The sequence below is a fragment of the Hibiscus syriacus genome, unplaced genomic scaffold (assembly GCF_006381635.1).
Source record: "Hibiscus syriacus cultivar Baekdansim isolate YM2019G1 unplaced genomic scaffold, ASM638163v2 tig00111841_pilon, whole genome shotgun sequence".
NCBI lineage: Eukaryota > Viridiplantae > Streptophyta > Magnoliopsida > Malvales > Malvaceae > Hibiscus > Hibiscus syriacus.
This window is the reverse complement of record NW_024063196.1, coordinates 1,720,807-1,792,895: the sequence shown is the minus strand read 5'-3', so window position 1 is coordinate 1,792,895 and position 72,089 is coordinate 1,720,807. Positions and strand designations below refer to the sequence as shown.

The 72,089-nt window shown below is 34.2% G+C and overlaps 2 protein-coding genes across 2 annotated transcripts; both read left to right on the top strand.

Moving 5' to 3' along the window:
- Window positions 1–8,776: 8,776 nt before the first annotated feature.
- LOC120172030 (transcription factor TCP20-like) lies at window positions 8,777–9,741 on the top strand. Its single transcript, XM_039179606.1, has one exon. The coding sequence runs from the start codon at window positions 8,820–8,822 to the stop codon at window positions 9,669–9,671; it is 852 nt and encodes a 283-aa protein (XP_039035537.1). The 5' UTR covers window positions 8,777–8,819; the 3' UTR covers window positions 9,672–9,741.
- Window positions 9,742–34,572: 24,831 nt separating this feature from the next.
- LOC120172067 (ACT domain-containing protein ACR6-like) lies at window positions 34,573–47,284 on the top strand. The gene is made up of 9 exons (XM_039179635.1): window positions 34,573–34,685; window positions 41,923–42,121; window positions 44,746–44,816; window positions 45,113–45,158; window positions 45,249–45,363; window positions 45,451–45,518; window positions 45,599–46,207; window positions 46,414–46,518; window positions 46,842–47,284. The coding sequence occupies exons 1-9, from the start codon at window positions 34,573–34,575 to the stop codon at window positions 47,184–47,186; spliced, it is 1,671 nt and encodes a 556-aa protein (XP_039035566.1). The 3' UTR covers window positions 47,187–47,284.
- Window positions 47,285–72,089: the final 24,805 nt, after the last annotated feature.

Sequence of the window (72,089 nt, the reverse complement as noted above, 5' to 3'; positions counted from 1 at the left end):
ATAATTTTAAATAGAAGTAATGTCGGGGACCGCTCCTATTGAAATGGCACCTTATCGTATGGCTCCAAAATAATTAAAAGAATTGAAGAAGCAATTTTAAGAGTTGCTAGAAAAGGGATTTATTCGACCAAGTGTGTCACCGTGGGGAGTTCTAGTGTTATTTGTTAAGAAGAAAGATGGTTCGATACGTCTCTACATTGACTATCGATAGCTCGATATTTTCGAAGATTGACTTACGCTCTAGATATCATCAATTGAAGATTCATGAGAAAGACATTCCAAAAATAGCCTTTAGAACGAGATGTGGAGATTTCGAGTTCATCCTAATGCCATTTGGAGTGACAAATGCACCTGTTGCTTTCATGGATCTCATAAACAGAATATTTCAACCTTACTTGGATCAGTTTTTTGTTGTATTTATTGATGATATACTGGTATACTCAAAATCTCATGAAGAGTATAGTTATCAATTGAGGATAGTCATACAAATTCTCAGAGATAAGAAACTTTATGTCAAACTGTTGAAATGTGAGTTTTAGCTAAATGAAGTAATTTTCTTGAGGCATGTGATCCTGAGATGGGATTAGGGTGGAATCTCAAAAGATTAAAGCTATAATGGGCTGGAAATTCCAAAGAATATGTTTGAAGTTCAGAGTTTCCTTAGACTTGCAGGTTATTATCGGAGATTTGTTAGGAATTTTTCGATGATAGTGTTACCTTTAACAAAGCTGATGAGAAAGAACATACTATTTGTCTGGACTTCGGAGTGCCAAGAATTTTTTGAAGCTTTAATGAAAATTTTGACAGAAGCTCTTGTATTAGTTCAACTTGAATCTTGCAAGAATTTTTTGGTATACAGTGACGCGTCCCATAATGGATTGGGATGTGTATTAATTCAAGAAGGGAAAGTGGTAGCGTATGCATCAAGACAGTTGAAACCATATGAAAAGAATTATCCAACTCATGATTTGGAAATGGATGTTGTAGTGTTCGCTCTCAAGATTTGGTGTCACTACCTATATGGAGAACGTTGTTATTTGTATACGATCATAAGAGTTTGAAGTATCTGATGACTCAAAAGAGCTTAATTTGAGGCAAAGGAGATGGGATAAGTTCTTAAAAATTATGATGTGATAATTGACTACCATCCCAGAAAGGCTAATGTGGTTGCAGATGCTTTGAGCAGGAAAACGTTTGCAGCTTTACGAGCTATGGACGCAAGATTATCTATAACTGAATACGGTGGTCTATATGCGGAGTTAAAGCTTAAACCAACATGGTTGGATCGAATTTGAGAATTATAAAGTAAAGATGAAATATGTTTGAAAAGAATAGAGCAAGTAAAGAATAAAGAGATTAAGGATTTTGAGTTAAGTTGGATGTGAATTTGTATTGTAAAGAAAGAATTGTGATACCAGACAATGAGGAATTGAAGAAAGATCTATTGACAGGCTCATTGTAGTCCGTTGACGATGCATCCGGGTGGAACCAATATGTATATGGATTTGAAGGATCGGTATTGGTAGCCAGGATAAAACGAAGCATCACTGAATTTGTGTCTAAATGTTTTGTATGTCAACAAGTCAAAGCTGAGCATCAAGTTCCGTCAGGATTGTTACAACCGCTTTCCATTCCACAATGGAAGTGGGAAAATGTGATGATGGATTTTGTTTCGGGGTTACCCTTAACTCCAAACAAAAGATATTCAATTTGGGTAATTGTTGATCGATTGACTAAGTCAGCGCATTTCCTTCCTGTTAGAACTTATTTCTCTATGGAAAAGTATGTGGAGCTGTATATTAGAAAAATTATTAGATTGCATGGAGTACATGTTTCTATAGTTTATGATCGAGACCGTCAAATCACTTCAAGATTCTGGAAATCCCTACATGGAGCGTTGGGAACTCGGCTAAACTTTAGTACCACCTTTCACCCTCAGACTGATGGACAATCGGAGAGGACTATTCAAATCTTGGAAGATATGTTGAGAGCATGCGTAATTGAGTTCAAAGGATCATGGGAGAAGTATCTATCATTGGAAGAATTCTCTTATAACAATAGTTACCAATCAGTATTAAGATGGCACCCTATGAGGCTTTATATGGAAGGAAATGTCGTACTCCATTAAACTGGTATGAGTTTAAAGACCAAGTGTTCTTGGTCTGGATTTGATTCAAGATGTGGAAGAAAAAGTTCAAGAAATTCAGAATAATCTCAAAGTGGCATTTGATCGGCAAAAGTCCTATTCTGACCTTAAAAGAAAGGAAATTGAATTTGAAGATGAGATAAAGTTTTCTTGAAAGTATCTCCCTAGAAGAAAGTATTACGGTTTAGTCAGAAATGAAAGTTAAGTCCTAGATTCATTGGGCCATATGAGGTTGTTAAACGGATAGGAATGATAGCATATCAAATATCTTTACCACTAGAAATGGAGAAAATTCATAATGTCTTCCACATGTCCATGTTACGAAAATATAGATTTGATCCCTTCCACATCGTTGCACCAGAGCAAGTAGAAGTCCAACCTGATTTAACCTATGAAGAAGAACCAGTGAGAATATTGACTTATTAAGTCAAACAATTGAGGAATAAGATTATTCCATTAGTCAAAGTATTGTGGAGGAATCACAAGATAGAAGAAGAAACGTGGGAGCGTGAAGAGGATATACGGCATCAGTACCCTCATTTGTTCGTGCAATGAAAATTCGAGGATGAAATTTCTTAAGGGGATATTTGTAACATCCTCAATATTTGGTTAGTGATTAAAGTGTAAGATTTTAAAATTAAATGACCAGATTTGAAAAGTGAAGGAATTAATTGAAATGTATTGTGTAGGATGATTTAACAAATGAAGGAGAATGAAAGGGGCAAAAAGTTCATTGAACAAAGGAAAGAATAAAATATTATTTGGGGTTATTTTATAACCCACGTGGATCATGTTTTAGGAAACAAATATTTCCAGACATTTCTTTCATCTTCTTCTTCTTCTCCCAACCGTGAAGCCTCATAGCCAAGGTAAGTTGGATTTCTTTTGGTTAATTCTTAAGAGTTAAGCATGGTTTTGATTAATTAAGATGTAGGAAAGATGATGGAGAGAAAAAGGGATTTAGAAATTCAAAGAATAGCAAGTTATGAAGGATTGAAGATACTAAGCATTTAAGTGAAAATTTGAATAAGATGGTTTAAATGAAATTGGAGGTTGAATTTAACTTGCCATCTACGAGAATAAGAAGTTATAAGAGTTAGAATTAAGTTTGGATAACATGGAAAATGAAGTAAGATTCTTAGTTCTAAGAACTTTGATGAAATATGGGAGATTATAAGGTGTTGGAATGCTAGAAATTAGTATAGTGGTTATAGTTGAGTTTGATAGCATAATAAGGGTTTTATACATGAAAATTTGGGTCAATTATTGATGAATTTTCGGTGAAAATTTGAATAAGATGGTTTAAATGAAATTGGAGGTTGAATTTGACTTGTCATCTACGAGAATAAGAAGTTATAAAAGTTAGAATTAAGTTTGGATAACATGGAAAATGCGGTAAGATTTTTAGTTCTAAGAACTTTAATGAAATATGGGAGATTATAAGGTGTTGGAATGCTATAAATTAGTTATAGTGGTTATAGTTGAGTTTGATAGCATAATAAGGGTTTTATACATGAAAATTTGGGTCAAGTATTGATGAATTTCTGGTGAAAATAGCCTATTCTAGGCAGGTGCATCGGTACACTATGAATGGGTACCGATGCACTAAGACCAACTTTGAAGGTGCATCGATACATACTGGCAGGGATCGATGCATGAAAATTACGAACTTAATTTGTGTACCGATGAAGGAACAAAATGAATATTGGTTCATTAAATTAGCTTAAGTTATTAATATCAAGTTATAAGGTTTAGGCTTCTGATAATCGTCTCAAAAATTATGTAGATATTGAGCCTAAACGAGTTCCGGAACAATTGACAAATAAGATCGATCGACGAAAAGACAAAGAGATCTATGTGAGTGCATATGCATAACATGAATATAATAGTATATTCAGTTCTAGACTTGTGATAAGTCTAGATTTAATACTTTGATACATGATTCATTTCATATTATGATACGTGACATGAAATCATATTTATATGCATTATGTGAAAATGATCTAAGTGAATATGTATGAAAAGTTTATATGAGCCATGTGATAAGGTAAGAATTTATATGTCTATGAGATATAAACTATGTGAATTGTGAAAGCCCATGTTATATAGATGAGAACTATAAGTATAGTTGGCATACCAAGAGTAGAGGGTCTACGTGGTCCTTCGGGATAATTATACATGGTCCTTAGGGACATATATGTATTCTTTAGAACATGTATGAGGTCTTTTGAGACACCTACTTGATCCTTGGTATATGTATATGATTCTTAAGGAATTTCTATGTGGTCTTTGTGGACAAATTTTATATGGCACTACGGTGTATTTCTACGCGGCACTTCGGTGCAAATTCTACGTGGCACTTCAGTGCAATTTATACGAGTTGTGGTGACAACATAGTGCACAACCTCATTGTACTCGTATACCTTGGGTTCTCAGTATTGTATCATAAGCCAGTGAACTTATTATATGAATTCATGATGGTTAATTTGATAAGATTACAGGTAAGATATATAGTTGTGTAATTTGCATGGATTAGATATGTGATTTTGTTACACTTCATCTCATGATGGCATTATCATTATATTTCATTTTCATTATTATTATGCCTCTCTAAGTCTATGACTTAGGGTGTAAGCGTTTTTCAAATAGGTACCGAAAAACAAAAAGATCCAATATAAGCTCAGCAGAACAATGTATTTCCACTTGAAGATCATATCAAAGTAAGTTAAACAATATGTTTTATTATGTGATAAATAGGTTAGCATGTAAACAAAGTCGTTAAATTAAGTATGTATGCTCTGATCGAGTTTTGTAATGTTTTAAACGTATTTATGTAAATAACAACTTTATAGTGATGAAAGTTTAATTTTTTATGAGTTTTTATATGTTGTGCTGAAATTATTGTAGCAGTGCATCAGTACACTGTAGCAGTGCATCGATACACATTTTAAATTTGATGTTTTTATGCATCGGTATACTATAGAAGTGCATCGGTACACTGTAACACTGTTTATTACTGTTCACGATACTATGTCATAGTATCAACACTATTCATACAGCTTAGTACTATTCATAAAAACATTTTTACCTTAAATTTGTTATAATGAAACATAATTCAACAGCATATTATCATATTTTCTTAATATAAGTCCAAATGTTCTGTTATTTTGTAAGAATATTGTTTTAAAAAGTCAATGTGACATCTCGGACTCATATCCAGGTCGGGTACGGGTTGGGGGTGTTACAATTTAATTCACATTTACTTTAAGTTAATTTCATTTGATCATCATCGATTATTTAAACAAGAAAATGATAAAAGAAAGGGATTAAAATTCAGTAAATAATAAACTTATTCGCTTCAATTAACAAAATAAAAATAAATAATTATGTATTAAATGATAAATAATTAAAAAATTACAATTATTTGTCCAAAAAAATTTAATACAAATATAATGAAATGTACAAATCTATCGATGTCTGCGTCTTGAATGTGTTCCGTAGGGCGGTGGTTGTCTGTCTCGAGGAAGTTTTCTTCATATAACTTGTTCTGACTTGTCACTCTCATCATCATCATCACCATCACCATCATCATCATCATTGTCGTCGTCGTCATCAGGAGCCTGGTGAGGAACTGATGATGATGTAACACCTTCATAGAATAAAGACCTTAGAGGTGTATGACTGAATATCCCACCACTCATAGAAAACTGAGAAAAGACAACATCGATGAGTGAGAAAACTGTACAGGAGGTGTTTGTGCGGCGACCATTAGTGGTGATGTTGGACCCACCAAGTAACTAGCATATGAACCCCAAGTTGGATATATAAACATAGAACCATAATATCCTCCAGGAGGGGTCATATAACTCTACGGCGGTGGTGGCATCTGGTATGGGAATGGCAGTGACAGCATCTGATATCACTACAAAGCCATATGAACTGGTTGCGGGGTGTACATTGTTGCAGACGGTGGCTGATGTGAAGGTTTCAGTGCTGCAATTAAGGACGAACCGGAAGCACCTGCTCTCCGTCTACAAGTCGTGGACGTCTCTATCGACATCAATGAATGCTCCCTCCTCGTGCTTCCTCGTAAATTAGAAATGATTTCTCGTTCATGTTGAACCACTCATAATAATCATCTGCAACCGTCAAATGATCCACATAAATGGGTTCTCTACGGGGAATACGTTGACATCGATCCTCCCATATCATGACCCACTCATAATGCTTTAGCAGCTAGTCCACATCTTTTTTTACCACGTCGATCGGTATTATTCAATTCATCGAGATTTTGAGGTAATTCCAGAATTGATTGTACAAAACCAAATTGTTGGAGCACGCGATCAGTGGGGTTCCACTTGACAATCACATAACATATCAGAGGGACCACCGCCATCCAAACATCTAATGGGCCTCTTAAGTCGTGTGGGATGTAAATCCTCATATCATTAGCACAATAAGGAGCACATTCAAACTAAAACAAATATATATAATTCTTATCAAAATAATAATCTAATTATATAACGATAATTAAAAATAGATTTTGTTATTTAAATAGATACATTTGTGTCGTCCTTCTGATCAATTGGTAGCCTAATTGATTATAATTCATCAGGTAAATCCCAATGATCTTTTTTTGTAGTAGACCACCTATTCAATGAAATAATTTTTATTATATACTAGATAAAATGATTAATATACGAAATTAGTATTGTAATTACCTCAATAATAGCGGGAATACAAACGAGTTCTTCACAACCGGACATAAAAAGGGCATGCGATACCACGCCCAAGACTGCAACAGAAGGAGACATCCGTCGATAGCATTTTTCCTATAGTCAGTAGCTTGACATATTTCCCAATACAGGAATGCCAAAACTGCCAAACCCCAACTCAGTGTTTCAGCCAGATAAAAATCGGCGAGATGCCGAAACCACATACAGTGAACTTGGTTGCGCGATTTGTCCAGCATCAGGAGCCCTCCTATCAGCTGTAGTATGCATGCCCATGCATATATTTTTTACATGCTCCTCCAAGGCATCGCTACTCAAATGCTTGAAATTTGCATCCAACCAATTTAACGGAATTCGACCACCGTTAAAATTTGGCGAGACACCTCCTAGATATTCCTTTCACAATGAATTCCAGTTACCGTGCGACACCCCTGAAAGAACATCTTCATCTACCGGAAGCCCCAAGTGCATGGAAACATTCTCCAACGTAATCATGCACTCTTCGCATGGAAGATGGAATGTGTATGTCTCCGGTCTCCACTGCTCGACTAATTTAGAAATCAGGTTGGATTCTACGTTGCAATGCCCTTCATATCTAGCTACGTAATTGAATCTAGCTTCGACTAAATACAACCAGACACGGGTTGGTATCTCTAACTTAAGATATAAAGATATCTAATATATGATCTCTCTAATAATTTAATAAATATTACAAAAATTAATATATAAACTAATAATAAAAAATTAAAAAAATAAAGTATTATCAATAATTAAAATAAAATTAAAAAATATACAGGTATCAACAAAATGCCTCGAGATATGACTTCCATCTAAACGAAGCAGATCACCTTTCATTTTATAACTGCAAAAAAATAATTAATATAAAATATTTTAATAAAATACTAAAATATTAATTAGTATAATATAGTATAATATGTTACCTTTTAAATAGAATTTAATAGGGTTTGAGTTTTAAGAGAGTTTGATTTTTGATATGGTTTAAGAGGATTTGAGAGTTTTTTAGAGCATTTAGTGTGGTTGAAATAGTAAAGGGGTATTTATAGGTTTTGGGATGTGGTTTGGATAGATGTGTATCACTAATTGGAAGAGTGTGAACGGTTTAAAATTAAATAAAAGGTGCGGATGGTGATTCGCGTCTTTCTGACGCACGTGTTAGACTTACAAAGTGAATGATGATTCGCGTCTTACGTGATGTGACGTCAATACGGTAATCCGTGCCTTTCTATTAAGAATGTTATATCGATAAAATTTTATCAACGGATGTCTTAAACGTAAATAAAAAATGACAGGGTATTTTTTATAAATACGCCAAGATTATGCAACTGAAAGTCTGAAACTAAAGAAACGACTCTACTGTCTTTAGAGTTTGAGAATTTCATCTATAAATAAACTTATAGTTTTAATGACATCAGAAAGATTGGTCTAGCCCCCGTAAGCCATGATCCCAGTTTTGTCAAAGAATGATTGATCCACGTGGGCAGTTGAGTCCCTTACAAGAGATGGTCATGGAACCAATATATTGACAGCTGCAATAATGTAGCATGTAGTGAAAAGAAAGGTCAGGAATCCATCAATCTATGGAAATACTGAAATAGTAGGTGTATCGTGTTTAGAGTTAGTGTTGTTGAGCTGAAATTGGCAGTTAAAGTTGCTATCAAATAATAAAGGTTGGTCGAAAACCGTCCACTAGAATAAGAAAGGGGAGTAAAAAGATATGTAGTAAAACGATAACTTTTTTTTGACATTTTGGGTTTGCGTTGGGATTCAATAATATAATTAATAGTTTTGTCTGTCACATTCCATGTCAAAAACAGTAAAAAATAACGAAAGTCTAGTACTTTTCAGGTCACCTTCTTCAATCTAAGAAGTTTATTGTTGTTGTTTTTTTTTACTTTAATTTGCCCCCACCCTACCTGTTAATGGATCCCAAGGACTCCAAGCAGACTCCAGCTCAAGTATCCAGCTTCTTAAGCATGCCAGTGCCACCACCGCAACAAACCATGGGAGAGAACAAGGCAGCTGAAAGCAAGGGTCCCCAGACTGTTGCAGATAAAGGAGGGAAGAAACACCAGTTGGGTCCTAAGAAAAGTTCTACTTCTAACAAAGACAGGCATACCAAAGTTGAAGGAAGAGGTAGGAGAATAAGGATTCCTGCTTTATGTGCAGCTAGAATCTTTCAGTTGACTAGGGAATTGGGTCACAAATCCGATGGGGAAACCATACAGTGGCTGTTACAACAAGCCGAACCTTCAATAATAGCCGCCACGGGGAGCGGAACCATACCTGCATCGGCCTCGGCAGCAGCTGGAGGCTCAGTTTCGCATCAAGTGGCCTCTCTATCTGCAGGGTTGCACCAAAAGATGGAAGATTTAGGGGGGTCTGGGAGCAGTTGGACCAGTTGGGCAATGGGGAGACCCCATCAAGTAGCAACAGGTTTATGGCCCTCAGTCAGTTGTTATGGGTTTCAGTCATCATCTGGTACATCTACAACAAATTTAGGCACTGAAAGCTCGAATTATTTGCAAAAGATTGGGTTTCCCGGTTTTGAATTGCCAACTACTAATATTGGTCAGATGAGCTTCACCTCTATCTTGGGAGCGGCTAACCAGCAGTTCCCTGGTTTGGAACTTGGGTTGTCTCAAGATGGTCACATCGGGGTTCTAAATCATCAAGCTTTAAGCCAAATTTATCAGCAGATGGGGCAGGCTAGGGTGCTCCAGCACCAGCAACAACCCACTTCTAAGGATGATTCTCAGGGATCGGGACAGTAAAGTTACAAATAGTACCATTCCTGAGAGTGGATGGCTTTCTTTTTTGTAATGTTCCAGTATTGTATAATGGGGGAAAAAGGGAAAATAGTGAGAAAAGATGGATACTTTGGTTCTCAGAATTCTACAGGGACTGAATCGATTTTGTTTTTGCCCCCTTCTTTCTGCACCTCGTATCTTAAATTCATTATAGAGGTGGTTTCCTTGATTCAGATTCTTTCCATTTATTGAACTTGCATCATCCAACGTTTTCTAAAAAAATTATTAATGGTCTTGCGCTTTGTTCTTTTTGATGTGGAATGTGCAGGTGGGAGCTCTGCACAGCTTAGTAGCTTGGTTTTGGGCTTAACTTGTTTGATTCAGAGGTTTGTTGATTATGTTGTAATGAAAATTTCATTTGTTTTCTTCTTCGCTAGGTCTCGATGGAATGGCAATCACTTTGTTTGTGAAAATTAAACATAGAAATTTAGTCATACATGTCCAGTTTCATCTCGGATCAAGTAAGAATCATTTATTGTTTCTCTAAAAGAATATGGTTGAACATAAATGGCCAATCTGGCTGCCCCAGCCATTCATGTTTCCTGCTATCTGAACCTCATTTTTCTATCTTTATTATTCCTAAATTTTCACACCAGAACTACTTTTCTTGCATGGAATTTGCACCCACCCAGTGCTTGCAGAAAGGGTATACTTCACTTACCATGAATATGACATCCGATGTATCATTAATTTGCTTATCTTTTTTCTCTCTCTGATGTTGATCAAGATGATTTAGTACCAAACTTGCGTTGGCAAATGCGGGAGCTCTTTTCGAAATCATTTTATGTTTACTTGACAGAGTTGCTACTATGAACTTGTTTCAGGAATCATCAAACTGTCATAATTTGATTTTTGTAGCTGTAATTTTTCTTTAGCCTTGATGAAAGGCTTGGACTCATCATACATGTGTTGGCAATGTCCCAATAGCCATGCTTCTGCTTTCTTTAAGCATTCATGGAACGAGTACTGAGATTAAGAATTTAAAACAGTGAGGTTAAGGAAATGGTGGAAAAGTAAGATGTCCTAACAAGTCTGTTGAAGAATCGGGAAAAATAAACGAAAGAACACAAGAATTTTAACGAGGTTCGGCAATGTATTTACGTTCTCGGTGCCTAGGCGGCGCTAAAAATTTTATTCAATGTCTCATAGGTTTAGGTTACATCTCTATTTATAATAGAAAACTTTAGTACATAATTACAAAATTAATCCTGTACCATATCGCGGGGACTACGCCCCGCACCTCCAACCCACATAATCGTAACTTCTTTACAAGACTTTATTTGTAAAGATAGTTAATGTTCGCTTCGCTCACTCCGCTTCATCCTCTTTACTGGTATATTTATGAGTCCATACCTATCAAAGTCGCATAAAGAAATCAAATGAGCATACCCGTTTTAGGCTCAACTCGATGACAATTTGTACATACTGATAGATATTGATTTGTTCTTTCATGGGTTCGAATAATTCGTGGATTGAGATGTTAAAATTACTAGTTGTTGCAGATATGAAAAGATATCATAGGATTACAGATTTTGATATCTAAGTTTGAATTATAAAGATGGATGACATGTTTGCTTTTAAGAGGATTCGTATCTTGGTCATATAACTTTTGACGGATTCAAAATTAGATTTATGTAAATTCAAATATTTAATATATCATTTATAATTTGGATTAGAATTTTTAAAAATTCAGATAATTGAAGAATAATATTTAATTTACATTCAATGATAATGCTCAAATAATTTATAGAAGAAAAATGGGTTCAGAATTTTAAATAGATTTATATATTTAGATAAAAATTATAGATATCCAACCCGCTATCATCCTTACCTCTGATGATTCAAATATCGCTTTAATTCATATTGCATCTCAGCGTGTTTTTATTGTTCCATTTAGGGTGTTTATACCACAATATAATCACATGAAACATAATTAATTTTTATTTCTCCTCTAAAAATTTGATGAATCTAATTGAATATCAAATTAAACTCGATTCAATGAGACTTATAAATCAAAATAGATAAGGAAACATGTCAATTCTGTATTGCGAGAAATGAAAGAAGGAAATAAAATTTTCTAATTAGACTCGATCGGTATACGAACCCACATAACTGATTAATTAGACTCGAGGGATATACGGACCCAACTAATTGAGTAATTAGAATCGTTGGATCAAATTTAGGCCTAATTGAGTGTTAGTTGGATTAAAATAGTCATAAAAATGAGATTTTTTTAGTAGAGGGTAAATAAACGAGGACCTATTGTGTAATTATACCCTTAAGGAATTTAAAGGTTGAATTCTCATTAATTTTGTGAGGTCAACCGGCCAAGAGAAAAGAAGAAAGTTGCACCCTATTTGTCTTATGCTTATTTTCCTTCTAGTTTTTATTCAACTATTCTCTCTTCTCAAACTTTGCATGGAAACACTGAAGGTAACATCTTTCTTGACCTAAGGATTCATCTGAGTTTAGAGAAGTGCAAGAGGTTGGAGAGCATTATAGATCTAAGGGGAAGAAGCAATTTGGTGAAAGCTAAACAACGAGCTTCATTTTGTGCTTCAAACAGTAAGGCATATTGAGGTTTTTAAGTACTTATAATCATATTTTGGATTTAATGTGTCAATTATGTGTTAACATGTGTTATTAAGGTGCTAAATGATACTAAGTAACCCTCGTAAAGTTTAGAAATGAAGTATGACTTAAACTAGAGTGTTTAAGGAAATTTAGAGTGATTCTTGAGCTTAAAAGTGACAATTTTTTGTTTTTAGTATCGATACCTTGAATATGTAAATAAATCTGGCAAAAATGACCTAGACCATTGATATTGTGCATGTTAGTATTGATACTACGTATTTATTTAAATTTGAGGTTAAAATTGGTACCAATACTCAGAGTGACTATCGATATCTAAGAGGTGAATATCAATACTCATATAAGATACCGATACCCACATGAATTATGAAAGTTTGAACTTAAATCTGTACTAGTACTCAAGGTGAGTATCGATATCTTCTGCTTGGTATCGATACTCCCTACTTCAAAAGTCAAAGTTTGACTTCCAATTCGAATAGGAGAACCAAAGTACGGTCCAGGAAGAATAAGCGAGCTAATTGAGCTATTTTGAATTAAGATACTCGTAAGGGTGAGAAATTATGAACATACCCCTAAGTACGAAGAAAAGTGAGTAAGAAATGACAATTCTTAAGTCATAAGCTTGTGTCTTGTTTAATCGTTCTAAAGATGTGAATAAGACATAATTTGAAGTGAGAAAAAGTTTCCCCACTCGATCATTGCGAACTAATACTTGTGATATAAACTCTCTGTGTGGTTAATGTGGTAAATACGATTGTGAGCCTTTCAAGCCTAATTATGTGTCGTATTGTTTATGGATGCTTAGTCCGATGGTATGAAAAATTGGATAATCTCATCTCGGGCTTTTATGGAAATTATTACCGAGGCTATATGAAATCGATCTTCCACCACCTTGTATGATATTAAGCGAGGCCGAGTGGCCACATGTACTCATGTGACGAGAATGAAGTGGAGATGCTTTAGTAACTTTGTTAAGACTAAAGAGGTGTGTTATATGATAAGGACATGCATAATCATCGCTCAATAAAGTAAACATTGAGATTTTACATAGAAAACCCTTTCGGGAAAAACCCGAACAAAAGAGAAGAAAATTAACTAATGTCAAGAGATTGCTGCGAAGACATGGATGATGTTATCGTTGAAAACTTATTGAGTCAGGAATTTGATATGAAAGATTTAGGTGCTGCAAAGAAATTCTTGGAATGGAAATTTGCAGGGACAGAGACTCAAGGAAACTGCGGCTATCTCAACGGGGTTATGTTGAGAAAATGCTAGAAAGGTTGCGATGAGCAGCGCGAAACCAGTTAGCACTCCATTGGCGAATCACTTTAAGCTCTCATCAGAATAGTGCCCTAAGACAGATAAGGAAGCTGAAAATATGGCAAAGGTTCCGTATTCTAATGCTGTTGGCTGCTTGATGTATGCGATGGTATGTACTCGTCCTGATTTAGCTCATGCTGTTAGTCAAGTTTGTAAGTACAATGTCTAAACTGGTAAGCAACATTGGGATGCAGTCAAGTGGATCTTTCGGTACTTAAAGGTACTGTGGGGACATGGAATTGTTTTTGGGAGTCAGCGGGATAATCCTTTGGTTGTAGGATATGTGGATTCAGATTTGCAGGTGACTTGGATAATAGAAGATCTACGACAGGTATGTGTTTACTCTTGGTGGAGGGCCTATTTGTTGGAAGTCTACTGTTCAATCTATCGTGGCACTATCTACAACTGAAGCTGAATACATGGCAGCGGCTGAAGCTGCAAAAGAAGCTTTATGGCTTACTGGTTAGTGAAGAGTTGGGTGTTCAACAAGGTGGAGTTCAGTGCTTTGTGATAATCAAGTGCTATTCACTTGGCTAGAATCAGGTGTATCGTGCTAGAACTAAACATATTGATGTAAGGTTCCACAAGATCAGAGAGTTGGTTGCATCTGGAGAGGTTTTGTTTCAGAAGGTACATACTGATGAGAATGCCGCTGATATGTTCACCAAGCCAGTTACGACAGACAAGTCAAGCATTGCTTGGACTTGTTGATGTTCGAGTTGTTAAAGAAGCAAGGTAACCCAACCCACATTGAAGTTTCCAAGGGGCAGGATATTCGCCAAGGTGGAGATTTGTTATGTATGGCTCATAAAAAGTCTCGTTGTGGGGTTACGAATATGTGGGTTGGGGGTGTGGGGCGCAGCCCCCGCGGTACGGTACAGGGGTTGATTTTGTAATTATGTACCAGGGTTTTCTATTATAAATAGAGATGTAACCTAGACCTAAAATATCATTGATAAAATTCTAGCGCCGCCTAGGCTCGAGGACGTAAGCACATTGCCGAACCTCGTAAAAATTCTCGTGTTCTTTCGTTTTCTTTACCCGTTTTCGTCAACAAGGCGCATTGAGACGTAAAAGGTCTCTGGAGTCTAGGCGTAAGGCGTAGGCACGCACCTTTCGTATGTGAGGCATACCGTTTGTACTATATGATATAAAATCAAATTAATACTTTGACAACATACAAATACTTTGTAGGACAAACATAACTACTATTTTAATATTTAAAACTATTATTTAAACTATTATTTTTAGAGAGAATAACATTTACTTTAATATTTAAAACTATTATTTTATTTATTTTTAAATGATATAAATAATTTTATTATCAATTTAAAATCTTATGTCTGCAGACGTCTTCTAACCTCTTCAAAGAGGTTTTATATTTAATTTTATATTATATTTGATTTTAATTTTAATATTAATTTTTTAAATAAATTAAATATTATTTTTTTAATATTATATTATATATATTAATTTTACTATTAATATTTTAATATTATATTATAGATATTTAATTTTATATCATATAAATTATTTTATATATTATTAAAATTTTATATTTATTTTAATTATTTTGATTTAAGTTTAAATATATATTTTTTTGGATTTGTTATTTTTAAATTACATTTAAACTTTTTATACAAATGTAAGTATTTAACCACATTGCTTAATAAAAATGATTTCATTGTTTGATTAGATTTTAAAATAAAAAATTATAAATTATGTTTTTAAAATTTTTAAAATATAATCACAATTAAATAAAAAAATCATAAAATAATTTGATAATTAAAAATATTTTCTAAAATATCATAATTATAAAACTAAATAAATAATATTATTTTAAAAAAAAGTATTACATAATTGCATATTTGAAAAATCATATAATTTAATGATCATTTATAAATTTTAATCTATAAAACTTATAAAACTAATAATACATGTGATTATGTGAGACTTCTAATAGAATTAATAAGGTGGTGTTTGTTTTTCTAAAAATTGTATTATTGTAGTTGTATGAATTATTTAAATTTCAATATTGTAAAACTAAAATTATTTAAATCTCATTATTGCAAAACTCATTTAAGTTTAAAAATCAGTTTATTTATATTTCAGTTTATTTTAGCAGTCTGCAGACGTTAAAAAACAAACAGTCTTCTTATTGCAGACTGCAGACTTTTGGTCTACCTCTTCTGCTGCAGATGTGGTCCGCAGACTGCAAACCTTTTACCTCTGCAAAAACAAACACCACCTAAATGTTTTTGATAGCTTAGCGCTCAAATATTTTCGTTCGTAGGTCAATATATTGAATTATCGAGGAACATCACCAGGATGGATTTCCAGTGCCATATGATATCAGAGTAAAATATCAAACTCATAATAGACATATGTATTCATGGGACCCTTATTATTATGATATGGTATATATACTCTATTTGAATTATATTATTTTAGATTTGTACTAAAAGTTCATGGAGCTCCATTTTGTATAAACCATTTGAACTATTTTGATTCATGAAATGAAGTTTCTTTTAGAAAGAAAAGATTTAAAATTTGATTGTTGCTCCTGTGATATTTTAAATTCATCGTACATTGATCGAATTTAGGGTGTTACAAAATTCATATTAAAAATAGAAAAAAAAACATGGTCTATTTTTTTTATAGATTATGAATTTCAAATTAGTCCTATTATGTTTATTTTCTTTCTAATTTTTATCTTCTAAATTTTATCATATTTCCTAAGAAACTTAGTATTAATTGTATAATATAAATAAATTAAACTTTATATCCTCAAATAAATTAAACTTCCCAGTAAAATTTCTAAATGTTAGTAATTTCTACGCTCCCCTTTAAATTGGGTTGTATATGTTATACAAAGTTTAGACTTGATTCCGTCAAAGTTAATTCTTAGAAGGGTTTTAGTAAAAAATGTATGCCAACTATATTTAAATATGAATGTAGCTCAATTGAAAAGCTCTATTGTTGACTTTCTCTAAAAATAAAGAGTTTTTCAATCTTCACATATTTTTTTATCACGATGAACAAAATATTTTACAATACTTATAGAGGATTGATTGCCACTTTTCACCTTCAAATAATATTTAAAGTAAACCTTTAATTCTTTTAATAGTGTCTAAATTCATAATCCTAGAAATTTAAGCTCGAAATTCAACCTCTATGTTGCTTCTTAAAATTTTAAATTACTTTTTACTTCTTCATATATATAACAAGATTATCACAAACAATTGAGCAATAACCACTTGTAGATTTCTAGCTTTGTGGTTCAACTGAAATAAACCAAGAGAGTAAATTGGCTTTTTAAAAAATTTAGTGTGGAAGTAATTGAAAGATAGAAAATTGTACAACGATTTTATAGTGCTTCGACTTCTAAATTAAGTCTACATCCACTACCTTAGTATCCACCCTAAAGATTTCTCAAATCTACTAGATTTGTTAACCTTTAAGGACAAAGTCTAACATTAAAATAATTCACAAGGTTTTTACCTCAAAACCTTGTTTACATTCTCTCCAAAAGAGGAAATACAAATTCAACAAGCTACATAAAAATTTACAAGGTAAATGTGTTTGCAACAATTAAGCACTCATCCAATTCAAACTTGAGCAAAATAAACAATACATATCACAAGTGTGTTACAATTAAAATATATGACAAATAAGGTCTCAAGGAATATTTGATGTTGATATTGCTTTCAATGATGTTTCTTATATAGAGTAAACACTTAAATTACAATAAAAATTGAAAATATTATTATAGATGATAGGTATTTATACACAATATAATTATCCTAATTATGATTACAATCAAGAAATAAATGAAATAGATTAGCTATCTTAACTATGGTTACAATCAAGAAATAAATGGAATAAATTAAGAGATATAATCAGCTAACTACTAGGAATAGATTAAGGGATATGTTTTGGTAATATCATGTCATCGATTCTCTATCATGCCTCTGCAAGATGGACGATCTGTTAGTAAGACCAATCTTGGATATAAGCTCATGAAATCTAGTGCGAGCAAGCGGCTTAGTGAGAGCATCAGCAAGTTGATCATTGCTTGAAATGTGTTACACTTGTAGGTTTTGGCTTTGACATTTTCACAAACAAAATAACAGTCAAGAGCAAGATGTTTCATTTTTTTTAGTGAAACTTGGGATTTGCATCAACATATGTAGCACCCATATTGTCACAATAGATGAGTGGTTTATTTATGGGTGGATTGTGGAGTTCTTTTAGTAGATTTTGGAACCAAATAACTTTAGCTATAGCTGCAACAACAACTCGATACTCAGCTTCAGTTGAAGAGCAAGCTGAAGTTCTTTGTTTGCCAGAGCTCCAAGAGATGGGATTTTTTTTCCAAGTATATAATATAACCAGTTGTAGAGATATAAGCAGCTTTGTCACCAGCCCAGTTAGCATCAGTGAATGCATGAAGTGTAGTGAGTGAGTTATGGTGAATGGGTAAACCAGATGTAGTAATCCCAGTAATATTGCGTAAGAATCGTTTTAAAGCTGTCCAATGATCTTTAGTAGGTTTGTGCATGTATTGAGATAACATGTTCACAGAAAAAGAGAGATCAATTCTAGTTAAAGTTAAGTATTGTTGGCTGCCCGTAAGTGTTTTATACTCGTTTAGGTTGGCTAAAGGGGTTTTAGTGTTTGTGGATAGGGGAGGATGCGTAACCATAGGAGTGGGTATGGGTTTGGAATTAGACATATGAGCCCAAGTTAAAATATTTTGGATGTATTTGTGTTGACTAAGCAAAATTCTATTAGTGTGAGGTATCACTTCAACTCCAAGAAAGTAAGATAGGGTATAAAGATCTTTAAGGGAAAACGAGTGGATAGTTGGGGGATGAATGTATTTAACAAACTGGAATTTGAGTAGTGACAATAATATCATCAACATACACAAGTAGATAGATGAGATTGTGATGAGTGTTTTATTTTGTTATTGTTTTGTTGCTAATTACTCCGTGTTATCTCTTTGATAATGTTGATTTGGGTCATTTATGTTCGATTTTGCGCATGACACTATTTTCCAGAAAACATCATTTAGAGGGCGAGTTATGTAGTTTTTTTAATTTTCTAAAATCAAGGTTGGACACATGGGGATGACTTTAGGTATGACGATGTCGACGTGGCATAATCTACAGTGCAATCAACGATAGCTTCTAGAATGTGACCTAATCAGTAGAATCAAGAAGGAAGAACAGACAGTCAAAAACTCTTTAGGGCTTAAGAATTGTAATTGAATTTAAATGTTTGAAAATTATTATTTAAATTAGGAATTATCTCTCTATTATTAGGATTTTAGATTGCTATTAATTAGGATTTAAGTATTTGAATTCTCTTATGATTATCTTTATGTGTTTTATTTCCTTTAGGTATTTTATTTTCTTTAGGTTATCTCAAGCTATAAATACCCATTAAGGTGTATCTTAATAAATGTATTGTTTTTGGCTTTTATTTGCCTTGGTATTTTTAATCATGTAAAGATATTTTCTTCATCTTCATCTTCGTCATTTTCTTTTACTTTATGATTTCCATCATGCCTAGCTAATTTTTCATTTATCAAATAGCTAAAGCGACGACTCAATCTATTTCGTGAGAATTGAAAAGCATTTGGTTTGATCGATGTTTTGATTTACCATTGGGAAGAAGATTCGGCTTGTAAGAAATTTAACTTCCTCAATTTCCCTTAGTAGTAGTCCACTAAGGGAAGTTGAGATCAGGTTCGACTTTCATTGAGACACCATAATTCGAGAATGGACTTTTCCAACACTCAAAGTTTTATTGGGATTAACATCTATAGTCGTTGTTAATCCAAACAAGGACTACATTCCAAGGATTGACTTTGGGAAATTAGTTCATCAGAGAGAAGAGTAAGATACAAGGGTTGGGCTTTGTAGATCGTAACCGGTAGGAATCCCGAAGTAAAATCCCTTTCAGTGATCAAGACAAACTGAAGTGAAGCGAAGTTGGAGGCTATCTCTCATCACAATTATTTTCAATTATCTATTTTTCTTGTTTTCATTATTTTTACTTATTTCAATTTATTTTTTCTAAACCCCCTTCTTATTTTCCTCTTACAATTTCATTGGATCAATATCAATTCAAACCGACATTGAAAATTTCTAAGTCCCTATAGATCAACCATTTCTTCACTATATTGCATTTATAGCTTATTTATCTGAGAAAAACTTATTTATTTAACAATAACAACATTTGTCAAATTGGAGTCGTTGTTAGGGATTTCGAAAAATTACTTATTAAAATTTGTTTTGATTTATGACCAGAAATAATCCAGGTTAACTATTTTCCCGAAGAACACAAGTACACACACTTTGAGAAAGAAGAAATCAACAACAACAATTTGAAACAAATCCATAACCTAATCTAGAGACACCCTCTAATGTTGAGACGGACTTTGAATTCAATGAAGTAACTGATTCTGATTGGTGATCAAACAATCTGGAAACTAGTTGTGGAACTTTCCCTCATGATGAAACTCCATTTCAACTCAAAACAAGACTTATCCATCTTCTACCTACTTCCATAGACTAACTAACAAAAATCCTTACAAGCACTTTACTGAATTTCACATGGTTTTCTCAAAAATGAAACCATAAGGAGTATCTGAGGATCATATTAAACTTAACACTTTTCTTTTTTCTTTAGCTGATTTGGCTAAGGATTGGCTATTCTATTTACCTCTTAATTCTATTAATACTTGGGTTGATATGACTCATCTTTTTCTTGATAGGTTCTTCCTTGTGGTGAAAGTGAGTGAACTGAGAAGAAACAACTTAGGAGTGTGATAGAAAGATTGAAAATCGTTATACGACTATTGGGAAAGATTCAAGAAACTTTGCTCTCGCTACCCACAACATGGACTATAGAAGCAAACACTCCTTCAATACTTCTACGAAGGCCTACTTCCTTTAGAGATGAAGATGATTGATGCAACTAATGGATGAGCTCTCATTAATATGACTCAAAATATGGTCATAAACTTAATCTCCACCATAGCTACCAACTCCCAACAGTTTGGCTCTTCTACTAAACCTACTCGACGAGTGCACGAGATAAGTACAATTTCATTGGAAAATAAAATCGATAAGCTAACTGATATAGTTCAATCTCTTGTTAAAAGCAAAACGAGTACTGCTAGACTTTACTGAATGTGCACATTGTTGAATCATCCGATGGATTGTTTTCTGATGCTACAAGAAGACTCTACTGCACAATTTAATACAATTAGTAATATTTTAGATACATCCCTAAAGATTGTATAATCCTAACACAAATACTTATAATATGGGGTGGAGGGATCATCCAAACCTCAGATATAGGTAGAACCTGAGACCTAATCAGCCATATCAACCGAGTTCTCCTCCATAACAACCATATCAATTGTTGAAATCTCTATTGGAGTCTATCGTTGAGTGGTTAGCTCTATCTTAAGAGAAATTCCAGTTCAAGATCGAAGCTCACTTTCAAGAGTTAGATAAACAAATGAGTCAGTTTGCTCAAGTTGTGAGTCGATTAGAGTAGTAGGAAAAGCTACCATCTCAATCTGAGACGAACTCACAAGAAAACATTAGTGTCATCACCCCTTGGAGTGGCACTATAAATGCACCAATCTCTAAGGATGTTTACCTCAGAATCCAAAGAGAAAGAAAAAGATGAGGCAATATCAAAGAAATAAGAAAAAGAAGATGAAACAAGATCCCAGAAAGAAAAAGAATAAGTTTACGCAAGATCCCATAGGAAAAAGAAAGATGAGTCGTAGCCTCCTCCAACGCCATCTCCCTAAGAGACGCCACCTCTTTTTCCCTTGAGATTAGTAAAATGTGATTAGAAAGTGGAGGATAAAGAAATTTTAGACGTTTTACAGAAAATGGAGATAAACATACCTCTCATCAAGGTAATTCAAAAAGTGTCGAAATACGTCAAATTCTTGAAAGACCTTTGCACAACCAAAAGGAAACTCACCAGCAATGAAAAGATAAATTTAGGCAAAAACATCTCAATTGTTTTTCAACGTAGGCTTCCACCAAAGTTAAAGGACTAATGTATGTTTGCTATACATTGTTATGTCACTTTCTGTTTACAAATCATTTTCTACAGAGCCTTTGAATAAAACTAGAGTAATGGTCCAGCTCGCTGATCGATCCGTCATTTATCTCAAAGAACTTCTTGAAAATGTTCTGGTAAAGGTAAATGACTTAATTTTCTGACGGATTTCTATGTCATTAACATGGCGAATGATTGAACCAACACTTCTTCTGAAATTCTTCTTGGTCGTCCCTTTCTGAGCATGAAACATACTGAAATTGACGCTATGAGAGATATTCTTACCATGAAATTTGATGGTAAAGTGTTAAAATTTGACGTTTATAAGGCAATGAAGCATCATGACTCTGTGGTTAATGTTAGGTTTGCCGATATAATTAAACCCTCTATGAATGAATATGTTGAACATAATTATTTTGATGAGTTGTACATGAATTCGAAGGCTGAAATTGATATCGCTTCTAACGTGGACTCGTAGTCATCAGGCGAAGAGCTAGGTAAGAATTTAAATTTGATTTCTTCTCAATCTAAATTTTTTTCATCTATTTTGCAGAGATCAATGTTGGAATTAAAATCGCTTTCGAAACATTTGAATGAAAGATATAATTTATCTATTTTGAAAAATTTCTAAAGCTGAAAAAGATATGAAGTAATGCTTATGAGAATGTTCGAATCTACAAAGTCAAAATGAAGGAACTTATTGGTAGTATAATTTCTCATAAGAAACTTCTTAGTTGGGAAAAAAGTATGAAGTGGAGGAAACATCACTCGCAGACCCTGTAGTTTGAATCAGGTCATCGAGCTAACAACGTTAAACAAAAGTGCTTTAATGGGAGACAATCCATTTTATTCTTCGTTTGTTTAATTTTATTCATTTTCAATTTTATTTAATTATTAATTTTTGTTGAGTACTTATTTTATTGTTTTTATTTTTTTTGAATTTTCAGGTAGCACAAATATTTTTGAATGAATTTAAATGGAGTCGAATCTGATGTTTTTGATCAAACAATAAGCATTTTTCAACATTAGGAAGGAAATTATCGCACATGCAGCTTCAAAATTTCCATCTAGTAATTATACAAATCTATTTAATTCAACCAAAGACAGACACCTACCAGTCACACATTTACACCAACACCATCGCTCATCACTCGTCGAGGTTGCAGCCACGACTGTCACTAGACACCAAGAGTATCTCTATTCCTTCTTCTATGCTTGAATTTTTCATATTGAGACAATATGCTTTAAGTTAAAGGGTAGAGAACGTTTGCATCAGTTTTCTCACGCTTGCTGTATGTATGGAATTGAGTTGCCTTGGTTAATATGTTGAAATGTCGTGTTATTGATCTTGATTCTTACCTTATTTCTTTAATTACCTTATGAATTTGTGATCCCTCTTTTATCGGGTTTAGAATGCATGATATAGAATCAACTCAACTAGTGTTTTTCTTAAAAATTTTACTTGATATCCTATACGTTTGTTGATAGACATGTGCCTTGACTCGATAAAAATTACATATTTTTGTGATATTTGAGCTTAACAAGCATACTTTATATTCTTGCTCATTTGTTTCATTGAGTGTGCTTGTAACACCCCAATTTAGGGGCTAACTTTTAGAAATTATAAAGTATTGGATTTAATTGGTATTTTGAAAGAAACGATGGATTAAATTGTAAAATTTCAAAGTTGGCAGACCGTTTTAAGAAGGGCAGGAAGTTTAATGACTAAACTCATGATTTAACCATTTTTTATATGATGAAATATAAACTCTCCCCGTGCGCAGGTTCAGCAGAAATTTTCCTCCTCTATCAACCCTCTTTTCAACTACGATCTACTTGATGTCCGACCTCAGATCGACGAACTGAAACCACCATCGTGTTCATTGTCGACCAATGAACAAAACCCCTCAAACCTCTCGTTGTGAATCGGCGCCGTTGGTCGTTAATTTCAGTCGGAAGTATCGTCGGTTTTAACTCGATTTTCGTTAGTTTTTCATCGATTCACGATGATTCGACCATTCGTTTTCGACATCTCCCGCACCATCGTGTTCCTTGTGCCATTTCGAGTCTGTCGGTGTCCTCTTGTCTCCTTAGATGGCGGTGCGTGAGGAGGTGAAGCGGTCAAAGTTTCGGATTTGTTGAAATCGAGCTCTCCGTCGTTCAAAATTGTGAACCGAGCTTTGTAAATGCCTTAAAATCACTTAAAATAATTTTTAGGAATTTTTCTGGGAATTTTTCGACACTGTATCACTATTCACGCACCCCACGTGCCACCCCCGAGAGTGGGCATCGTCTGGTGTTAGTTTTGTAAATATTTTTAGAAGGTGGCTAAATTTGTAATTAATTCCTGTTAGGGTGATATTTGTGTAAAATGGTCGACTGTTGACAGTTGACCACTATTGACCAGAACTTTGATCGACATTGACCGGGAGTTGAACGGCCTTTGACTTTGACCTGGTATACCTATTCTGACATTTTTTCGATGTCTTGAATATATTTTTGGGGTCTATTTCACCAAATTCAAACCCAGTAAGTTGGTTTTCATTGATTTATCACCCAATTCAATCTGTTTTTTGCAATTAAGCTCTGTTTTTATGAAATTTCTGTTGGTATTCATCTGAGGAATTATTGGAAGTTGAATTAAGGATCGAGGACATTCGAATGGAATTTAATGGTCGATTAGTATTGCATGAAAATCAAGGTAATACATTACTACCTTTTCATGCTTTATGGAACATTTTGGTATTGATAAATGCATGAATGAATATTTTGGTCTCATTTGGGTATTTAATTAATTCATACATTCATTATGGATGCGGTAAAAAAATTAGCAAATGAATACTGCTCAGATGACTGATATAAGAAATGGATGGATTGTTAGAATTAAATTATGAGTTATATGATTAGTGATAAAGGTATTATCATGGATTTGTAACATATAATCAAAGGTTAAATGTTAAAGGTACTTGGATGAAAAATTATGAGAATACTCTGGTAGGGTAAAATTACAAAATACCCTTATGTTGTAAGATGACAAGAATTGTCCCTGGAAGTTGGTTAATAACTCTGAAAAGACATGTTGATCCGGTAAAAATTACTGGTGTGTATAAGAAATGTTAGTTTTGCTTAGGAAATGCTAAGAACCGGTTTTTAACCCCAAGAGGGTTTGTGCAAGATAATAGAAGTCTGTTAAAGAATCATGTCAAGATCAGAGAATATTTAGGAAAGCAATTAACCATAGGATCTTTAAATTATAATTATTTTCGTTAAGAGATAATATCGAAATTATCTGGTTAAGAAATTACGAAAATGCCCTTGAGAGGTAAAATAGTCCGAGTTGACCCTGAATAATAAAATACTTTGAGGATTCATACTTAACTCGATTAAGTACGGATTTGTTTGTTAAGATCCTGAATTAGTGCAGAAAAATTCATGATATTTCGTTGGTAAAAATATGAGAAGGCACTTGACCCGAAAATATCCGAGTTATGAGTAAATACCTGAAGAACAATTTATCGGGGGTTTTCTTTTGTCAGAATTGTTCGAAAGGACTAAAATAAATGATAAGATTGAATCTAATAGTAAGATCGGACGGAAAGAAAGGATTAAAATACACTGAATCTGTAAAATGACCAAAATACCCCTGGAATAGAAATGACTCATGAATATCACCAAGCCCAGGAATGAATGGACATCCTCAAGCTTTGAAATAAATGGAAAAACTTTGAGCATCAAAATACCCTTATAACCCATACTAAGTAGATGTCTTGGATTAATTAAAGAATCCAAATAAACATGGGTGTGGTATTGATCTTAAAAGTTATGGATCACATTTTAAGTCGAGCAACCAATGCTAGTGTTATATCAGTACCAGAACGGCATAGATGTCACTTGAATGCGTGTTCGACTTCTCAAGTTTGGTTCGATGATAATTTGAAGTATTCAACTCAGCTCAAATCTAGATCACATTCTATATTAATAAGGGGATATTCGTTAGAAAAATCAACCATGAAGACCAAGTTGAACGAACAGGAGTACAATATGTATTCAAAATTCAGAAACGTATGAATTACTCTAGAAAACCCCGAAGTAACTGGAATAGACTTGACTGCTAAATGAGCTAATTAACCTCAATAATTGAGGATTAAGTAAGTGATTTGGATAAGTCTGAAAATTCTAATGAGTTTATAAGATGTACTGTCCTTATGGTTCATGAACTACAAATCAAGCATGTATGTATTTCATGACATCGTGGAGGCGTGAAAATGAAATAAAGACCATTTGAAGATCTATTCAGCGATGATTTTGAAAATGATATATGGACTAGAATTTGTGGTATTAAAGTGTAAAAACCCTGTAAGGACAATGAATTGACCAGTTGACAAGAATTAATTCTGGGAGATATTCATCTGAAGTTGTTTGATAATGAAATCAATCGACATAGACTGTAAATGTCTTGAACCTTCATTTCTTCCTTATTAGCTCAAGTCTCATTCTGAATAACTGATGATTCTATCAGTTATTGATCTCTTCCAATAGTGATTCTAAATTCCAACATTCTATCGACATACTGAAGATATGTGTTTCTCTACCTAATAAGATTATCCAGTACCTCTAAATAATATCCGTAAACTCTGGTGTGTTCCCTAATCATATGAATATTTTAACTGATTTCTGATTTGAATTCTGTTATGATATCTGGCATGGATTCTGATCTGATACTTGACCTAAACTATGTTTTAAGTTTTGATATATCCGTTTACGGATGGAACATGTTTTATTGGGGTATAGTTGGAGGAAGAATACTTGCAGGTTCCTCGGCTTTGTGCTACGAGCCTTACTGTTTGTGACGGGGTTGAATACTTGCAGGTTCCTCAGCTTTATGTTGAGAGCCTTACTGTTCATGATGGGGTTGAATACTTGCAGGTTCCTTGGCTTTGTGCTCAGGACCTTACTGTTCGTGATGGGGTTGAATACTTACAGGTTCCTTAGCTTTGGGCTCAAGGCCTTACTATTCGTGACGGGGTTGTATGGTTCTGGGGAACCTACATATTTTTTCGTGACAGATGGGGGAATTACTATAGTTTTTGAATTTAAAAATATGTTTTAAAAATATCTGTATCTTTTCACTGGTTTTGTGGGAACACACTAAATAACCTATTCTGATCTTCTGAACCTAGACATCTGTTGAAAACATTTTGATGTTTCGATATAACAAATTAAGTATAAATGAATTTTAAGATTTTACAAATCATTTTCTAAGTATATTCGATTTAATTATTCGAATATCAAATTATTACTCCAAGTCTTCAAGATCAATTTCAAACCTTACTAAATGTGTAAAATTGTGTTTTATACTTAATATATTTTTGAAACAATTTTCACAAAGTATTTTGAACCAAAATCAAGCCTAAAATCAATTTTTCAGAGTGATGCACCGATGCACCAATCCATGCATCGATGCACCATGGAATAAATTGAACATCGAATGCATTTCATGCACTGATGCACATTCTATGCATCGATGCACTCAGAGTTTTATGAAAACATTGAATGCATTTGATACATCGATGCACCAGCCATGCATCGATGCACTCAGGCTATTTTGAAACATCGAATTCATTTTATGCATCGATGCACTCTTAGTGCACCGATGCACTAAGGGTCCAACGGTTAAAATATTTGAATTTTACACTTGATGCACCGATGCACCTTGGGTATGCATCGATGCACTGACGCTTTCAACTGATTTAATTAATTGTTTTCACACTTAAACGGCTCTATTAATTCCACTAATCATCCCCAACGTTCAGAATCATTTGAAGGAGTATTTAAACAAGCTTAGAAGCCATTGATCAATAACAAGAAAACACAAGAAACAATAATCAAGAGAGAATCAAAGAGAAAGCATCAAACCTCAAGTTTGAGCATTTCAAGCCTATTTTTCATTCAATATTCATTTTGCTTTCAAGAACACTACTTGTACTCAATTGTATTCATTTTTGAGTGTTCTTTTCTTTGTTCTAGAATTGTGCAAACAATCTACCTTGTGAGGATTTCCTTGTAAGTTTACAAATTTGTATCTTCTCTTTGAGAAAGAGTGTTCTCAAGAATTGGGGTATATTCTTGAGGGAGTTGTAAGGTTATCTCTTTGGCCTCAAAAGAAAGAACAAATTAGTTAATTTATTGGAAAACCCTTAGTGTGGATAGCTAAGGTAGTGGATGTAGATATTGGTTGAGAATGTCGAACCACTCTAAATCGCTGTGCAAATCTTTTCAATTTTCTGCAAAAGTTTCCACCAAAATTTTTATTGCCAATTCACCCCCCTCTTGGCCAATTCCATCGATCGATTAACTCAACAATTGATATCAGAGCCTCACTCATTTGAAGGTTTAATCGCCTCTTGAGTTGATTCGGGAAGAGTTACATCGATTATCAAGTCATAAATGGCCTCTACTTCGAATGTCGACTCCCGTCTCGATTCGATGCCCATCAACAAGCCTTCTTTCTTCAATGGAGCTAACTATGCCTATTTAAAGAATAGGATGATGTATTTCATTCAAGCAAGTGACATGGGAGCATGGAATGTTGTAGAAAACGAATATATCAAGCCTCTCACTCATCCAAGATTGTGGAGTGAAGGAGAGACAAGAATGTTCAGCTCAACTCCAAAGCCATCCATATCATATTTTTTTCTCTTGGACCAGATGAATATGGAAGAGTTTCATCTTGTACAATCGCCAAAGAAATATGGGATAAACTACAAGTCACTCATGAAGGCACCGACGAGGTAAAAGAATCTAAAATTAGTCTTCTAACACATAGCTATGAAAATTTGAAGATGAAACCAAATGAAGATATCAAAGCTATGAAGGATAGATTCTCAACGATTATCAATGGTCTCAAGTCATATGGAGAGATCATTCCAAATGAAAAGCTTATGAGGAAGTTAGTTTACTCACTTCCAAAATCGTGGCAATCCAAGAAGACGGCAATCATCGAGGCTAAGAACCTAAAGTTATTAACTCTTGAAGAGTTAATCGGTTCCCTTCTCACTCATGAAATGATGCTTGAAGATGAGGTGGACCTCGATAAGATTGACGAGACACCAAAGGAGAAGGAGAAGAAGAAAAATATTGGAGTTGCTCTCAAATCCACGAAAGATGAGAGTGATTTGGATAAAGATAACGATGATGAGGAAATGGCATTGTTTGTCAAACGGTTCAGAAAAATGATTAGACTTACTGAGGAAGAAAATTCAAATGAAATGAAGGCCTAAAAAATAAACCAAAAGAGAAGGACCCTATCATTTGCTATGAATGCAAAAAGTCGGGATATGTCAAATATGATTGCCCATAATTGAAGATAAATGGTCAATCAAAGAATAAGCACAAGGCTCATGTGGCTACATGGAGCAATGAAGAAGGTTCCGATGAAGAGGAACAAGAAGTAGCAAACTTGTACTTGATGGAATTGGGGGAAGATTCTAAGGTAACCTCTAACTCATTTGAATTAGATGATTTATTTTATGACGAGTTATTAGAGGAATATAATGGGTTGGCTTCGGATTATGAGAAATTGTTTTTAAAATATAAAAATGATGTTTCAAAATTGAAAAATGAAAATAAGCTCATATCCAAAACCAACAATGATTTTGAAAGTAACATTAGTGATTTGCAAATCAAACTAACAGAGTTTGAAAAGAAAATTTTAGATTTGCAAAATTTACTTTCAAAGGTCAATGATGATCATCAAAAGAAAATTGATGATCTTAAAACTTCTTTTGATAGAGTTGGTATAAAACATTTTGAAAAAGAAGACAATTCAAAAATCAACTTTGTTAGAAAAGTTTTAAAAATAACAATCATAGAGGTCCCCGAAGAACCTCTAATGAAAAAATCGTTAGAAGTATATGGGTTCCTAAAGAACTCATTACTACTAAAGATAAGGATATCCTACACAAATGCATACCTAAGGGGACTAGGATTTTGGAAACTAATGAATATGGACCCAAAAGAATTTGGGTACCAAAAATCAAAAATAAATCTATGTTTGAGGAAAAGGAGCATTGCTACAAAGCATGGGAAACAAATTCAAACTCATGGTACCTTGATAGTGGATGCTCAAGACACATGACCGGAGACAAAAGCCGGTTCATAGAGCTTAACGCCAAAAATGGAGGAGAAGTGACTTTTGGTGATAATTTAAAAGGTCACATTGAAGGTATAGGTACAATAGATAATACCTCTTCCATACAAATTAAAAATGTTTTATATGTGAATGAGTTAAAGCATAATCTTTTGAGTATTAATCAATTATGTGATAAGGGATTCAATGTCATGTTTGAAACTAATGGTTGTAAAGTCATTGACATTGCATCTAATCGGATTATGCTTGTTGGTCATAGAATAGGAAACATTTACATGGTGCATTTAGATTCTATTGATATGACTAATTTATGCCTAGTTGCTAAAGATGAGCATGATAGTTGGTTATGGCATAAGAGACTAGGACATGCTAGTATGAGCGTTTTGCAACGGCTAATTCAAGGTGATTTAGTTCGAGGGTTGCCTAAACTAAAATTTGATAATAATAAAATCTGTGATGCTTGTGCTAAAGGAAAACAAAAGCGAGTTTCTTTTAAATCCATTAATGATGTATCAACTAGTAGAGTATTACAATTGATCCACTTAGATCTTTTTGGGCCATCTAGAACTACTAGCTTGGGTGGAAAACAATATGCATTTGTCTTGGTAGATGACTATTCTAGATATATTTGGGTTCTATTCTTAAGTACTAAAGATGAAGCAATAGACAATTCATCAAGTTTTCAAAAGTAATCGAAAATGAAAAAGGTTACTCTATAACTAGTGTTAGGAGTGATCATGGAACTGAATTTGAAAATCTTGGATTTATTGAGTTTTGTAATTCTAATGGTATTAGCCATAATTTTTCAGCACCTAGAACCCCTCAACAAAATGGAGTTGTTGAGAGGAAAAATTGAACTTTAGAAGAAATGGCTAGAACCATGCTTTATGAAAACAATTTACCAAAATATTTTTCGGCGGAAGCTACAAATACCGCTTGTTATATTGTAAATCGAGTAATGATTAGGCTGATTTTAAAGAAAACTACATATGCAATTTTTAAAAATAAAAAGCCTAACATTAGCTATTTTCATCCTTTTGGATGTAAATGTTTTGTTTTAAACAACGTTAAAGAAAACCTTGGCAAATTTGATGCTAAAAGTGATGAAGGAATTTTTCTGGTTATTCCTTAAATTCTAAAGCTTATCGAGTATTTAATAAAAGAATTTTAGTTGTAGAAGAGTCTATACATGTTGTTTTCGATGATAATCCCTTCCGAGGAAGGATTCTTGTGTGAATCATGATGTAGGCATTATAAAATATAAATGACGTTGGACATGACGTTGGAGAACCATCATCAAATGAAGAAACAAAAGATGAGGAAACTCAAGATCCTATCGAGAATCCAATCATTGAAGAAATGGAAGTATCTTTCCCAAGGGAATACAACTATGTCAAGGATGGTGAGATTATAGGTGATCCATCCAAAGGGGTAACAACTCGAACTTCTCTTAGAAATATTTGTAATTATGTTGCATTTATCTCATGCATAGAGCCTAAGAATATTAAAGAAGCATTAAATGATGAACATTGGATTATGGCTATGCAAGAAGAGTTAAATCAATTTGAGAGAAGTAAAGTATGGACATTAGTTGAAAGGCCTAGTAATAAATCTATTGTAGGTACTAGATGGGTATTTAGGAATAAGCTTGATGAAAGTGGTAATATAGTGAGAAACAAGGCTAGACTTGTTGCTCAAGGGTATACTCAAGAAGAGGGCATAGACTATGATGAAACATACACTCCCGTTGCTAGGATGGAAGCAATTAGAATGATATTAGCATTTACATGTTTTCATGAATTTAAATTATATCAAATGGATGTTAAAAGTGCATTTTTAAATGGTTTTATAAAAGAAGAAGTGTATGTGGAACAACCTCCTGGTTTTGAAGATTTAAAATTTCCAAATCATGTTCTTAAATTGACAAAAGAACTTTATGGTTTAAAACAAGTCCCTAGAGCTTGGTATGAAAGATTGTCAAATTTTTTAATTGAAAAAGGTTTTTCCAAAGGGAAGGTTGACACTACATTGTTTTTAAAGTATAAAGGTAAAGATTTATTAGTAGTTCAAATTTATGTTGATGATATAATATTTGGTTCTACTAATGATGTTCATTGCCAAGAATTTTCTAAGCTAATGCAAAGTGAATTCGAGATGAGCATGATGGGGGAGCTCTTAATTTTCTTGGGGCTCCAAATCAAATAAAGAAAAGATGGCATCTTCATCAATCAAGCTAAGTACGTCAAAGACATGCTCAATAAGTTTGGACTAAACAATGGGAAACCGCATGACACTCCAATGAGCTCATCAACAAAGCTAGACATAGATGAAGGAGGTAAATGTGTGGATGTTAAATTATATTGGTCAATGATTGGTTCTTTGCTTTATCTAACTGCAAGTAGACTGAACATTATGTTTAGTGTTTACTTATGTGCTAGATTTCAATCATGCCCTAAGGAATCACATTTACTAGCTGTTAAGAGAATCTTTAGATACCTTAAGGACACTCCTAATTTAGGACTTTGGTATCCTAGAAACTCTAGTTTTAGCTTGCATGCCTTCTCTGATACGGATTATGGAGGATGCAAATTAGATAGGAAAAGCACCTCCGGTACTTGCCAATTCCTTGAAAATATGGTGATTTCTTGGTTTTCAAAGAAACAAAATTGTGTTGCATTATCTACCACTGAAGCGGAATATATTTCAGCCGGTAATTGTTGTGCACAAGTTTTATGGATGAAACAACAACTTTTTGATTATGGAATTAAAGTAGGTACCATTCCTATCAAGTGTGACAATACTAGTGTTATTTGTCTCACTAAAAATCCCATCCAACACTCTAGAACTAAGCATATTGAAATAAGACATCACTTCATTAGAGACCATGTCGCTAAGGAAGATGTAGTTCTAGAATTTGTTGATACTTTGCATCAATTAGCGGATATCTTTACAAAACCTTTAGACAAAGAGAGATTTTGGACACTTAGGAGAGAATTAGGTTTAACTGACCTATCTTCACTTAGTGTTTAAACTAATTTTAACATTTTTAAGAATAAATGAAAATGCTTATAATAGTAATTTTTGATTGCATTCATTGCTATTAGTTAGGGGGAGTTTATGTTCTTTGGTGAAAATTAATTTTATGTTCAAATGTTGTTTAAAGATTAATTTGATTGATTGAACATGATTAATTTTCAATATATGAGTTGCCAATACCACCAGAGATAATTAATTTAGCATTTTTGGGTGTTTAAAATAGAATTTTGTCATTTTTTTGCTTCATGCATCGATACACTTATCAGTGCATCGATGCATCCCTTTGAATATGCATCGATACACCATGAAGGTGCACCGATGCATGCCTTGAATGTGCATCGATACACCATGAAGGTGCACCGATGCACGCCTTGAATGTGCATCAATGCATCGATCAGGTTTTTGGGTTTAAAATGCTTATTTTCTTATTTGTTTCAAACCCTAAAAATACACCTCTCTTCCTCTCTAAATCCTCTATTTGCTCAAAATCAACTAAACTTTGTTGGAATATTTGAGCTTTTCATCTCTATATCCTGCTACTATCATTAAATCGTGCAACACAACATCTCATTCTCTTCAATTCGAAATTTTCAAAGTATTTTTCTAAAAACTTCTAGTTTATCATATTTTGATCTTACGACTAGTTCTAGGATGAACATTATATCGGGCATTGATTGTTTGATGATTTTAAACTAGATTTTACAACCAATTTTATCAAAAACTCACAAATTTTCAATGAATTTTTTAAATTAAAAAAAAATTATCGAAAATCTGAATTTAATTTTTAAATATGATGTTTTTTATTTAATTACGTTGTTTTCATGAAAAACTATACATATTATAAATTTTCAAACATTGTTTTCTAAATAGTTTTTTAAAACTATGCCCATTAGGATTTGATTTAGAGAACCTTGAATTATTGAGGACTCAATTGAGTTTTGGGATTGATTAAATTGCATACATGTGTTTCAATTTGCAGGTTATATTCCTTTTTCCGATTCTTAAACCATGTCTAATCCCAAACTCCCTAGAACTTCATCGAGTCATTCTCGTTCAAACCAACCTCCTAATCTTGTTCCTCCTCCACCTACATCTCTTATAGGATCCTCTTTTAATATGCCTGAACGTCGTAGAGACGACTTGTACTCTAGGTATATAAATTCTTTCCAATCTTATAGAATCCGGGAAGAGCGTATTCCTTCTCTTCAAGCCATGATTGATATTGACTTCGAATACCTTCCAATTCTTAAAACTTGGAAGTTTGATAAAAATATTTCACGTCAAACCTATCGTCTATCATCAGTTAATCCGCATTTTTTACTCCAATGCGGTATGCATTCAAAACCAAACTCAATGTGGGACTATAGCAATTATATCATATCTTTTAGGCCAATATATTAATATTGAACCCGAGACTATAGTTTTCCATTTTGGGTTAGATGACGAAGGTTTATTTAAAGAGAATGAAACTGTAGATTATCCCTATGTTCCAAACGCTAGTGTTGGTACTCTACGTTCACATCACGATCGTTTTCTTTATTTTATGATCTCTTGGTGGTTTAGACCATCGGAGGTAGATACTCCACTCTCCGTGCTAGGGATTTATGGTGGATGCACTGTCTCAAGAATAAAAACAAAATAAATATCGATGATCCAGAATTTCAGCAACTCATGCAAGATATCGACGATCACGTACCAGACGATGAGCCTGCACAGGAACAAGCTCCACAAGAGGATCAAGTGCCTCCATATTTTCGTTCGTTTTTGAAGACATTTGATCTATGGTATACTTCCATTGAATCCCACTTGACTGCTACTCACGAAGCGGTAAATCATTGCTTAGACACTTTGGAAGCTCGACAGATGGAGTTTCAAAGGGAGATGCTTGCACGTATGGATGTTCTCTCTCTTGAGATGCAAACACAATTTCCTCCTCCTCCCGACCTCCGATGGAGTATATCTATCCTTGTTATGCTTTCTTGATTTTAAAACTTGGATTGATTTTGATGTTTCTAAATTGTTTATTTTGGATCCTTAAATGTTTTGAATTTGTTAGGAGTTATAATTTGGATGTTTAGAAGTTTGAACTTAATATATATATATTTGGTTTGGCTGAATTTTCTTATTTTTGCATCATTATACATATATGACCAATTATGTCATTTCACATTTGATTATGAATATTGTTTATGAAAGCTAATGGCTAATCTCTCTTTTGATCTTTGATCTTAGCAAGCTTAAGCTATATATATATATATATAATCAATTGGCTATGTTTTTCAAAACCTTATTTAAATCGATTTTTAAGTCTTTTTGATTTAACAAAAAGGGGGAGAAGTGTTAAGTGTTAAAATGTTTTAAAATGGAGAATTTTAAAGGGGAGAAGTGTTAAAGTAAGGGGTAGTAATTTTAAACTTAATTTTTCAAAATTTATTTTCAAAGAAAATCTTAAAATTACACACATGTTTTGTTATATCAAAAAGGGGGAGATTGTTGAAAACATTTTGATGTTTCGATATAACAAATTAAGTATAAATGAATTTTAGGATTTTACAAATGCTTTTTTAAGTATATTCGATTTAATTACTCGAATATCAAATTATTACTCCAAGTCTTCAAGATCAATTTCAAACCTTACTAAATGTGTAAAATTGTGTTTTATACTTAATATATTTTTGAAACAATTTTCACAAAGTATTTTGAACCAAAATCAAGCCTAAAATCAATTTTTCAGAGTGATGCACCGATGCACCAATCCATGTATCGATGCACCATGGAATAAATTGAACATCGAATGCATTTTATGCACTGATGCACATATTATGCATCGATGCACTCAGAGTTTTATGAAAACATCGAATGCATTTGATACATCGATGCACCAGCCATGCATAGATGCACTCATGCTATTTTGAAACATCGAATGCATTTTATGCATCGATGCGCTCTTAGTGCACCGATGCACTAAGGGTCCAACGATCAAAATATTTAAATTTTACACTTGATGCACCGATGCACCTTGGGTATGCATCGATGAACTGACACTCCCAACTGATTTAATTAATTGTTTTCACACTTAAACGGCTCTATTGACTCTACTAATCATCCCCAACGTTCAGAATCATTTGAAGGAGTATTTAAACAAGCTTAGAAGCCATTGATCAATAACAAGAAAACACAAGAAACAAGAATCAAGAGAGAATCAAAGAGAAAACATCAAACCTTAAGTTTGAGCATTTCAAGCCTATTTTTCATTCAATATTCATTTTTCTTTTAAGAACACTACTTGTACTCAATTGTATTAATTTTTTAGTGTTCTTTTCTTTGTTCTAGAATTCTGTAAACAATCTACCTTGTGAGGATTTCCTTGTAAGGATTTCCTTGTAAGTTTGCAAATTTGTAATATTCTTTTTGAGAAAGAGTGTTCTCAAGAATTGTGGTATATTCTTTAGGGAGTTGTAAGGTTATCTCTTTGGCCTCAAAAGAAAGAATAAATTAGTGAATTTTTTGGAAAATCCTTAGTGTGGATAGTTAAGGTAGTGGACGTAGACTTTGGTTGAGAAAGTCGAACCACTCTAAATCGTTGTGCAAATCTTTTCAATTTTCTGCAAAAGCTTCCACCAAAATTTTTATTGCCAATTCACCCCCTCTTGGCTAATTTCATCGATCGATTAACTCAATAACATCTGAAATATTTCCCTGAACTAAACGCTTACTATCTGTCACTACCTGAAATATCCGTAGAATCTCTGCTCAGCATAAAAATCTGTAAATATCTGAACAGATAAGGAAATACATGTTTATCTGTATCTGCACATTCTTCAGCATCATCTGGTAGTTTTGTATTACTGAGCTTTCCGAAGCTCATTCTATTACTCACTATTGCAGGTTAAAAGAATTGTACCAGTGCATCTATCGACACCAGTAAAGAAGTTATTTCGGCGTTGTTTGCAGAGTATGGTACATGTGATTAGGGGGCATGTAATTGTATTTTGTTTTACATACGAGTCTGAAAATTTGTTTTATTTCTAAATATTGATAAATGATTTTATGAGTTTACATGTTCTGATAAAAAGTTTAAATTTTCCGAGATTTTACAGTGGGTCGCTCCGGTGGCCCTAATGTGACTTCCTGGATCGGATCGGATTACTACATCGGTCTGAGGGGGTTACAGTGCTGGATTAATTTTGATATTCTAGAACTTGTGATTAAATGCATATCGAGACTACATGTTGAACTTGATGCTTTAATATGATTAGGACACTTAGGATTAACCCACTTCTTTACCTAAATTGCCTACACATTTATATCCATTAGTGAACCAATTTTTTGCCTCTACCCTTTTCTTTACTTTTACGCAATTGTTAACCCAAAACCTTTTATTTTATTTTTACCCTCTTTTGTTACCCATGTCAAGATAGAGATTAATTTATTCTATGAACAACAAAAGAAATCAGAAAAAAAAAGAATGAGAAGAAGAAGAAGAAACATTCGAGAAAAGAATAAAAAAAACTCTAGTTCGAATAATGCTTGAACCGAAAAAAAAACAACAACAAGAAAATAAAAAATGGGAGAAAAAATTTGAAGGAAAAAAAAAAGAATTGTTTTTGGTTGTTTGTTACACTTTCTCTCGTTGCATTACTTTATTTACTTTGTTTCGTGGATTTTACCTTATACTTGCACATATCTTGTCTTGATATTTAAACCCAATTTTTGGCCTTTTTCTCTACCTACACCTAAGCCCATTAAAAAAATTTCAAAGACCATTTGATTAATGCATCTTGTTTATCCTAGTGGTTGAGACTTGATTTTCTTACAAGCTTATGGTAATATCTTTATTAGTCTTGGCGTTGAGCGATTTCTTTTACCTGAAACACTATAAGCGACAATGAGTGAATCCTTGTGAGGTATTGAGTATTGGTACATTGAAATTGATGGATAATGAGATATCTTGATTTTGCTTGAACTTATTGCTAGTTGTTTCTATTTGCCTAATTGTTACTTTGCTTATGATAACTGTGGTGATCATTGACTCATTGGACATATTGTGGAATAAAGGATGGAAACTTGATGTTTTGATGTTTGATTAAGGCATGCTTGAGGACAAGCATTGAATAAGTAAGGGGAATTTAATGAGTATTTTATTTTGTTATTATTTTGTTGCTAATTACTCTTTGTTATCTCTTTGATATTGCTGATTTAGGTCACTTATGTTCGATTTTGTGCAGGACTCTACTTTCTAAAAAACAATGTTTAAAGGGTGAGTTATGCAGTTTTTTATTTTTTTGGAATCAAGGCTGGACACATGGGCATGACGATGTCGACGTGGTAAAATCTGTAGTCTATTCAGCGATGACTTCTAGAAGGCAACCCAGTCAGCAAAATCAAGAAGGAAGAATAGATGGACAAAAACTCTTCAGGGATTAAAAATTGTAATTGAATTTAAATGTTTGGGAATTATTATTTTAATTAGGAATTATCTCTCTATTATTTAGATTTTTAGATTGCTATTAATTAGGATTATCTTTAGGTGTTTTGTTCACTTTATATATTTAATTTTCTTTAGGTTATCTCAAGCTATAAATACTCATTAAGGTATAACTTGACAGATGTACTCCTTATGCCTTTTATTTGACTTGAGATTTTTAGTTTTATAAAGATATTTTCTTCTTCATCTTCGTTATTTTCTTTTGCTTTATTTTACATGCTAAGTATGATTTTTATCATGCTTAGCTAATTTTCCATTTAGTCAATAGCTAAAGCAACGCCTCAATCCGTTTCGTGAGAATTAAAAAGCACTTAATACCTTCATATATCTTTCTCGATTTTCTGTAAACTTGGATTGTCAATCGGCCTCTCCTTTACATATCTCAACACCTTCAATTCAAAAGGCGAGCGTTGGTTTGATTGATGTTTTGATTTACCGTTGGGAAGAATATTTGGCTTGTAGCAAATTCAACTTCCTAAGAACACACTTAGCGACAGTCTTCTAAGGGAAATCGAGATCGGGTTCAAATCTCATTGAGACACCATAATCCAAGCACGGGCTTTTCCAACACTCAAATTTGCATTGGTGTTATCATCTATAGTCGTTGTTAATCCAAACAAGAACTAAATTTTAAGGATTGACTTTGGAAAATTAGTTCATCGGAGAGAATAGTAAGTTTCAAGGGTTGGACTTTATAGACTGTAATGGCAGGAATCCCGAAGTAAAATCCCTTTCAGTAATCGAGATGAATTGAGGCAAAGTGACATTGGAGGCTATCTCTCATCATAATTATTTTCAATTATCTATTTTTCTTGTTTTTATTATTTTTACTTATTTCAATTTATTCAATTTATTTTGCTAAACCCCTTTTTATTTTCCTCTTACAATTTCTTTGGATCAAGATCAATTCAAATTGACATTGGAAATTTCTAAGTCTCTGTGGATTGACCATTTGTTCTCTATACTACGTTTATAGCTTATTTATCTGAGAAAAATACTTATTTATTTGACAATTAGAACGCTTGCCAGATTATGATTGTGAAGAAAAGTGCATAGAGATGTGTCAGAGATAGAAATTTTTAAACCAAGAGTATGAAGATAGGATTTTAGTTCAGTATAACAAGCTCTCAGTGTTTGCTTTAAATCATAAAGGGCTTGACGAAGTTTGCAAATGTTATTGGGTTGAGATTAACTAATAAAACCAGGAGGTTGGACCATAAAGATATCCTCCATGAGAAAACCTTGTAGGAAGACTTATTGATGTCAATTTGACGAAAAGATCACCCAGAGGTTATGTCAAATGAAAGAATAGTTCAGACAGTGGTAGGTTTAACTACGGGAATGAAGGTTTCAGTATAGTCTGGTCTGGGACATTTGAAATCCTTTAGCTACTAGGTGAGCTTTATGATAATCTATCGTACCATCTGGGTTATATGTAGTTCAAAAGATCCATTTACAACCAATGAGATTTTTTGGAGGGAGAAGGAGGAACATGATCTCAAGTATTGTTTTAATTAAAACATTGTATTCAGATTGCATGGCATCACGTTAAATTGAACTTTTGAGGGCTTGAGTGATGGTGGTAAGTTCGGTCGATGAACGTTGGAGAGTGATATAAAATTTCTATGTGAAATAAAACTTCTAATTATTGGCAACTTGTACCATTATAATTATACGTAATTCTATTCAAATCCGAGTTACATGACTTCTCAAGCATATTTTTATAGAGTGAGACCAAAAACGAGAGTGAGTGATATAACAAGTGGTTTCAATCAGATTAGTTATTACGGATACTCCACGCCAGTTATAAAAGTAAAGCCACAAATATCATCAACAACGACGAGGTGAAGTCAAAGTGAATGCATGCTTTCTTCTTATCGCTAATGGATATGAACTAATGTATTGAGGGGCAGGTGAGGTTACTCCCCTTTAAAAATTTAAAATTACTTTATATTTTATTTTTATGTATTTTTTATTTAAAATTTATTTTCGTTCCTCTAAAATTTAATAAATTAATCTTTTATAAAACTTTAAACATTCATCCCTATAACATAAAATCTTACATATGTATGACTATGGAATCATTTACCGTCAAAATCTCCCACTTGCTTAGCAATAACGTTTCTTTTTGCCAGACGGGGAATGATTGGATCAAACTGTGCTTTCGTTTCTTTTGTTTCTCCATTCTAGAGTTTCTTTAATAATTACAAAAAATTACTTTTCACGGAATAAATATTTTTTATACAATACTTAAATTATTCATATTTTCGTTTTCTGCAATTATTAAATCTGCTAGTTGGAATATTACATAATATTTTATTCAAGAAAAAACCAATAACAATGGAGTAGGACCTCAATTTTCAAATGATGCATGCATGCGGCTGCCCTCCTTGAAGGTGTCGATAGGTGGCTTTGTCTAACCATTCAAAACTTGTTCCACAATTACATCAACAAATTATGGGTGCATCAAACAAGAACTCAGATTTATCAAAATTGACATTTCAAATGACAATATTTCATTCATCCCCACCAAGACAACTAGACAAGTGTGTGCAATGACGGACATAAAATTTTATAATAAGGGGCGAACTTAAATTAAGAGAAGTGAATTTATAGTACGAATCAATGTATCTCAATAGTTAAATGAATTGTTGTTGTTTTTAGATATTACGAGTTCCAGCACCAACGGATATATTAGGTGATTGAGCATTCATTGTCAAATAACCGAGAGTGTTGACAAAAATAAATTATTAATAAAAATATTTAAAATATATAAAAAAAATTTTTTTTAAGGGAGTGACTATCTATACCCGTTCCAAGTGTTTGGTCCTATGATTATCGAAGATCAAAAAGGAATTTACTGATAACTCAGTGGACCATCCGATTTGCTTTCGAGTCTATACATCTCCGCTTGTTAACGTCGCCCTCTTTATTCTTCCCAACGTCACCCATTTTTTTGCTTCTTTATATGACTAATCTAATCTATATATACACTCATATATCTATCAAAATCTTATTCATCAAAAATAGTTTTTCATAATATATATAACTTAAAATCACTAGTTTTGTGTCGCAATTAATTTAAGCACTAATTCGAAGGAAAACAATTAAGATAAAATAATAAATAAATGATATGATATTATGATGTAAGTAAATAACTTAATATCTTAAAATAATAAAAATAACTTCCCGCTTTTTCTTTAATAATAATTATTTTTAACGATAATTAATTAATTAATTATTATTTCACTACATATTGAATGTACATACGATGAATTTGTATTAATTGTATGAAATTTCTGCGAAGCTAGACGAGTATCGATGAGTATCACTAAAGATGAGCATCATTAATTTAATTTATAAAATTTAAAATTATAAAGTACTCAACGTGTAATTATAAATTAATTAAAAATCTAAACGTAAATTATTTAAAATAAAATATTAATTACATTATTTTATAATCTTACTTTAAAGAATAATTGGATCAAATATTAACACCTAAATTCTTTTTTCTTGCTTTGACACGATGGCAGCAGCGGTGAAAGCAGCAACGACGATAGTAGTGATAGTAGCAGCAACGATGATGACAACATCAGTAACAACGACAACTATAACAGCTGTGAGGGTGGCAATAGTAACTATGGTAGCAGTGGTGACAACAGTAGTGGTAACAACGACTACAACAGCAGAGTGACCACAACAACAACAACGACGACGATAACAGCAGCAACGGTGACGATAACTACAAAGCAAAAAAAAGAATTTAAGGTTTTTTAATTTATGAGTTAATATTTGATCTCATTATTATTAGAAATAATATTATAAAAAACAATATAATTAATATTTTTTTTAAATAATTTACATTTAGATTTTTAACTAATTTATAATTATAGATTGAGTATTTTATAATTTTAAAGTTTTATAAATTAGATTAATGGTACTCATCGGTGGTCATCGAGGATGGCAGAATCATCCATAGGAAAAATCTACAACGCTCAACAAACACCAAATGAGCACTACTAACGATGAATACCATTAATTTAATTTATAAAATTTTAAAACTCTAAAGGGTTCACCGTAAAATTATAAATTAGTTAAAAGTTTAAGGTAAATTATTTAAAATAAAGGGTAAATTATATCAATGATCACCTAACTATTGTTCATTTTCATTTTGACTACCATTTTTGAAATTTTATGAATCAGATCACTCTACTAATTAAATACATTCAATTAAGCCACTTTTCGCTAATATTTAACGGAGAAGATGATGTGGCAGTTAAAATATTTGGTATAACTACACAGTTGGTCAGTGTTACTTATATATTCTATCAATTTGATCATATTTTTTAACAAATTAAAATAAAATTAACCCTCAAATCAAATGGTGTCATGTGTCACCATCTTATTGGATGATTGAATTTATTTTAATTTAAACATATTTTTCTCACCAATTAGAGGGTGACAAGTGTGACCCTCTAAAGGAAAGAAAATTTTGAACATAAATGATAGTCAAGGGAATTGAACATGGAGTACATAGGTTGAAGAAATAAGACTTAACCCATTGAACCAAAGTAGTAATTTGATTCAAATTTGACTACATATATTATATATGATGTATATTAGTGTAAACTTAAATTCTTAATATTTTATATATCTTAACTTAAATTCACATATTAAATTAATTTTACATCTTACCTTTAAAAATATTTTTTATCTTAACTTATTAAATATATTTTATTCTTATGTTAATGTAAAAATATATTTTATTCTTATTTTAATTTAAAAATTATTCTAATATTATCTTAAATTAGAAAAATATAATTTATTATTATCTTAACTTAAATATTTATATTTTATTCTGATGATATTTTAAATTTAAGGTAAAAATGTAATATTTTTTGTAGCTAAGATAAAAATAAAATATATTTTTGTAGTTAAAACGAAAATATTTTTTAAGTTAAGATAAGAACAAAAAGATATGTTTTAAGTTAAAATAAGAATTAATTATATTTAATAATTTTAAGGTAAGAATAGAATATATTTAATAATTTAAGTTAAGAATATAATTTATGTAATAAGTTAAGATAAGAATAAATTATATATTTTTAAGTTAAGATAAAGACTAAAATATATTTTTAATTTAAAATAAGAATAAAATATATTTTAGATTAAGACAAAAATAAAATATATTTAATAAGTTAGTATAAAAATAAAATATATTTTTAATGTTAAGATGTAAAATTAATTTAATATGTGAACTTAAATTAAGATATATAAAATATTAAGAATTTAAGTTTACACTAATATATAGCATAAATAACATATGTAATTAAATTTGAACCTATTAATCACTTTGGCTTAATGGTTGAGCCTTGCTTCTTCAACTTGGGAACCACATATTTAATTTCCCTAGGTATCATTTAAGTGCTCAAAATTTTCTTTCCTCTAGGATGACATAATTGTCCAATCAGATGGTGACACATGGCACAATTTGATTTGAGAGTTAAGTTATTTTAATTTATTAAAATTAAGATCAAATTGATAGAATATATAAGTAACAATGATCAAATGTGTAATTATACCAAAATATTTTAATTATCACATCAATATTTCCGTTAAATATTAACGATAAGTGACTTAATTGAATGAATTTAAGTTGAGTGACTTAATTGACAAAATTTCAAAAATAATGGGCAAAATGAAAATGAGTAATAATTAGATGATCGCCGATATAACTCTTTATTTTAAATTATTTACATTTAAATTTTTAACTAATTTATAATTATAGGTTGAGTGTTTTACAATTTTAATTTTTTTAAATTAATTAACGATATTCGTTGTTAATGATGATCGTTACAGACTCATTCTTTAATTTAATATATCACATCATTAAAACGATAACTAATAATATAACGCTCGTTTTGTAATAAAATAAAAATTTATTTCATAATTTTCGATAATTTTGTGTCTAAAAAATAATTAAGGGCAATCTTAAAACAACATTATTCACCACGGTTAAATAAGAAAATAAAAAAGACTGGTCAAAAGTACAACATTCGTCAACACGCACGTGCCTGCCTGACTACGACCCGTCGAACCAATCAATTATCTACGCGTCCCCTAAATATTACAACTTGGGAGCCTAAGAAAAAGATTGTATTTTATATTATTCAATTAACTTATGTTAAACAGCTAAATTTAGATCATCCTTTGCTTTTTCTTTTTTTTGTATTTTTGGTTCGGAAGAGCCTTTGCTTTACTATTATTGTTTTTCTTTCCTTTTCCTATTCTGTACAGTATCATAGAAGAAGAATAAAAGTTGTCATCAATTCTTCCTTGGAAAAGTCTGGTTTTAGCTTGGAGAAATTTCGATTCTTTTTCCAGGGAATGAATATGCTAAGCTTATCAGGAGGGTAAACCAACCTAGGTAAATTTATTTTAAATGAAATTGTGCTTGATAGTGGTTTTTTTATTGTTTGTTTGAATTTGATTTATATACTGTTTTTGTTAGATTTTCCAAGTTGTTTTGGATGATGAGAATTTTTATAGGGATTTGAAGAAGATTGCAGTGTGTTTTCTTAAAAACCGATTATGGTTCTGCTATAATTTGGCAAAGTTTTCTTTTTCTTTTTCTTCCCCAGTTTTGATGGCAACCAGTTAGAGCAAATTTGGCATGTTCTCTTCTTGGCACTTTATTTGACAAGTGTTGTTTTGTTGTTGCAGAGTGGTGATTGACAATAATGCCTGTGAGGATGCCACTATTATCCAGGTAACCCTAAATCATCATATGTGGGTTAACTAGTCCCTTAATTCCCTTTATCAACTTATTCATATTTGGATTTTGGAATTGTGTCTTCAGGTTGACACTGTTAACAAACATGGTGTTCTCCTGGAAGTGGTCCAAGTGCTCACTGATATGGACCTTACAATAACAAAAGCATACATATCATCTGATGGAGGATGGTTTATGGATGGTATAATTCTAAAAAATTATACTAATTCCAAGGTTAATCCACTTATTCATGTACTGATTTATTTTTAATATGTTTCCCATGTTTCAGTTTTCAATGTTGTTGACAATGATGGCAACAAAATCAGAGATAAGCAAGTTATTGATTATATCCAAAGGGTTAGAACCTGCCTCATATATATGTTTGAGAATGCTTTTTATTATTTGATCATTTTCATCTTTACTTTTGCTTTCTGCAGAGAATCAAAACAAGTGCCGGCTTCCTGCCTTCGCTGAGAAGCTCAGTAGGTGTAATGCCTTCGGAAGAGCATACATCAATTGAACTTGGGGGGACTGATAGGCCTGGTTTGTTATCTGAAGTATGTGCAGTCCTTGCGAACCTGCGTTGCAATGTCGTAAATGCCGAGATTTGGACTCATAACGCCCGTGCTGCAGCTGTAGTTCATGTGACAGATGATTCGACGGGCCGTGCAATCACCGATCCGAAACGTCTCTCAACGATAAAGTTATTACTTTGTAATATTCTCAAAGGGAATGCTGACTTGAAAACAGAAAAAACAACACTTTCAGCCCCGGGTCTTATGCATAGGGAGAGAAGGTTGCATCAAATCATGTTAGCGGATAGGGACTACGAAAGGGTGGAAAGAGCCGGAGTAAGGGCAGCTGCCAAGGAGGCCAGCTCAAGACCCCAAGTCAGTCTGTTGAATATTGAGAATGATTACACTGTTATTACCATGAGGTCAAAAGACAGGCCAAAACTATTGTTTGATATTGTCTGCACTCTGACGGATATGCAATATGTTGTTTTTCATGGAATGGTCAACAGAGCAAGGATGGAAGCTTATCAGGTGGGATGGTTGTCTTAAGAAAAAGCTGATGAAATGATCCGTTTTAATGTTATGACATGTCCTATCAGCCATTGATATACCTACATATATTATACAACTTTGAGGATTTGACAAGCTGATGCTATGTTGAAAGTTGAAACACCTGGTGTAAGATGATGCTGACTTTGTTATCCATTTTAATGACATTAATCTTTTTTTCTTTGTAGGAATTTTACATCCGACATGTTGATGGGCTCCCGATTAGCTCTGAAGCGGAGCGTGTCCGTGTTATACAATGTCTTGAAGCGGCCATCGAGAGGAGAGCATCTGAGGTATAGGAAATCATCTTCCCACCATCACACACACACCGGAAAAGCAAAGAAAAGAACACCTTGATTCTGGTAATCATAGCCAGTGGAGGATGTATGCAGAACCCTGGGTGGGCACCTTAGAATCCAAAATTCTTTATCCAAAATTCTTTATGTTAGTTGTTCAATTTAGTGAAGGTGTCCACCTTGAAATTTTATTTGTGCCCACCCAAATCGAATTTTTTTTGTTATTAATACACGTGTCTACCTTAAAAAAATATTTCTGGATCCGTCAATGATCAAAGCTGACACATTTATGTAATACCCTGTAACATTTCATGGTGCAGGGGTTGGAGCTAGAGTTGTGCACAGAAGACAGACTTGGATTGTTGTCTGATATTACCCGGATTTTCCGGGAAAACAGCTTGTATATCAAGAGAGCATTAATTTCTACTAAAGGTGGTAAGGCCAACGACACCTTCTACGTGACGGATGTGACGGGAAATCCGGTGGATCCCAAGATTATTGATTCAATCTGTCGACATATAGGAAGGAGTGTACTGCAGGTGAAACGTAGCACAAGTGTTGCGCCGAAACCACCTCAACAAGAGACAACAGTGGGTTATTTATTTGGAAACTTGTTCAAAGCTCGTACTTTTCAGAATTTCAAGTTAATTAGATCTTACTCGTGATTTCTCTACCTGTATAGTTGTATATTTGATGTAGTATCAGCTCAGAAGATATACACGGGGAGCAAGCAAAGGAAAAAGAAAACCATGTAAAGTTTACCCTCCCTTATACTGTGTAAAGGAAAAGAAAAGCATTAGCCACTCACTTGCACTGCTGGTAGTTGTACAAGTCTTGTAATTAAAATCTGCGCAGTGATTGTACAGAAAGCAGCTTGGTGTACAAGAAAATAAGTTTACATTCACCCTTTGTTTTGTTTTGTACTCGAAAACTCATCCTGTTTTAGAAAGGAACTATAACTACAATTGCGCATTCTAGGCACGTGACCCTTCTTTGCGTCGCGAAACCAAAAACCTTTATTATTATTGAAAAAGTATCAATTAAATTGCCTATGCTTCTCAAATATGCTGTACAAAAATTCTCTATCAGAAAAAGGGTTAAAAGATTTACAGGGAATGTACATAGCAAGTTTGGTTGTCAATCGTCAAGGAGTTGGATCTCACCCGTCATTATACGGTTGCTTGTGACTTTGAAACCTAAAAGAGCAGGATCAATCTGTCCTCTTTTCCCTTTCTTCTTCCCGCTTCGTTAAGCTTGTGGAACTCTGTCAGCGGGATCTAAAGAAGTGCTGTTAGCTGCCTCGGTCCCGCAAAGAACCGGCTTCTTTAGAATCTCTATAAAGGATGCATCAGACACTCCTCATTGCACCAAGATGTACCGCAATCTCCTGTCTTCCTTCTGAACTCGCTAAATAAAACAAAAGATGTGACCAGTATATACAATTGAAGAAAAATAAATAGGTCCATCTCTGATTAAAGAAAGAGAAGCCAAAATCATACCATCTGAAGTTGCAAGGCTTGTAGAACTATTCTGCTTGACAAATGCCAGTGAGTTTTCATCAGAAACTACATCCTGGGATGAAGAAACCCTTGGCACAGGTGGGCATTTCTGTGAACTTTGTCCAGTCCCTTTGCCAGCATATAAGGTGATGTATCAATAAAAGAGGACCTTTAGATGGTTCTGCTAATTAAGTTCAATGGTTAAAACTAAGATCACATAACAATAAATTTAACACAAAAGCTCCAACATTGACTCATGCAGCTATTACAAGTTTAGTCATGATAATGGACCTGAGTATTATTCTCTTACATAAACCAGTAGTAGAAATATGTAAAACATCATCTCCAACTGACTTATCTAATCCTACTTCGTATTCATTCAACCTGCTGCTCCCATCTGCACGATTTCACTTTTAAGATTTAATTAATACAAAAAAGGGATTATTTACTGGGGGGAAAAGTTCAGGAGATTACCAGTATTAAGAGAATTATGCCGGCTATGGATGCTACTTCGTAGATCACCACAATCCAAGGCTGTCTCCACTTGCACATTATCCTCAGACCACGACATAGAACCATTCCTTGCGATCATACACTTCATTCCATTTTCCTTCCCCTTTGCTTCCAGTTCTGCCATGTCTACATCCACAGCTGATTTTCTCAACAAGCTATCGTCTGCATAACTACCACAAGAAGAGTCTTCAATGCCCATCAAGAATGATTGCTCTTCTACAAATGAGTCAGAACCAGCTCTAGACACTAATTTTTACATTATTTTTATTATTATAATAATTTTTATTATTATAAATATTATTATTATTATTATTATTATTATTTTTATTATTATTATTAATAAATAATTTTATTTATTTATTGGTCCATTTATAAATCCCAAAGCCCAAAGAGATACAAACCCGACCCATTTTACAAGCCCAACTCGGTCCAGGCCCAGATGGCCCAGTAACACTTAAAACCCGTTTAGGGTAGGAGCTAGGGTTTCTAAACCCATTTAGGGTAGCTCCTACGCCGCCGGTGGGATTGAAGATGAATAGCCGCCGCTCCACTGCCAGATGGTCCAACCATCCACTGCCGACACTCTCGTGCCACGCCCCAAGCCTCGTCGAAGTCTCCAGAAGGCCAGATGGCCACCCACGTCGATGCCCTATGGTGAGTCACCACCATAATTCGGTGACTCACAGAAAGGCCCCTCTTAGGACCGATCCGAGCAGAACATCGGGGTAGGCTATAAAAGCCTCGACTTACCTGCAAAAAAAGAAAAAACGACAAGCAAAAGAGAAAGACCGAGGAATCACCGAAAACAGCAAGCAAAAGACCGAACTGAGAGGAGAATAAAGAGCAATCACAGACAACAAACAACGATAAAGAAGAGGAAAAAGAGCAACTTACCCTCGAAAAACCGAAAACGCCATCGAAAACCCTTGTAAAAACTGAGGTAAAACCTTCGGTTATCGCTTAGATCTAGGCTGATTGGCAAGTTTTTAGGACAAAAGGGCTTCGAAATAGGCTTTAGGGAGATTAGGGGCTTCGATTTATGTATTTTCTCAATTTTCGACCACCGTTCACAGTGGCCGGCGGAGGTGAGCAGCACCGGAGCACGGTGGTCGGAGACTGCCATAATTCCCTTTGGTGAGGGAAGTTAGAGAGAAGGGGGAGAATATCTCATTTTAGAGAGAGAGAAAAAAGGAAAAAAATGAGAAAGAGTGGCCCTTAGGGTCGGTTTTATGGGTTTTAAATACCCCTCTCCAAACTATGTCATTTTGGGGAGGGGTATTTGTGTAATTTTGGGGTCAAGTAAAATCGTTTTGTCGTCCCTTTATTTTGGAGTTATTTCAATTTGGTCACTAAATTATATTTCTGAATAATTTAATTTGGTCTCCAAATTTTATTTTTTTATAATTTTGTCATTAACCTTATTTATATAATATTAGGATAAATACTCATTTTAGTCCTCTATAATTTTAATAATTTATATTTTAGTCTTGTATTATTATTATGGTAAAATTACACTGTTAATTATTATATTTCATAATATTTTGAATTAGGGTCTTTAACTTTGATATTTTATATTTTAATCACTGATATTTTAATTACTTTCATTTTTTACCATGAATTTTATATATTTTACAATTTAATTCCACAGTTTTAATTTCTTTTATTTTAGTCATTATTTAATGCAATTTTATCCTATTTTTTATTATTGTAATTTATTTTAAATTAGTATTTTATATTTATTTATTTATTTATTTGTTATTATTTATGTTTTATTCACTAATATTTATATGACATACAATATATAATTTCATAATTTCATAATATTTTTTTTAAATACTCAGAAAGAGAGGTCTTAAAATAACTAGATATTCTGGTATTTTAAAAATAAACAAATATCCTGTTTATATAATATATATATATATATATATATATATATTTACTTCATTTTATTTAAATTATTTATCATATTCTTATTAATTTTATTTGTTTTTTAATATCAAAGAAATGGGTTGTCTTAAGTAACTAGATGTCATTTTCTGATATTTTTAAATAAAAAATACCCTTTTTATAAAACCCTAAAAATATAAATATTTACTTTAGTTTTATAAAAATTATTTTTTCCTTAGAATTATCTAATTAAATCTAGAATAATAGAATCATAAATTAAATTCATATTTGAATTCTTAAATTTCACTAATAGAGACAATTTATAATCAATGGGTACCAATTTTGGGCGTTGTGGGGGTACTAATCCTTCCCCAAACGTAATCGACCACAAATCTCTTTTTATTACTAAAAAGAATTAATTTTTTGTTAAACGCAGACCAGTTACTCTTTTAAAATGGTATTTTCTTAAAAACTATTTTAAAATATGATTTTTAGGTATTCGACCTACCTAACCCATAAGGTCGATGGCGAATCCAAACATTTCCTTAAAAAAACCATTTATTTATTCACATTACTTTTTCCGCCAGGGAAATTTCGTACCCAGGCGAAAACCGGTTACGACAGCTTGGCGACTCCACTGGGGACCCTGGTCAACCTAAGTCAATTATTTATTGTCTCAATAGTTAGAAATTAAGAATTAAATTTTATTTAATTTATGATTGTTTTGATTTCTTTCAATTTATTTTATACCCTTGTATATTTATGTTTGTATTTAATTACTTTTTAGATTAATTTTTTTGTGAAATTTCTCCTCACACACAACACTTGCATTGCATAAACATAAGCTCTATAATTGAGCTCTTTCCCTTTTAAGTGGAGTGAAAGCGACGTCTTTGTGAGAATTTATTCTCCGTGTCAGACCTAGCAAGTAACTTTCGGGGTTCATATGCTCTTGTCTTCGTGAGAATTTATTCTCCATGTCAAGCATAGGGAAATGTATCCCCTTGAATTGAACTCGATCCGCTTAAGTTTGTAATGGACTATAATTGAGGGTTTGGCATCCCAAGGGGGAACCAACAAAGGACAGTTCGAGTACCTTTACTCTTAGAACCAAAACTCTGCATATAATAAACCCTAAAAATTCACCCGATCTAAGACAATGCTGAAACTCTGTCTGTAGGTGTACAAAAAGAGAAATAAGCTCTAGCTTTAATTCATTTGATTTTTTATTCTAAATAAATGCATACGAACTAGTAATCATGCGTTAGGTTAATTTTTCAAACAAAGCATGGAACTAGAAAGCACGAGGTTAGGATTTTATACCATGATTTTTTTCCATTAATTGGTACTAACCATTTTATTTTTTTCTTATTTTTTATATATTTTGCTCTAATTTGTCTATATTGATTTCTTTTCCTTGCATTACATGATAATGTCATAACCAGAAGGTGTTAATTTGAGAGAGTGTTCATCAAATTAAAAAGTTTTCATAAATGGAAAAAGTTTTATGATCAAGAAAACTATGACGCAGCCAAGGAATGACATCCTGAGGGAACTCTGAGGATAGAGGAGAGCTATGCACACAAAGACCCTGTTAGATTGATACCAAAAGTATTCCACAAAGATCCTGTTAGATTGGTACCAAAAGCATTTTATGGTAAGAGTGTCAATAGAAGCATTCAGAAGGAATGAAGTTTTTATGAAGCTCAAACACGTTTTGGAAGGATGAAAACAAGAAATTAAGTACAAAGATGAAAACCATGTGTGAGGATTTCCAAAAGATCAGTCAAGCCTTTCAAAATGCTGGCATGGGAAACACCCCAGAAGAGTGGATAATAGGGGTCACAAAACTGAAAAGAGCTGCAACATGCATGAAGATCTTGTCCAAGAACTCCTTAACCATAATATTCCCTCACAAGGGAAAATGAACAACATTTTCTACAACTCCGAGAGTTGACACAGAAGATGAAGGAAAATGTCATGGAAGAAGCTGATGTCGAGACAAGCAATATAACTCATAAGCTGATAGACTTAGCTGACTTTACAAGGAATTGAAGAAGATTGAGAATTCAACTTTTGATCAATAAGGGAAACTAACTTGGCTTTAGAGAAGTTAGGAGTAAAGGTTATACCCTATATGTAAAGTTTTGTTGAAGTTAGGAGTGAAATTTATCCCTATATGTAAAGTTTTATTTGATGTACCGAAACTTTTATGTTCAATGAAGGTTGTTTTAAGATGATCACTCTTTAATAACACCTTTTTCATACATGCATTTTCATTTTGCATCTTTGCATCTTCATTATACATCCACATTTTTGCATTTGCATTTACATTTGCATCTTTGCATAGTTACATTTATAGTTTCAATATTACATCATGCACTTGCAATTTTGTTAGTTTCAAACTATATACATGCATTTAATCATGAAAATATGGGAATAATTCGTGGAGAATTCCATAACAGAATTTCTGAAATCAAATTGGAGCTAACTTGGTCTTCCTAAAGAAGGATAATAGCCATGAATGAGATTTTAGAAAGGGTTGGTAGAATCGAGAAACTGCAAGAGCAACTTATCAAGACTCAACAAGAGATGATTGATCAAGTAAAAAAGTTTCAGGGTGATTCAAATGAACAAATGGATCAAGCAAAAAAAATTCTAAGATAATTTAAAAGAGTAAATGACAAAACTAATGGATATGGTGAATATTGTGATCCTGGAGAGAAACCTTTAGAGAATCCTGTTGTAACAGATTTGAATGAGATTATGAATGTTAGTGGTATAACCAATGCAATGGAAACAAATGACCAAGAACTTGTCAAGAAATGTGGAAATCAAATAAGACTCCCAAAAAAGGAGACAGAGATCAAGTTAAAGCAAAGCATAGAAGAGGTTCAAAAGCCATTGAAGAAAGCTAGAAAAAGAAAAAAGAAAGTGATACCTCTCATTCCAATTCCAATCTCATATTCAGACTTGTTACATTTTCTCTTTGAAAGTGGTCTTGTAACACCCATTCCTCTTAGAGCTTATTCTTGACATCCAGATTGGCATAATGTCAAAGATTTATGTAATTATTATTCCGGAGATTTCACTCACTCTGCGGAAAATTATATAATTCAAAACTTAAAAGTCCAAGATCTTATAACATAAGGGTTGCTATGTTTTGAAGATGGGAAACCTAAGTTCCTCCAAAACTCAGAACTGGTCGAGAAAGAGAAATTTTCAAATTACTGTCTGTCTCATGATATTGGTCAATAATCAAAATTCAAATCAAACATTTGGTCATCAATCAACAGGTCTTCAAGAAAGCAAAGTAAACAATTGTAAGGAGACAGTGATGTCAAGGGAAATTCTACCCAAGTTCTCTTCAATTTCATGCAGCAAGTTATATCCTAAGTTACTCAAAACCCAACTTATTGCCCATGTTAGGCTAAGCCTTTATTGCCTCCTTACCCGAGATGGTATAATGAGAAAGTCTTTTGTGAATATCATGTTGGAATCCGATGACACTCAATCGAGAATTGCGATAACTTCAAACGACGGGTCCTAGACCTTTTGGTTCATGGAATCATAGAAGTAGGTGTTAACAATCAGTCCATTTTGGTCAGACAATTGGGATTCAACCACCAAATGAAGTTAATAGGGTCAAGAAAATGAAGATCATACAGCAGAATATATTGAAAAAAAAGGCAAAACTAAAGAAGTGAAGTATGTATGGCAGATTTAACTCTCATACTTCTCTGGTGCTAAAGAATGAGAAAGAGATGAGAAATGAAGAAATTAAATGAAGGTAATTCGAGATTGGCCCATAGGTCTAAGAAAGAATGGGGAAGATGTAACCCAGAAGACACCTCAGACACTTATATCAGATTTTCTAAAAACAAGTGAGACAGGGGGCAATTTAATGAGTGACGAATACTACACCAATCATAGCTGCAATGAGTATTCAGAAACACAACAAAACTGTCATCACCAAGGAAAGTTGTTATGGATCTAAAATTGAGCCCAATTTCCAGTTGGGGAAGAAAAAGATGACGATGGAGACTACTCAGGAGGAATGAGAGATTTGTGCATCTGAAAGTTTATCCAAAGAAGTTAACATAAAAGATGATCAAGAATGGGGGCAAATGAGGACAAACACTCCTGAACAATTATACACCCAACATTATAGAAATAATGAGGCATAAAAGATAAACAAGTGGAAGTTGTTATCTACCACTGTAGTACCTTTCAATTTTCAGCATCTTGTTTGAACTTGTTTTTTGTTCCTTTCTCTGCCTTTTTGTAATAAACAAATTTTGTTGCTTTATGGTTATGAGCAAGAAATTAAATTTTAATCTTGAAATTTTTTAGTATCAAGTAGATTAAATATTTTTTCAAGAATTATAGATCTTTGGTAAGTGATAAAATTATACCTTCATATCCCATCCAACGCCAATTACTTGATCCTTACAAAAACCAAATCCTGACACCAAAAATATCTGAGACTCTGAAGTAATGTCTCTACCTATTTTTGAGACACCAAATCCTGATGTTTACTTTCTCGGGTAGAGTTGATCGATTTATGACATTCCATCATATACATGACTTCAAAAGTCATACATTTGTCCTTCCAGATACAAAACCATCATACTGGTAAAACCAAAAGACCTCAAAAGAACCAAATTTCAATTATCCTGAATCTTACACAAGATGAGATAGATGAGGCATCATGGACCAACTTATCGAATATAATTTCGAGTAATTAGGGCATGCTCGAAGCAAGAAGAAAAAAAAAGGGGATTGATTTAAATAATTATATCGTGCATTAATTACATTGTTTTCATGTAAATAAAGTTAATCCTGAATATTCATCCCCCTGGGGATACCTCTTTTTATAAAGACTTCTGTGTATGAAATGATTTTTCTTCTGATTCAACCATAACCAAGGATCACCCTCCACACTAGAGGCAAAGATGAAGGGCATCTGCTTGCATGAGTGAAGATCATCAATCTAGATTTCGCTACAGAAGTAAATCATGGTGAAATAAAGTGAGAAATATCAAGATACCACAAGGTAGATCAAATACAAAGTGCTTGAAGATCAATTCATTCAAGAATAACGAAATAATTTCTGAAATGCAAGAAGAAAATGAGGTGTTCAAGCAATTGAAGTCCTATACTCATTCACAGGAAAAAAAGGAAAAAAGAAAAAGAAAAAAGATGAGAAATTGAATCAAGATGGGTGACTCATTGAGCCTCAAGATTCAATATTGATCAAGTGCAATCAGTTCAAAGATTCATATTCAACAAGAAATGCAAGAGAAATACTGGAGATATAAGAGAAAATGAAAATAAACCCAAAAATTGGCAGTCTAGAGGGATCCAGAAAAAGAAATGATGAAAGGCAAGTAGCAAAGCATATTCAAATCAAGCAAGGAAAAATTGAAGGCATCATGGATTCGAGTCCATTTTAATCATACAAGGATTTCTTTGTGAAAGAGACTATCTTCAGATTGCATTCCGCCTCTCAGGATTGATTTTTATTTTCAAAAATTAGTTTTTAAAAAATCTTTAATGTATGATATGAAAAATTATAAAAGGGGGTTCAAGATGTAAAATTTCTAAATAACATCTTGAAACCAAAGGAGGATTCGAGCTGAAAACCTGAAAAGGCGGCTCGAATATCAAATGGTACAATAATGACATAAGAGATAATCTTAAGCTCTTGATGAAGCACCGCACATCCTAAAGACGTTCTTGAGATTCTGGTGAAGCACCGCACATCCTAAAGACGTTCTTGAGATTCTGGAATCAAGAAATATCTCTATGAGATGAGTATAGCAACCATTTCTTCAAGTTAATGGACGCTCAAAGAGACATATATGCTGGACCAACCTGAGAAACCTCACTTTACCAGAATCAACCTACACTTTAAATCAATCAATAATTTTGACATTTGCCATAGGACTATGATTTTTTGATATTCATTAAACTCATGTTTTATGATTTGATTCAATTGTGAACCTGTAATGGGCAATACTTTACAAAAAAAATTCATTATTCGATAAAGAAATGAGGAAAAACATTTTCAAACAGGACAGTCTCAAATGAGAAAAGTTCTTGAAGCAAGTTGTTTCCTATTCTACCTTTATTGTAGAAAAATAATAAACGAGGCCAGAATGATGAAGCATTTCAAGTGATCCCAGAAGCAGAAACATGGAGAACTAAACTTATAACACTCTCTTGTGACATTAGCAACGACCAATCAAGAAGAAAAAGATCACCTCATTCAGGAGAGACACATATCTTAGATATTTCTGTCAAGAAGGATTGATTATGTCTTAAATGATTGTGGAAACAACAGGAAAAAACTTTAAGCTACTGAACAACATCGATATTTAGTGACACCAGAATGAGAGCATTCAAGATTAATAGATTTTGCACGGATAGAGCCATGAGTACCCTCAATGGGGCATTAGCAAAATTGGACCTCGTGGGAATCATAAGATTCAAATCAAACAAACATTGAGAGTAAGACTTATATTTTAGAATGTTGGGGCATTTTAAATGCCTAATTCAAACAGAAATGATCTATGTGGGGCATTTTGAAGGCCCACGTCAGTATGAATACTTGGGCATTTTTGAAAGCTCATATTAGCAAGAAGCAAATGTTGGGGCATTTTAAAAGCCACTTTAGACAGATCCATGTGGGGCATTTTGAAGGCTCACATCAATATGAAAAAATGTTGGGGCATGCTAAAAGCCCATTTCAATCAAAATCAGGAATGTTGATGTATTTTGAACGTTTGTATCAGTAAATGTTAGGGCATGATGAAAGCCCATTTCAATCAGAAATAGGAATGTTGATGTGTTTTGAACGTTTTTATCAGCAAATGTTAGGGCATGCTGAAAGCCCATTTTAATTAGAATCATGAATGTTGATGTGTTTTGAACATTTGTATCAACAAATGTTGGGGCATGCTGAAGGCCCATATCATCTTATGGAAAGATCATTGCTTTGAGAAAATATTTCCAATAAGACAGAAAAGACATGAAGAATGAAAATGGTGAAACAGTGACATTGGAGCTGACTATACATAATTACTTCGTTCATCAGGCAGTTGAATTAGGGTCATGGTGTTGAACTAATATTTACTCAGCAAGTATGATTTCAAATACCCAATCTTCTTAACCATGTGTCACATGACAGCGTGTTCTATGTTAAGCTACATCACAGTTGCATGGATAAAGATGGTCCCCATACAGACCATTCGATCCAGGGTTCAGTTCCTCAAGATCTCAGTTTTAAATTTGGTCTTTTGTGTGTCAATGATGATTGGACATATTTCTTTGAGGTTCCTGACAATTAATTTCAATCATATTGTTGGGGCTACAAAGCTATTTTTCAAGACATTTTTTGCTTACTTGATGACATTGAAAAGAGAGGCCCAGTTTACGTACATTACCCTTATTCCCATTGTTACTGGGGTTATCATTGCCAGTCGAGGTGAACCGAGTTTTCATCCATTTGGTTTTATCATGTACATTTCATCTACAGTAGCAAGAGTTACATGAACCTTATTTATACATGGCTCTTATAGCTAATGTGTTTCTACTTCCTACAACACTCATTCTGGAAGAAAAACATGATCGATATCGCACTTGCCCTTTTCTAAGATGATATCAAGATCAGCTGGTATCTCTTATTCAATTCGGCACTAGCATATTTTGTGAATTTGACCAACATTTTGGTCATGAAACACACTAGCATCCCATTTGTATTCCCACTGAGTTTTGTTCTCAAGTGGTCTTGTGACATCATACAAAAGCTTTGAACACTATGCAAGGAGCTTCAATGATTGAGAAATCTGGGCAGAAGCCATAGGAAATGATGAATGTGTTGTCAAATGTTTTATGAATATCTGGGCAGAAGCCATAAGAAATGATGAATGTGTTGTCAAATGTTTTACGAACATCTGGGCAGAAGCCACAGGAAATGATGAATGTGTTGTCAAATGTTTTACGAACCAGTGATTATGGTGTTGAACCAATATTGTAGATCATATGGTGTTTCCATTTATTGATTCAAGATAAATTTTTTCTTCTTTTAACCCTAAGGTTAGAAGTTAGATATGATGAAGATTTCTTTCCATGAGAAATGGAGCTGAAATTTTAACAACAAGAAACTAGTGGAGCCAACTAAGATTGAACAATATGTTGTTGGTAAACATCTAGACATGATATGGTCTGAAAGGCTTTGTTCGAGATCCAATTAGATGTGGAGACATGAAAGGAATTATGATAAATCCTCCTTGTGATGTGTTTCAAGAGTCAAATCAAAACAGACGTTGATCTCCTAATTAATCTCTGCCGAGTTTAGCATATCTACAACTACATTCTTCAAAGATAATAGATTTATTCTTCAAAGATGATAAATTCTCTTTTCAAAGATGATAGATTCTCTTTTCAAAGATGAAAGCTTTATTCTATTTTTACACAAGTCCAAGCAAAGAAAGTCGATGTAATCAAAGATAGAAATAGAGCATCAAGGTTATAGTCCTGATTACGGCAAGAGTTCCATATATGAAACATTTCTTCTGAGACTTTAATGAAACAAAGAAGACACAAATATGCAAATAGATCATATGGTTCATTAAAAATACCAGCTCGAAATGACATTTGGACTAAGTGAAGAAAGACCGAGTTCACCACTTTGAAGTCAAATGAAGATTGCATCGACACTTTTGCATTCATATGAACATAATTTGCACAATAAAAATGCATTACATTGATACATTTGATTGCATTCAAACATGAGGTTTTTACAGATATTCAAAGAAGATTCATGATGAAAAATACCTTACAAACAGAAGGTAGAATTCAAAATCTCAAATGTAGGATTCACGCAAACATCTGAAGAATAGATGGATGCAATCCATAGAAGAAGTATTATTTTAAAATGGGGCATGTTACCCAATCAACAAGTTATTTTGAAAAATGAGAAAATGATTTCCAAAGTTTCTCATTTAATCTTTTCTGAAAATGAAATTGTTGAAAAGTAAGAAAGAAATTTCCAAATTTTCTTACTTAGTAAACTATTTCCCACATCTGTAAGACCTTCAGTGCATGATGTTTTCAAAGCCTTCAGGTCATCCATAAGACATACAGTGCAAGTTGTTTTCAAAGCCTCTGGGTCATCCATAAGACCTACAATGCAGGATGTTTTCAAAGCCTTCAGGTCATCTGTAAGACCTTCAGTGCAGAATATTTTCAAAACCTTCGGGTCATCCATAAGACCTATAATGCAGGATGTTTTCAAAGCCTTTGGGTCATCTGTAAGACCTTCAGTGCATGATGTTTTCAAAAGCCTTCGGCACATCTATAAGACCTTCAGTGCATGATGATTTCAAAGCCTTCGGGTCATCCATATAACCTACAGTGCAGGATGTTTTCAAAAAGTCCTTCAGGCCATCCATAAGACCTTCAGTGCCAGATGTTTTGAAATAACAATTTATCTTGCTTGAGATTATTTTTCTTAAAACATTTCCAGAAGGAGTTCATAATCTAAAGAACTCGTCTAAAGAGGAAAAAGGAGTTCATAATCTGAAGAACTCGTCTGAAGAGGAAAAAAGAGTTCATAATCTGAAGAACTCGTCTGAAGAGAAAAAAGGATTTCATAATTTGAAAAACTCGTCTGAATATGAAAAATGAGTTCATAATCTGAAGAACTCGACTGAAGAGGAAAAAGAAGTTCATAATCTGAAGAACTCGTCTGAAGAGGAAGAATGAGTTCATAATCTGAAGAACTCGTATGAAGAGGAAAAAGGAGTTCATAATCTAAAGAACTCGTTTGAAGAGGAAGAAGGAGTTTATAATCTGAAGAACTCATCTGAAGAGGAAGAATGAGTCCATAATCTGAAGAACTTGTCTGAAGAGAAAGAATGAGTTAATAATTTGAAGAACTCGTCTGAAGAGGAAGAAGGAGTTCATAATCTGAAGAACTCATCTGAAGAGAAAAAATGAGTTCATAATCTGAAGAACTCGTCTAAAGAGGAAGAAGAAGTTCATAGTCTGAAGAACTTATTCAACCTTTTTTCTTGATTCTATCACGGAAGAAAATAGAACAACAACATTTACATCCTAATCAATAGAAGTCAAATGAAAAAATTATTGTCTTTTCGTCTTTGTTATATTCTTGTTAACACAAGAATGAGCAAAGAGGGGCAGCTGTAGACACTAATTTTTCCATTATTTTTATTATTATACTAATAATTATTATTATAATTATTATTATTATTATTATATTATTATTAATAATAAATGATTTTATTTATTTATAGGCCCATTTACAAATCCCGAAGCCCAAAGAGATACAAACCCGACCCAGTTTACAAGCCCAACTCAGTCCAGGCCCAAATAGCCCAGTAATACTCAAAACCTATTTAGGGTTTCTACTAGGGTTTCTAAACCCTAACTCCTACACCACTGGTGGGATTGAAGATGAACAGCCACCGCTCCACTGCCAGATGGTCCAACTATCCACTACCGACACTCCCGTGCCGCGCCCCAAGCCTCGCCCAAGTCTCCAGAAGGTCAGATGGCCACCCACGTCAATGCCCTATGGTGAGTCACCACCATAGTTCGGTGACTCACCGAAAGGCCCCTCTTAGGATCGGTCTGAGCAGAACATCAGGGTAGGCTATAAAAGCCTCGACTTACCTACAAACAAAGAAAAAACTACAAGCAACATAGTAAGACTGAGGAAATACCGAAAACAGCAAACAAAAGACCGAACAAAGAGGAGAATAAAGACCAATCACAGACAACAAACAACGATAAAGAAGATGAAAAAGAGCAGCTTACCCTCGGAGAACCCAAAACGCCGCCAAAAACCCTTATAAAAACCAAGGTAAAACCTTCGGTTATCGCTTAGATCTAGGACTATTGGTAAGTTTTTAGGACAAAATGGCTTCGAAATAGGTGTTCGCGTGTTGTGAGTACTATAAATTATACGCAAATAATGTGCAAGTATACATAATTGCTCAAGTAATATAATGATGAGTGAGTATCATCTCCATAGGGATTGGGTGAAATTACAAAAGTCTAACCAAAGCAATGCACTATTCTATCTAAGTATAGTTAGTCTTGATATATACAAATGTCACAGCAATGTAAATGTGTATGCTGGTGGATATGGAGTGATGGTCTGATGGTGTAGCAAATGGAAATGCAATGGCAATGATGGATGTTTAATGTTGAGTATGGTGAAATGTCAAGGCAATGAAAAATGGTAAAAACAGTAAATAAAAAGAAAATAGAATGTAAAGAAAATAATCCTCACGTGACAAGCTTCCAATGGAATGAGTGGTAGGGATTGATCTAAGGATGCTAAACTTATTTTTCAAGTATATATAAGCTACCTGGTCTTTACTTACTCGACAGAGCTTTCCTAAAGTGTTCAAAAGAACCTAACAGAATAGGATGCCAAGGCATCTTCTCTCACTCAACGATGTTGGCCAGCCTACCCCATTGATAAAGACACCCTTTTTAGTCGTTGAAATCTTATCCTAGTCTCTTCCGAGATCTAAGGGATTAAGTTATAATATTCCTAGGCCGGTTCAAAGCCCCTTGAAAATACTATAACCCATTGCTTATGAGGATCTGATCTTGTGTTTCTTCTGAATACTTACAAGTATTTTTAGTCTAGGATTCTTCTGAATACCTAACCATCATCTAAGAAATGGACATTTCCATGCCTCTTACAAGCCTAGATGATGAAGAATTCATAAGCAAAGCAAATAAAGAACCAAAATAAACTTAAATATACCATTAAAAATAAATTCAAACAACCATTAAATCAACCACCACCAAATAAGTTAGTTCATGGTGGGGTTCAAAATATCCAAACACAAATTCATGAAAATATTTGTTCCAACAACCCACAAATAAATATAAAATAGTAGCAAAAAGGGAAGTTGAGAAGAAGCCTTCGACGCGCCACCGGAGGTCTCTTCTCGGCCACCGTGAACCACCTAGCTCGCTAGCTTCTTTTGGCTCCTAGCTCGCCACTCCTTGGAGCTTTATCAATGTTGGAATATCCCAAGGAAGAAGAAGGGAAAAGGAAAAATAAAAATTTTATTTTTGCTATAGTGTGCGTCCTACTTTTCTATCTCCCATGAGGTGTCATATATAATAAAAATAATATTTAGGGTAATGATGAGGTTGTTGGGTGATGTTGGGTGCAAAATACCCCTCTTACCCCTAAAATCACATGTTGTGCATGAACCTTATCCTCCAAGTGGTAGTGGTCCTCTGGCGGCTCTGGCAGGCGGTTACAGCAGTCCTTCACATGCAGAGACAACTGTCTAGTGCCAGCTGTCCTTGTGTAGAAATATCTTTTTTTGTCTTTTTCTGCGCCAGAAATGCCGAGGCATTTCATTCTGCTTTAGCAACGTGTGATGTCGTGGCATTGCTTCCTAAAGAATCCTTTTTCTTGCTATTCCCTGTACACCACAAACAAACTGCACCTTTCCCTCAAGCAACACCATTAAGAAATAAAATAACACTACCACCACAAATGCAACTATATGCAACTACATGATCCTAAAATGCCTAAAATGAGCTTTTAAACAAACAATAACTTAAGTGAAAAATTCCTTAAAAGTAGCCTTTTTAGGAAGTTATCACACCCCCAAACTTAAGCTATTGCTTGTCCTCAAGCAATGGATAGCAATTACATAAGTAAAATGTCATGGCAATGTTCGACAGTAAGACAGTAGGATAAAATTGAATTTCAACCCTCATAAAAAAATAGGCTTCAACATGCTAGACTTATCAAGAATTCAAGTACTTTTCCTTAGGTCAAGATCCTTTGTGGTAGTGTGTGTGCGTGATTGTATCCTATCTATACTTAGCAAACTTAGACCATTTATAATATAGTCCTCTAGTTTTTGCCAAGGCATTTACTTATTCATTAAGCACATTTTTACTCCTTTTTTTTTAATTACTTGTTGTTATGAAGGGAGTCAGCTCATCACACCTACTCTTCCACTCTCTAGATGAAAGGGAGCATACCTTCCACCCCCGAGCTAGTTAAGTAGAGTCATCCCGTGACTACTTTCATTCACTCATATGCACAAGGCTGCCATTTATTAAAGAAAGTTCCAGGCAATGCCACGGCAAAGAGGAGTGTCCCTCTACAGCTATGCCTAAGTATTTATTCACAGTTTCATTTCCAAGGGAGTTGTTTTTGATTTTTTTTCATTTAAGCACAAAACTATATTTCAATGCCAAAACTAACTAGAGTTCTTTCATAAAAAAATTTTTAAGTATAAAAAACATACAAATCGTGTAAAATTTTCACAAAGCATCAAGCCCTAGAGTGAGTTCTATCATTCTCAACAGTCATTTACATTCAGAATCTAGCCTAACAAAAATCATCATCATCGGGTATCCTAAAAACATTCTATCTAACTATCCTACCATTTACTGATGCCATGGCATAATACTACGCTAATGTTATCATGCATATGACCTACCAAGAATAATACCTCCCCCAAACTTAAGGGAAGCATTGTCCTCAATGCTTATACTAAACTAAATATAAACTAAATGCCATGCAATGAAATGCAACTAAATTATAATGAATGCAAATGAGGTACCTCAATGTTTGCGTGGTGGTGGTGCCTTGGAGGTGCTAGCAGCTCCTTGCTTGGTGCGCTTGCGTATTGGTGCTGGGCTGGACTCGAAAGAAGTGGAGTAATGACGCGCAATTCATCCAGCCGTGGTCTTGGTGCGTTGACCACTACGTGGTGCAGGAGAAGGATTGGGTGCTGGGACAGGGCTGGGTGTTTCATCGACAGGGACAGTGGGCGGATATTCAGGAGTTTTAGAATGGTGCGGAGCAAGAATCGGAACATCAGCAGGAGGATCGGCTGCATCTTGTTCGGGCTCTGGAGATGCCTCGTCATTAAATACCGGCAGAATTTCATCTGGGAAGCCAGGGAAATTCCGTTGACCGTATGGAATAATTTCTTGAAACATTGATTCCACCACAACATCTCTATGCTTCACGTATCCAAAGAAGTTACGGATATCACCGTGTAAAGCATGTAGGTGTGTCTGAGTCTGCATCACAGCTTCTTCGAGAGCAATTAGCCTTGCCTCGGCATTTGATTGTGTAGTACCTGCAGATTGCTCATGAGCAGATTCTTTAGATTTAGGATTTTCAAGTCCTAATAGCAGTGGGAGTCTGGCTCTAGTAATGCCCGATAATCCAGGTAAATTTTCATCAAAAGCATTTTCCTCAACCTTTTTCTTACGACATAAGACAGTAATTAAGTTAGGAAACAATAAAGCACTTGCCTTTTTACTTAAGCATTTATGAACTTGCTGAACAATAATACGCCCAACATCAATAGGACGGGACACCATTATCGAATGTAAATGCAGTAAGCGTGAAAGTGATACCATAGTGTTGTGGGAAGTGGGCATGATTTTATGCTTAAGGAAGTGATTCCTTAACTTGGCGCGCGGCTGAAGACGTTCTCGGTTGACCGAGTATCGACACGTTTGGCGCCCATTTCACTCAGTGTTTTTGAAACAAAGGTCCTCCAAGACCCCATCGTATGTGGTGCTATCAGCCTCCTCTTCGAACATGTCCGTCTACTACATCGTGTAAATGAAAATACCGGTTAATCACAGTGGGTGTAAAATAGATCTGCTTACCTCGGACGAAGATAGAGTGTTGGTTGGGCTTGGAAATATTCGCGTAGAACTCTTTAACCACCGAGGCATTTACCGAACCAGGATGACGGGCGAATTTCTTCCACTTGAGCAGTGTCACGATGTTCATAACATCGGGTCCAAAACCACCATCAGTTTCCTTGGTAAAAATAAATCCTAACTCAAAAAAGAGTTTTCGATTCTTGAAGTTTTGGAACCGAGCCCTGGCCTTATCATCTTCAAACTGTTGCCAAGCGGTAGTGTCGGTTGGAGCCGGTCTTGAACGTACCATTTTCGTGTGTGTATGAAGCAAGAAAAATGATTAAGGAATAATCTTTTGAAAGCTTTAAAAACTTGGATGTATTTTGGCTATGAAGAGAATAAGGGAAGAAGATGAGTAAAAGAAAGAGAAAAAGTAAAAGTTAAAATGAAAGAGAAAAATTAATAAAGAAAGAGAAAAGAAAAAGTTAAAAATTTAAGAGGGAAAAGGTGTGATAGGACAGTTAAGAGAGTATTGAGTGGGTGGAGGGGGTTATGCGTATATGGGGAAGGAAAAAAACTGCCAAAAGGTAATGATGGTGATAGGACGAATCTGTGGAAAGAGAAAAAGAAATGTCAGAAATTAAATTAAATAAAAAGAAACAAATCAAAAGAATATCTCTCCAATTAATGCATTGTCCTTTCCTCCTTTTGGTAATCGCTCCTTGCACGGTTTGCAGCACTGTGGTCCCTACAAATCATATCAAAAATTAATTACAAAATGAAATAAAAATAAAAATAAAGAAAAACTTAAATTTTAAATTTTTATTTATGCACAGACACAAATTCAATGCCGTGGCATCGAATTTTGGTTCTCCTTTGGGCACGCTTCAGTATCGTGCAGACATAACACGTCCTTTTTGTGTGGTGGTGGAACTCCATTGTAGGCTTTCAGACGCTGGCCATTGACCTTGAAGATCGTCCCATTGTCTATTCTCTTGATGTCAACAGCTCCATGGGGATAGACATAATGCACCTCAAATGGTCCTGACCATCGAGATTTGAGTTTCCCAGGAAAGAGTTTGAGTTTGGAGTTGTAAAGCAAGACTTGTTGCCCCTCATGAAAATGTCGTGGCATCAGTTTCTGGTCATGCCACTTCTTGGTTTTCTCCTTGTATATCCGAGCATTCTCATATGCTTGTGCTCTAAACTCTTTCATTTCGTTAAGTTCAAGTAATCTCTGTTCCCCAGCTAGTTGAGCATCGAAATTCAATCGCTTGATGGCCCAATAAGCTTTGTGTTCAAGCTCAACCGAGGATGACAAGCTTTACCATACACCAACTTAAAGGGTGACATCCCCAAATGAGTCTTGAATGCAGTTCTATACGCCCAAAGTGCTTCATCCAACTTTGGCGACCAATCCTTACGCCTTGGGTTCACCACTTTCTCTAAAATCTGCTTGATCTCTCGATTAGATATCTCTGCTTGGCCATTTATCTGCGGATGATATGCCGTGGCAATCTTATGTCAAACTCCATATCTCTTCAATGCCTTGGCAATCAACTTGTTATCAAAGTAGGTTCCCTCATCATTAATGATAGCACGAGGTACTCCAAACCGAGTGAAAATATACTTGTGCAAAAACTTGAGTACGGTTTTGGAGTCATTCCTTGATGTTGCTATTGCTTCCACCCATTTTGACACATAATCCACAGCAAGCAAGATATATAATTTTCCTTCAGAAGATGGGAATGGTCCCATGAAATCAATGCCCCACACATCAAACAGTTCTATCTCCAAAATATTTTACAACGGCATTTCATGTTGTCTGGAGATGTTTCCAATCTATTGGCATCGATCACATCCTTTGTAAAATGCTTGGGCATCTTTAAATAGAGTTGGCCAGTAAAATTCTGATTGCAGGACCTTATTAGAAGTCCTTGCTCCACCAAAATGGCCTCCAGTTGGGGCCGAATGACAATGGTACAAAATATTACTTTGCTCCTCTTCAGGTACACATCGTCTAATGAGCTGATCAACACAATGCTTGAACAGATATGGCTCATCCCAAAAATAGTGCCTTGCATCGTGCTTGAACTTCTTTTTAGCCTGACTATTCAAATCAAAAGGCACAATTCCACTAATAAGAAAATTAACAAGGTCAGCGTACCACGGGATTGCCGTGGCATATAAAATTTTCTCATCAGGAAATTCCTCTTGGATATCTACATTGTCATGGCATTCAAAATTATTCTCTAGCCTAGATAAGTGATCAACAACTTGATTTTCAGTTCCTTTTCTATCTACCACCTCTAATTCAAATTCTTGCAAAAGTAAGATCCACCTAATAAGTCTAGGCTTGGCATCCTTTTTGTTCACTAAGTATTTTATAGCCGAATGATCAGTGTGAACAATAACTTTAGTGCCTATCAGGTACACATCGTCTAATGAGCTGATCAACACAATGCTTGAACAGATATGGCTCATCCCAAAAATAGTGCCTTGCATCGTGCTTGAACTTCTTTTTATCCTGACTATTCAAATCAAAAGGCACAATTCCACTAACAAGAAAATTAACAAGGTCAGCGTACCACGGGATTGCCGTGGCATATAAAATTTTCTCATCAGGAAATTCCTCTTGGATATCTACATTGTCATGGCATTCAAAATTATTCTCTAGCCTAGATAAGTGATCAACAACTTGATTTTCAGTTCCTTTTCTATCTACCACCTCTAATTCAAATTCTTGCAAAAGTAAGATCCACCTAATAAGTCTAGGCTTGGCATCCTTTTTGTTCACTAAGTATTTTATAGCCGAATGATCAGTGTGAACAATAACTTTAGTGCCTATTAGGTAAGGTCTAAATTTATCAAAAGCAAATACCACGTCAAGTAATTCTTTCTCAATGGTAGTGTAGTTCAATTGTGCTTCATTTAAAGTGCGGCTAGAATAATAAATAATATGAAACATTTTACCTCGGTGTTGCCCCAGAACAGCTCCTACGGCATAATCGCTTGCATCACACATCAGCTCAAATGGTGATGTCCAATCGGGAGGGACTACAATGGGTGCCGAGATCAGTTGTCGTTTCAGCTGAGTAAATGCGCCGAGGCATAATTTTTCAAACACAAAGGGTTGGTTTTGTTGAAGCAATGTGCACAAGGGCTTAGAAATCTTGGAGAAGTCTTTGATAAACCTTTTATAGAATCTAGCATGTCCAAGAAAACTTCTTATGCCCTTGACCGAAGTTAGTGGTGGCAACTTTTCAATCTTCACCTTATCAACCTCAATACCCTTGTACGAAATTTTGTGTCCTAATACAATGCCTTTAGTCACCATGAAATGACATTTTTCCCAATTTAAGACCAACTCAGCCTCCTCACATCTCTTGAGAACTTTTGTTAAATTGTCGAGGCATCGTTCAAAATCGTCCCCACAAACAGAAAAGTCGTCCATGAAAATCTCCAGAAAATCCTCAACCATGTCTGAAAATATGGCTTGCATACAGCGTTGAAATGTTGTCGGGGCATTACAGAGTCCAAAAGGCATCCTCCTAAAAGCAAAAGTGCCATAGGGACAAGTAAATGTAGTCTTCTCCTGGTCCTCTGGTGCGATGGCAATTTGATTGTACCCCGAGTACCCATCCAAAAACCAATAGAATGTTTTGCCGGCTAATCGATCCAACATTTGGTCGATGAAAGGTAGAGGAAAATGGTCCTTTTTTGTAGCTTTATTGAGTTTTCGATAGTCCATGCATATTCTCCATCCGGTCACAGTACGAGTGGGTAATAGCTCATTATCCTCATTAGTAACCACCGTCTTGCCTCCTTTCTTCAGAACATATTGGACAGGGCTCACCCATGAGCTATTTGAGATAGGGTAGATCACTCCAGCATCAAGCCATTTCAGAATTTCTTTCATCACCACTTGCTTCATAATAGGGTTGAGTCTTCTTTGTGGTTCTATTGAATTACCGTGGCAATCTTCAAGCAGAATCTTGTGCATGCAGATCGTGGGACTGATGCCTTTCAAATCGGCCATAGTTCAACCAATTACTTTTTTATGCTACATCAATACACTTAACAAACTTTGCTCTTGATTAGCAGTAAGGTTAGCGGAAATAATCATCGGTAAAGTCTCATCGCTACCTAAGTAAACATACTTAAGATGCCCTGGCAAAGTCTTAAGCTCTAGCGTGGGTGAATGCATTAATGAAGGCTTAGGAGGAATAAATTCATCAAAATTTAGAGGTTCAAAATTCATACCTGATCTAACTTGTAGTAAGCTAGATTCTTCCTCAAAAATTGGAAAGTTGTCGGACTCCACTAAGCTTTCATCATCCACTCAATATTCATTTTTTGCTAGCTGAATGAAATTGTTCTGGCAAAGATGTTCAGTCTCTTCTTCAATCACTGAGTTCAATTCAGAAATTCCTTGGCATTCTTCAGTGTCATCAACATATTTGAGCGTTCGAAAAATATTGACAGTCACACACTGATCAGCCACTCTCATGGTGAGTTCACCTTTTTCACAGTCTATCAAGATACGTCCAGTTGCTAGGAAAGGTCTTCCCAGAATGATTGGTGCCTTGGCATCAACTTCGTAGTCCAGAATTAAGAAGTCGACTGGAAACACAAACTTATCCACCCTTACTATGACATCCTCAACTCTCCCTTCAGGTTTCACATGGGATCTGTCGGCAAGTTGTAAAATAACTGAGGTGGGTCTTGCATCTCCTATGCCAAGCTTCAAGAATATCGATTTCGGCATTAAGTTGACACTTGAACCAAGATCACACAGTGCCTTTCCAACGAAATTAGCTCCAATTGAACAAGGAATAATGAAGCTGCCCGGATCATTTCTCTTTGGCGGCAACTTACTCAATGAAGAACAAAATTCTGTTGTCGTGGCAACATTCTCTACTTTCCTCTTCTTGGTACAGATTTCCTTCAGAAATTTGGCATACATCGGTATCTGTTCAACAGCTTCCAAGAGAGGTATATTGATATGGAGCTGATCAAGAATGTCCACGAACTTCTTGAACTAAACTTCATCATTATGCTTCTTCAATCTTTGCGGGAAGGGTGGGGGAGGTCTAGCTTCCTTAGCTGCAGGAATAGAATTTGCTTTTGCCTTGGCATAAGAATCTGGTATCTTAGCAGAATCCTCCTCCTTGTCCTTCTCAGTAACTCTATCATCATGTAATTCAACTTCAGTAGTGGGATTAGAATCATCATGTTGTGGCCCACTATCCTTGACTTATTAATTGATTTGTGTTCCACTCCTAAGAGTTAACACATTACAGTGCTCTTTTCCAGGTGCTCTAATGACTTCAGTATCACTTGGAAAACGTCCTTGCTGACGCTCTGGCAATACCGTAGCAATCTGACCAACTTGACCTTCAAAATCTCTCAGAGACGAGCTATGGCTTTGAAGTAAGGCGCCTTGACTTTGAAGTAAAGCTCATTGATTCTTAATTGAAGTATAATGGTCTTGCAGCATTGTCTTCGTAGTGGATATGAACTCTTGAATTGTAGCTTCCAATGAACTCATGATTGCTGAAGATGAAGCTCCTTTGTTGGCATTATGCCATGGCATAGCATTTTGGTAACCTTGAGGCTCATTGTGATTCTGCTGCCGAGTAGGTTGATTAACATTGTGGGCTCCTTGATTTCCCCATGAAAAATTGGGATACTGACGCCATCTAGCATTATAAGTGTTAGCATAAGGATTTTTGTTGCCTCGATTGTAATTACCTACAAAGTTGATGGACTCATGGTTGGTTGGGCATTCTCTCTCGTGATGATTGCCTTGGCATAACAGACATGCCAAGCTAGTTGCTTTCACTTCCTTCACATCAGTGGAACGTTGTAAGTTCTTCAACATATTAGTGATGGCTGAGAGTTGAGCGGACACCGAATCCTTGGTGTCTAACTCAAATGCTCCAGGTGTTCTCCTTCCACTCCCAAGCCTTGAGGAGGAAACTGATAATCATTATTAGCAATTTTGTCCAAGATAGCAAACGCCTCAATAGGTGATTTATCCAGCAATGTCCCATTTGTCGAGGCATCCAGTAACATCCTCGTGGGTGCATTGACTCCATTATAGAACATGACTACTTGAGTCCAATCATGAAAACCATGATTTGAACACTTTCGAAGCAAACTCTTGTAACGATCCCAACACTCATACATGGATTTGTCATCGCCCTGGAGAAAAGATGATATTTCATTCCTTAGCTGCGTATTCATGTTTCGTGGGTTGTACCTCAATAAGAAACCCTAGCAAAGATCGTCCCATGATTCCATAGAAACGGTTGGTACACCACTCAACCAAGCCCTTGCTCGGTCACGCAATGAATACGGAAAAAACTTTAATTTCAGAAAATCCTCATGCACTCCTTCTTGGCGAAAAGAATCACAAACTTCCAGAAAATTGCGAATGCGCTGCCTGGCATCTTAAGTTGGCATACCCCCAAACTGCCCAATAAAATTCAACATGTTCAACATGACTGGTTTCAGCTCGAAATGTGCAGCTTGAATTTCAGGTGCCACAATCCCAGGATTCAGATCATCCAGTATCGGATTTAAGTGATCGCAAATAACGCGCGGCCTAACAACAGGAGCAACATTGTCTAATGCCGCGACATTATGATTTCCGTCATCCTGACCAATGCCTTGGTTTCCAATCTGATACATATTTCTTTGAGTACGTCTTCTTCTTCTAAAGAGTCTTTCAATCTCAGGTTCTACACTAGATAAACCTGAAAATAAAACAAAAATATCAAGTAAACTATACACAAATAAAAATGCAAAACAAAATAATATGCTCTGGCAAAACTAAATAACTTCAGGCTGCCAATCCCCGGCAACGGCGCCAAAAACTTGTTCGCGTGTTGTGAGTACTATAAATTATACGCAAATAATGTGCAAGTATACACAATCGCTCAAGTAATATAATGATGAGTGAGTATCGTCTCCATA

Excerpts from the sequence above, each read along its gene's own strand:
- LOC120172067 (XM_039179635.1), top strand. The coding sequence starts at position 34,573 with ATGCAAGATATCGACGATCACGTACCAGACGATGAGCCTGCACAGGAA. Across the intron at positions 34,686-41,922 it reads TTGAAGACATTTGATCTATG|CAGCGGTGAAAGCAGCAACG; the intron begins GTATACTTCCAT and ends ACACGATGGCAG. Across the intron at positions 44,817-45,112 it reads AGGAGGGTAAACCAACCTAG|AGTGGTGATTGACAATAATG; the intron begins GTAAATTTATTT and ends TTGTTGTTGCAG.
- LOC120172030 (XM_039179606.1), top strand. The coding sequence starts at position 8,820 with ATGGATCCCAAGGACTCCAAGCAGACTCCAGCTCAAGTATCCAGCTTC.